At 35.8% G+C, this 72,089-nt stretch overlaps 4 protein-coding genes and 2 long non-coding RNA genes across 6 annotated transcripts; 2 read left to right on the plus strand and 4 right to left on the minus strand.

Annotated features, from left to right (window-relative positions):
* Positions 1–28,812: 28,812 nt before the first annotated feature.
* LOC109162570 lies at positions 28,813–29,532 on the plus strand. Its single transcript, XR_002051110.1, has 2 exons — positions 28,813–29,050; positions 29,385–29,532. It is a non-coding gene; the product is annotated as an uncharacterized LOC109162570 (long non-coding RNA).
* A 1,684-nt stretch (positions 29,533–31,216) lies between these two features.
* On the minus strand, positions 31,217–32,142 carry LOC109162571 (protein ABHD13-like). Its single transcript, XM_019311240.1, has 4 exons — positions 31,917–32,142; positions 31,741–31,819; positions 31,599–31,653; positions 31,217–31,509 (listed from the first exon to the last, which is right to left on the minus strand). The coding sequence occupies exons 2-4, from the start codon at positions 31,797–31,799 to the stop codon at positions 31,378–31,380; spliced, it is 246 nt and encodes an 81-aa protein (XP_019166785.1). The 5' UTR covers positions 31,800–31,819; positions 31,917–32,142; the 3' UTR covers positions 31,217–31,377.
* Positions 32,143–34,704: 2,562 nt separating this feature from the next.
* On the plus strand, positions 34,705–35,433 carry LOC109162573. Its single transcript, XR_002051112.1, has 4 exons — positions 34,705–34,777; positions 34,964–35,006; positions 35,109–35,168; positions 35,254–35,433. It is a non-coding gene; the product is annotated as an uncharacterized LOC109162573 (long non-coding RNA).
* Positions 35,434–53,448: 18,015 nt separating this feature from the next.
* On the minus strand, positions 53,449–55,059 carry LOC109162568 (defensin-like protein 1). The gene is made up of 2 exons (XM_019311237.1): positions 54,973–55,059; positions 53,449–53,709 (listed from the first exon to the last, which is right to left on the minus strand). The coding sequence occupies exons 1-2, from the start codon at positions 55,031–55,033 to the stop codon at positions 53,492–53,494; spliced, it is 279 nt and encodes a 92-aa protein (XP_019166782.1). The 5' UTR covers positions 55,034–55,059; the 3' UTR covers positions 53,449–53,491.
* A 2,188-nt stretch (positions 55,060–57,247) lies between these two features.
* LOC109162569 (defensin-like protein 1) lies at positions 57,248–58,765 on the minus strand. Its single transcript, XM_019311239.1, has 2 exons — positions 58,634–58,765; positions 57,248–57,721 (listed from the first exon to the last, which is right to left on the minus strand). The coding sequence occupies exons 1-2, from the start codon at positions 58,698–58,700 to the stop codon at positions 57,504–57,506; spliced, it is 285 nt and encodes a 94-aa protein (XP_019166784.1). The 5' UTR covers positions 58,701–58,765; the 3' UTR covers positions 57,248–57,503.
* Positions 58,766–61,442: 2,677 nt separating this feature from the next.
* Positions 61,443–62,637, minus strand: LOC109162567 (defensin-like protein 1). The gene is made up of 2 exons (XM_019311236.1): positions 62,511–62,637; positions 61,443–61,712 (listed from the first exon to the last, which is right to left on the minus strand). Exons 1-2 carry the CDS (start codon positions 62,572–62,574, stop codon positions 61,540–61,542), a joined length of 237 nt encoding a protein of 78 aa, XP_019166781.1. The 5' UTR covers positions 62,575–62,637; the 3' UTR covers positions 61,443–61,539.
* Between the last annotated feature and the right edge of the window lie 9,452 nt (positions 62,638–72,089).

Raw genomic sequence — 72,089 nt, forward strand, 5'->3', positions numbered from 1 at the left:
TTAAAAATAAATAAAAAAAGAAATTACAAAAGATACGACGTCGGGTAGACCTATATCCGACGTCATACCTCATTAATTTAAAAACAAAAATAAATAAATATACTATACGACGTCGGCTCGAAGGTAGCCGACGTCGTATAGTTTACGATTTTCTTTTTAATTTTTATTATTGAAGATAAAACGTCGGTTCTTGTAAATAACCGACGTTTTATCTTTATTTTTTTTAAAAAAAATAATTAATTAACTATACGACGTCGGTCAATATTTAACCGAGGTCGTATAGTTATTTCAGCCCTAATATTTCGTCCGCCGTCTGCTACTTCATTCAAACAACACACATGACACATCTTCTTCTTCCATCTGCTCACCACACCGCTGCCACACCTCCGCCACACCGCCGGCTCCACCGTTTCCATCTTCTCGTTGCCACCTCCCCTTCATCGTCGCAGCCGCCAGCCTTTGCCTCACCTCGCTGCAACGCCTAGCCGCAACAGCGTCGCCGGTCTTTCCTTGCCTCGCCGGACGTCGCCTTGCCGCGTCGGACGTCGCTTGCCTCGCCGGACGTCGCGTTGGAGGAGGTATGAATGAATATTGGCAGCCTTGAATGCTAGATCTCGTTGCCTGTTTACATTTATCTGTACTAAATAAATTAATCTGTTATATACTCCGTATTAATCTGTTATATACTCCATGAAAAGAATTCAGGCTACAAATTAAATCAATCTAACCAAGATTTTCTTCAACTATGCCTACATATCTATTTCTTGCTTGTTTCCTTTTGTTTGAAATAGTTATCATTCTTCAGTTAGCTCAAGGGAAAAGCAGTTCCCAGTCTAGCTGGCCCAAACAATTCACCTGCGGAAACATAACAAACGTGAGTTTTCCTTTCTCCAATGTGTCGAGACATGAATGTGGGTTGTACAGCTTAGATTGTAATGCTACTCCATATCCAACAATTACCTTGGGACAACACAAATATGGAGTTTAATTTATTGTGGGCGAACTTATGGTGCTCTTTGACCCACTTCGATTCTCATATAATGGAAGGTGTCTGAAATTTGTGCAAAGTGTCATTTTAATGAGGGGCAATGCTTAACTGACACGCATAACAATTTTCAATGTTTAGCAGGTACAGAAATTACACTAGCGTTTACATGAAATTCTTGTTGAGGTTGTGAAATTTATATATATCCAAGTACGGAACTTTAACTACTTTGTTAATGGTTATTAGTAATAACACATTCTCTATATTGGCTTATTTGGGGTTCTCTAGAATGGCTTGGTGATATTGTGATAATACCTTCTGAAATGTGTGGTGCTTCTTCAGGAGATATTTGTTTATAGCAGTTGGCAAAATAAGTATAGTTGTTATAAGCGGTGCTAAATGCTTCATTGTATATCTTTGCTCCTCTACTCTGTGGCATAGTGTCGTTAGTGATACACTGGATAGCAAGTAATGATGTCTGGTGTTGCATAGTAACACAATGAGTGAATGTAATGTGTGGATTACATATTAGCTATCAGATGAATAAGATTCTGCATATTAGTAACACAAGGAGTGAATGTAATCCTTTACTACTCAAATATCCTTTCTAATTTATTTGTCAAATTTTTTTTTTCTCAAAACTTAAGCCATGACAGATGTAACAGCTTGTATAGTAAAGGGACATTTAATGTTGTTGGGTATTTCTTGAATGCAGATCAGTAACTATGAGAAAGAAGTGGAGGAGATGAAACACATGACTAAACAAGAATTTGTAGCTGCAATCCAAAGGTAATTAAGTTGTTTTTATTATTAATTATGGATTAATTTAATTTAATTAATAAAAAATAATTACTAGAGAATGGATGGATATTACGAATTCTTTATATGTGAACACTTGGTATAAAACAAGAAATTGATTTTGTCTTTGAAACTCACCCTTTAATCTGGGGACTGACAATTTTTTTTTTAATAATAAATTATTTTCCTAGCTTCTTTCTTTTTTTCTGTAAAATAATTTTTTTATACCTCATTTTTAAATTCCAGGAAGAGTAGTGACATTAAAGAGATAATGGAAACGTATGCGAATTTATAAATAATTAATAGTTATTATTGATATAGTGATGTTAAGTACTTATACATATTTTATGTTTTATATTAATAGGTGTATCCATGCAGAAGCCTGTTGATTGGAAAGAAACCAAATCGTTCTCAAAAATGGAGTATATGTTCGGTAAATATTTCATATATTTTGTAAAATTATATTTCATAAAAAAATCTTTCATGTTCTTTATCTATTTCTCCTTTCAGTTTTGCTAGCTGATATGCCTGAATTGAAGTGTTTGCTAAATCTGAAATTGTTGCTTGGTACTTCAATTTTTTTTATCATCCTTAAATATACTCCATAATTATCATAAGTTTTCACAGATTTATCAAACCTGCATATTTTCTGTGGAAACCTCAGCATTTTCAACATCATCTGCAAGTTGTTCAGGCAAGAAGATGAAGTATGCTGCTTGCACTGGCCATGGTATGGGTGGTTCGTAGATTATTAAAGTACTTTGTATTAATTTTCTAGTGACTTATAGGTTTTGACCCAATGTTATGGTAGCTATATCCAGTGCTGTTGGGAGGAGTTCTTGTCTGGTACTCTCTTTCTCGTTTAAATTTTAATAAAGAAAAATAAACGACGTTCGTCGTTTATTTTTTTTTAATTTTTAAAGTGAACATAAGACGTCGGTTTTTACATAAAAACCGACGTCTTATGTGAATTTATTTTATTTTTTAATATACGACGTCAGTTTTATTAAACAACCGACGTCGTTTCTTAATTAAAAATATTATTAAAAATATACGACGTCGGTTATTACTTAATAACCGACGTCGTATGCTAATATTAAATATTTAAAAATTATACGACGTCGGTTTTTTTAACCGACGTCGTATCTCATATTTACGACGTCTTCTACCTAGACGTCGGTCGAAAACCGACGTTAAATGGGTAAAAATAACCGACGTTAAAGCCCATTTTTGTAGTAGTGATTCATGCATAAGATATTGTTTCAAACTAACTAACAAATCATCATCATCATCATCATCATCATAACAGCAGTTCAATAATTACACGTATATATAATATGAGAAAACATATGTGAAATAATTGAGCAATATCTATGGTATAAATCCTCAACATAGAAAAAAGATGATGCTGAAATTTGTGTTGAAAGCTACGCTCAGCTCCTTACTTTCCTTAGTTTTGCCCTTACCCTTCCTACGACCCGAAAGGGCGAGCTTATGGGAGGAGATGGTAGACCACCCGCCAAGTGTTGACCACTACAAGTCTTGATCGAGATAAAGTTCTATAGTCACGTACAATTCATGAATCGTGCCCTTAAAGCATGCCTGCCAGAATTAGGCTTCCATTGTGAAAGTAGCAAAGACGGACTACTTCACACTCTTTTATGAGATTGCTTCTCTAGCTAACTAGTTGGAATAGATAGATAAACATCAATTTTTTTCATATTCATGTATCAGATATAGTTTAAATCTAACTATGTGAAATAATTGAGCAATATATATGATATAAATCCGACCTCAACAAATTAAAAAGATGAATATGCTGAAATTTGTTCGGAAAGCTATGGTGACCGAAGTTGGCAATAAAAACAGAAACTAACTGCCAAAATTAGCTGACATTGCATGCATTATATTGTGCAGACGAATGAATCCGAATGCAGACAGGTAGAGACAAATGGTAGCAAAGTGATGGATATAAAGTACATTAAGATTATCACTATATGTTCATATTGTAAGTTCATAATGTCAGAGCTCTGTGTTCATAATTGCATAACTGTACATTCCTAATTGCATAACTGTACATTCATAATTCCGTAACTATACATTCATAATTCAATAACTGTAAAATCATAATTTTCGAAGCTCGATGTTCACAATTTTAAAGCTCTATGTTCATAATTTTATCACTATATGAGGATCGGAAAGCTATGGTGACCGAAGTTGGCAATAAAAACAGAAATTAAGTGCCAAAATTAGGTGACATGCATTGGGCAGACGAATGAATCCGAATGCAGACAGGTAGAGACAAATGGTAGCAAAGTGATGGATACAAAGTACATAGTGATTAACGCTGGCTAGCATTAGTACAGTGTCTTCATGGTTGCATACTATACGTACGTACTCACATTTATTCCCTGGCCTCAATATAAATACACACCACTCCTTCCACCCTTAATGTACAAATTACATAATAACATTATTGAGTGTAGCCTAGCTATTATATTATTGCAAATATATACCTACGTATATATAAAGAAATGGCAAAATCATACACAATATTTGTTGCCTTTCTTTTCTGCTTCCTCATTGCGACACATACCGGTGAGTAATCGTGGCATTATATATATATATATGGTTTGTCAATTTGATTTTGTACGTATTATATATGTATACGTCTGCTCTAACGAACTAACTTTGTAGTTAATATAATATAATGTTATGTTGATAGAGAGTAAAGTGGGTGAAGAGAATGTGTGCGGGAGGCTAAGCAAATCGTACTCCGGTTGGTGTGATGGTGGCGACTGTTCTCTCCATTGCCGGGATGTTGAAGGCGCGGTTGACGGCTCATGTCACTGGCACAACGTTGGAATGGCTTGCTTCTGCTATTTCAATTGCTGACGAGAGACTAATATCATATATATAATTCAACTTCTATGCCTGAATGTCATGTCATGATCATCTGATCTGCAATAATAACAATATAGTATAATAATCCCTCAAAGTATGAATTCAATAATACTGCATGCATGCTGCCAGCTTGCTAAGTGTATTACAATGAATTGTACTTGGCAGAAAATAAAATAATTAATAAGAATTGAAGTGTGTCCATTTTTTTGTTTTGTTTTCAATAGCCAAAGTTTTTGGCGATCCAGTTGGTTGTAAAATATGTATGTGTTATCTTTCAAGTATTAATCTTATTACTTATTTCTAAATTACAATAATGTTTATAATTAATTATTATCACCTCCCGCTCCCTAAAAAAGCGTGCACGTTGTCAAAATATAGCCAATTATATAACCGAGTTTTAGAATCATAAACACTAACAAACTCCACCTTTTACTATTATTTTGAAAAAAGATTAGGACAAGTGAAAACTAACCAGCTAACCACCAATAAAATACTCATAGTGAGCAGATGAGCATTAAAGTACTCAAGTCTACAAAGCGTATTCCTCACCAGAAGAAAATAGTCTAAGCCAGTACAGACCACGACAAAAATAAATAAAAAGTTAGAGTAATGAGAGGCATAAGAAGTAAGAACAACCAAAACCATTAAAAAAAAAACACAACAATCCATAAAAGATCCTCCCCTCAAACAATGCATTTCTCCCTTTTTGTCATAATAATAGACAAAGGAAACCAGTATTGCAAGAGTATGTTGGAAAAATAGCTTAAAATGGCATAAAATGGCATGTTAAGTGGCTATTCTGTGGTACAATTATCAGTGGGGTCCACTTCCGATTTGGGTCGGGTTAAAGTGGATTCGGATTCTTCGTAGTGAGACGAAGAGATCGATATATTGTACGCTCAAAACGGATAATGGGTGAATGAGATATTAATTCTCAAAGTAAACCCATTTGAGTTGGAAAATGAAGGGAAAAAGTGAGCTTTTGTCCCACATTGCTTTGGAATGAAGATTTTCCCCCCTTATATACAAGAGCTCTTTTGAAGCTTGTAGAATTGTATAGCATAGAGGCTCTCTCGCGCGGGGGGGTGCAAATCAAATTCCAATTAGCAGAGATTGAAAAAGGCTTGATACAAGCCCGACGCCGGCACCTGCAGGCACGAATGTCGTCCGGAAATTGGCTGGCCTTGCGGGCATAAGTTATGCCAAACTCCGGGGGCACCGGGCTAAGTTATGCCAAACTCCGGGGGCACCTGCAGGCACGAATGTCGTCCGGAAATTGGCTGGCCTTGCGGGCTAAGTTATGCCAAACTCCGGAACAATTTTCCTATGCCAAACTCCGGGGGCACCTGCAGGCACGAATGTCGTCCGGAAATTGGCTGGCCTTGCGGGCTAAGTTATGCCAAACTCCGGAACAATTTTCCAACACAATGCCATCCAGTTTCGGCCTGATGGTCGAAACTGGAAGTTTCGGCCTACACGAACCTGTACTGCTTTCTGTGACCGTTGGGTTCAATTCTTACTGTTACGGAATTAATTCCAATCTTTATTTTTGAATTGAAACCCATGGTAAATGTTGCTGTTACAAGGTGTAGTGGGGGTGCCTTAAAGTGCCTCATTAAAAGCTTTTGGCTCCTTCACCCCTATATAAGAGAGGTAGTGAGAAGCAGATTTTTACACACTACCACTGTACACGAAACATTGTTTTCCAGCCTCAAAATTCTGCTTCTACTCCCTTTCTTTGCCTACTGTGTTCATAGCCTGTCTTGCTCGCCGGATTCCTTGTTTGAGTGCTCAAACATTGAATCACTAGCAAGTTTTATCCTGGGAAGCCTAGGCCACAACGCTCCTAGCATCTACGGGAGGTGGCAAATAAGGTTTTAAGGAAAGAGTGCTCACTCGACTCTTGCAAAAACCCAACACCAAACACTAGCCACTTTTCTTCATCTTTTCTTCCCTTCTTTCTAGAAAATAATAGTCAATTTTTATTTGATTATTATTTGTTTTCTACCAACGGTTCCTACAATCTTAAAACCTTACTTCTTCGTTTTCCCGTTGGTTGTTTTCTCCGAATTTCCTTGAAGAAAATGGAGCATCTCGTACTGCCAATTGATGGGGAAGAAAATGTTGTTGAGAACAACAATGGAGGAAATGGCAACAATGTTGCTAATTCCCAAGCTACACCAGTGAACGTTGGTTCACAAGATGGTGGGAGCACTGAGGGATATATTCCCATGTCTCGGGTACCTTCGGTACCGAGTGGTTCGGCTGAAAAGCCGGAGAAGTTCACCGGTGTTGGTTCGAACTTCAAGAGGTGGCAACAGAAAATGTTGTTCTACCTAGCAACTCTCGGCTTGGCGAGGTTCTTATCCGAGAAGGTTCCCGAGTTGAAGGAACAAGATGCACAATCCGTGATGGCAGTTGGCTATTGGAAGGATTTGGACTTCCTTTGCCGAAACTACATCTTGAATGGATTGTGTGACACGCTATATGATGTATATCGAAAGATAAGCACATCAAAAGCGTTGTGGGAAGCTTTGGATCATAAATACCGAAGTGAGGATGCCGGCTCAAAGAAATTTGTAGTTGGCCGATTCCTCGACTTCAAAATGGTTGTTTCAAAGACCGTGTTAAGTCAGGTAGAAGATTTGCAATTAATCTTTGATGAGATCCGTGACGAGGGCATGGTGCTAAGTGAAGCCTTCCAAGTGGGATCTGTGATCCATTTGTTGCCTCCAGGGTGGAAGGACTTCAAGAACTACCTTAAGCATAAGCGAAAGGAGATGAATCTGGAGGACCTGATCCAGCGACTCAGGATTGAGGAAGGGAACATGACGAATGATAGGAAAGCTCCTATCGTTGTTGGCACTAAGGCCAACATTGTGGAGCACGATAAGAGCTCCAAGAGGAACAAGAAGGACAAGTGAAAGCTAGGTCCGAAAGGTGGCGTTACCAAGAACAAGTTTCCTGGTGAATGCTACAATTGTGGCAAGCATGGCCACAGAGCATCTGAATGCAAGGCTCCAAGGAAGAAGAACAAGAGTTCTGAAGCCAATGTTGTTGGAGATAGCAGTCAGAAAGAGGTCGAGATTAGCCTTTCAGCTATGGTGACCGAGGTGAACCTCGTGGGCTCAAACCCTCGTGAATGGTTCATTGATACCGGTGCAACCAGGCACTTGTGTTGCAACCGAGAGATGTTCAACACCTTTGAGACCGTTGAGGGTGAAAAGGTGTGGATGGGAAACTCTGCTCAGTCTGCTGTGGAAGGCATGGGCAAAGTGGTTCTGAAGATGACTTCCGGGAAGGAACTGACGTTGAACAACGTGCTGTATGTTCCTGAGCTAAGGAAGAATCTTGTGTCTGGCTCTCTGTTGAACAAGCATGGCTTTCGCATGGTGTTCGAGTCAGACAAAGTAGTTTTGTCCAAGTTAGGAATGTTTGTTGGTAAAGGATATGTAACTGATGGGCTCTTTAAGCTCAGTGTAATTCCTGTTATCAATAAAAGCAAAGTTAATTCTGTTTACTTGCTTGAGTCTTCCAATTTATGGCATGGTAGACTAGGTCATGTTAATTTTAATTCTATGCGTAGATTAATTAGCATGGACCATATTCCTAATTTTAATATTGACACAAATAACAAGTGTGAAATTTGTGTTGAGGCAAAACTAACGAAAGTACCTTTCAAATCGGTTGAAAGGGAAACTGAACCACTAGAATTAATCCATAGTGATTTGTGCGATTTTAGATCGATACAAACGAAAGGTGGTAATAAGTATTTTATCACATTTATCGACGATAGCACACGATACTGCTATGTGTATTTGCTTAAGAGCAAAGATGAAGCCGTTGATAAATTCATTCTTTATAAGAATGAAGTGGAAAACCAACTTAATCGGAGAATTAAGAAGGTTAGAAGCGATCGAGGTGGTGAGTACGAAGCACCTATTGGTGACTTCTGTGCGAGTGTAGGGATAATACACGAGCGTACTGCACCTTACTCACCTCAATCGAACGGTGTTGCCGAACGAAAGAATCGTACATTGAAAGATATGATGAATGCGATGCTTATAAGTTCGGGCCTACCTCAAGATGCGTGGGGTGAGGCGATTTTGACAAGTAACTACCTTTTGAATAAGGTACCCCGAAAGAAGCTCGATAAGACTCCTTATGAGCTGTGGAACGGTAGGAAACCTTCCTACCAGTACCTGAAAGTGTGGGGTGTCTTGCCAAAGTTTTGGTGCCAACACCTAAGAAAGTAAAGATAGGTCCTAAGACAGTGGACTGTATCTTTATTGGCTATGCACATAATAGTAGTGCTTATCGGTTCTTAGTACACGAGTCCCATAATCCGGACGTACACGAGAACACGATAATAGAATCAAGGAATGCATATTTTTTTGAAAATATATTTCCTTGTAGGTCCAACGAGGGACCAAGTACGTCAAAACGAACGTTTGACGAAACTATGGATAATGATAGTGGGGAATCCGAGAGAGAACCCGAGCTCGAGCCGAGACGCAGTAAGCGGGCGAGAGTTGGAAAATCATTCGGTCCTGATTTTCTAACTTACTTGTTAGAGTACGATTCGGGTACTCTAACTTGTTTATTAGAAAATGAACCCGATTTTCTATCTTGTTTGATAGAGAACGAGCCTCGAACGTATGTAGAAGCTATGACTTCTACGGAAGGACCAATGTGGAAAGAGGCTATAAAAAGTGAAGTGGATTCTATCCTACAGAATCACACTTAGGAACACGTTGATCTTCCTCCGGGTAGTAAACCCTTAGGATCCAAGTGGGTCTTTAAAAGGAAAATGAAACCGGACGGTTCCATCGAGAAGTATAAGGCTAGGCTTGTAATCAAGGGTTACAGGCAACGCGAGGGCCTCGATTACTTCGACACGTATTCTCCCGTGACGAGAATAAACTCCATTAGAATGATACTTGCCATAGCCGCGTTGCGGAACTTGGAAGTTCATCAAATGGATGTGAAAACCGCTTTCCTAAATGACGAATTAGATGAGGAGATCTATATGGAACAACCCGAAGGGTTCGTGGTTCCGGGCCAAGAAAGGAAAGTGTGTAAATTGGTTAAATCGCTCTATGGTTTAAAACAAGCGCCTAAGCAGTGGCACGAGAAGTTTGACCATGCGATGTTAACTAACGGGTTTAAAATAAACGAAAGTGACAAATGTGTCTACGTTAAGGAAACGATAGACGGCTACGTCATTCTTTGTTTATATGTCGATGATATTCTCATCGTTGGTAGTAATGATCGGATGATCAAGTCTACCAAAAAAATGTTAAATGCGAGATTTGACATGAAGGTTATGGGTTTGGCTGATTTAATCCTCGGGATTAGAATCATTAGAAGACCTGATGGTCTCGTGTTGAGCCAATCACACTATATTGACAAAATCCTTGAGAAATTTAACAAGGATGATAGTCAAGTGGCTAGGACACCATTTGATACAAATATTCATCTAACCAAGAACCACGGAGAAGGTATTTCACAAGTGGAATATGCTCGGGTTATTGGTAGTCTGATGTATCTTATGAGCTGTACTAGGCCGGATATTGCCTATGCGGTTAGTAAACTCAGTAGATATACGAGTAACCCCGGTGCTATGCACTAGAAGGCAATAGTAAAGGTAATGAGATACTTGAGGTATACTCGTGATCTTGGACTGCACTACGGGAGATATCCCGCTGTACTTGAAGGGTATAGCGACGCGAATTGGATATCTGATATTAAGGACTCTAAGTCCACGAGTGGCTATGTGTTTACACTAGCCGGTGCAACCGTTGCATGGAAATCCTCTAAGAAAACTGTGATAGCTAGATCCACGATGGAATCTGAGCTAATAGCCTTGGACAAAGGTTGTGAAGAGGCTGAATGGCTACGCCATTTTATAGAGGATATTCCTAATTGGGAAAGACCAGTACCTCCAATATGTGTGCATTGTGATAGTCAAGCCACAATTGGGAGAGTACAGAGTCATATGTATAATGGTAAGTCTAGACACGTGCGTCGTAGACATAATACCATTAGACAACTGCTCACAACTGGTGTTGTCTCAATTGACTACGTAAAGTCAAAAGACAATATAGCGGATCCGCTAACCAAAGGGTTAGGAAGAGAAGTTGTGGAGAAGTTGACACGAGGAATGGGTCTAATTCCCTTGGACTAAAAAGTTCTATAGTGGATACCCAACCTAGCTGGCACCTAGGTTCAATGGGACAACTAAATTATAGAACGGAGCGCGTCACTGTGGGGGTCTCGGACTCCCGACCACTCCTCGTTAAAACAGTGACTCCCGCAAGAGGCTAGCATATTAATGCTTTAATGATTCTTGAGTATGCGGGATACTCGAGAAAGAATCACCTATGTTAGAGAGAAGTGAGGGTCGCTTCAAAGGAGAATTGTTGGGCACAATTCTTTAGAAACTCTCACAGAACCAGGAACGGTGACCCACGACCAAAACGGGCACACTCATGAGAGCAAGAGCATGGTTGGGAGATTCCTGTGTGAGATATGTCATCGTCTACACAAACGGCAGTCGGTTCAAAGACATCGCGTTCTACCGTACAGCCAGTAGAGTAAACATGTCTTTACAAGGGAAGGTTCAAAGGGTATAGTGACCCCCTACCTATCCTATGCAGGGATCGACCGTTTGAACACAGTTGTTTCCGATTTCAAAATACCCTGAAAATCAATTTTTCATTCATGTGGGGGATTGTTGGAAAAATAGCTTAAAATGGCATAAAATGGCATGTTAAGTGGCTATTTTGTGGTACAATTATCAGTGGGGTCCACTTCCGATTTGGGTCGGGTTAAAGTGGATTCGGATTCTTCGTAGTGAGACGAAGAGATCGATATATTGTACGCTCAAAATGGATAATGGGTGAATGAGATATTGATTTTCAAAGTAAACCCATTTGAGTTGGAAAATGAAGGGAAAAAGTGAGCTTTTGTCCCACATTGCTTTGGAATGAAGATTTTCCCCCCTTATATACAAGAGCTCTTTTGAAGCTTGTAGAATTGTATAGCATAGAGGCTCTCTCGCGTGGGGGGTGGGGGGGATGCAAATCAAATTCCAACTAGCAGAGATTGAAAAAGGCTTGATACAAGCCCGAGCTCGTGTGCGCCGGCACCTGCGGGCACAAATGTCGTCCGGAAATTGGCTGGCCTTGCGGGCTAAGTTATGCCAAACTCCGGAACAATTTTCCGAAACTGGAGCAGTTTCGGCCAAACTGCCATCCAAGTTTCGGCCATGGGCCGAAACTGTGGTCTCGGCCAAAGGAGGCCGAGACGAGACAAGGCACCAAGGCCGAAACTTCCAGTTTCGGCCTGATGGTCGAAACTGGAAGTTTCGGCCTACACGAACCTGTACTGCTTTCTGTGACCGTTGGGTTCAATTCTTACTGTTACGGAATTAATTCTTTGAGTTAATTCCAATCTTTATTTTTGAATTGAAACCCATGGTAAATGTTGCTGTTACAAGGTGTAGTGGGGGGTGCCTTAAAGTGCCTCATTAAAAGCTTTTGGCTCCTTCACCCCTATATAAGAGAGGTAGTGAGAAGCAGATTTTTACACACTACCACTATACACGAAAAATTGTTTTCCAGCCTCAAAATTCTGCTTCTACTCCCTTTCTTTGCCTACTGTGTTCATAGCCTGCCTTGCTCGCCGGATTCCTTGTTTGAGTGCTCAAACATTGAATCACTAGCAAGTTTTATTCTGGGAAGCCTAGGCCACAACGCTCCTAGCATCTACGGGAGGTGGCAAATAAGGTTTTAAGGAAAGAGTGCTCACTCGACTCTTGCAAAAACCCAACACCAAACACTAGCCACTTTTCTTCATCTTTTCTTCCCTTCTTTCTAGAAAATAATAGTCAATTTTTATTTGATTATTATTTGTTTTCTACCAACGGTTCCTACAGAGTAAACCTCCATTCTCTATAAAGGGGTCGACACAAACTGCCATCAAACCGTAGGAGTGTGACCTCCCTCTTCAACATCCATGGCTGGCTCCGTGTGCACCATGAATGCACAACATAATTTGCCGTTTTGTTAAGGCCCATTTTGATGGTCTTGCCCATAGCCCAATGCGGGGTAGCGTAGTCCTAGTTCTAGCCAATGAGAGAATATAAGATGGGACAAAACTATTAGGTATGGGTCTATGCACCTACTCTTATCCCCCCTACCCCTCACGATCTCTGAACACCCTACAAGCTCTGTGCTGACACTCTTGTCCACCTATGTGACGTGTGTTCAAGCCGTAAATCTTGTTCACTTTGTGGGATGTCGACTTCCTCCCGTGATGGCCCTCTGGGCCTTTAATTTTCTCATTGTGGGTTGTCAGCTTCCCTATTCGGTAGCCATTTGAGCCTTGTCTCCTTGATGGTTGTTAACTTCAATTCCCTCCTTGCTCTTTGTGGGTTGTCAGCTTTCTTCCTCGGTGGCTCTCTAGGACTTCTTTCCTTGTGGGTTGTAAACTTCATTCTTTGGTGTCCCTCTAGACCTTGTATCCTTGTGGGTAGTCATCTTTATAGATATGTCTACCAAGCCATAATAGATTAACAATTAGATTAAATTAACCATAATAGATTAATTATAATTCAAATGAAAATTGATCTATTAGCAAATTAAACATTAGCCACTATTCAATTATACTAAAATAATCATAGAATAATTTAACACAGAAAATTAATAAACATATACAATCGTTGGAGAAATTAATAACAATAAGAACTCACTATTGCAGAAATGAACCGAGCTTCAATAATCTATAGCTAGAAACAATGGGATTAGAACCCAACCATTGAAGTCTTCCAAAGAAAAAGAAAAGGGAAAATACTATGTGTACTCTCATTTTCTACTCTCAATTTTTACTCCCACGGACAAAACTTTGATGTAGACATTTGTATTGAGACTCACATGAAAAAAGTAGCTTATCAGTGTCCGCCACATCAGGGAGTAAAATTTAGGGAGTACGATTTGGGAGTACATGTAGTACAACTCTTATTCCTAAAGCTAATAAAGTCAATAGTACTAAAAAAAACCTAAACTTCCTCAAAAGTGTGTTTCTCCCATATGCCCACACGGTACAAAAGTTCAATTCTGGTTCCATGTCTTTCATCTCTTCAAAGCCAACTTTAAATTCTTCATAAATCACCCAACCTCTCTCATTTTTTTATATTCTTGCCCCAACATTTCATTATCCAAAAATGCACTAATTACATATCTATCAATGGGCTAGCAATGTTGTTGACCACTATAAGTCTTGAGATAAAGATCTAAAGCCATGTACAATTCATGAATCGGGCCCTCAAAGCGTGCCATAAATTAGGCTTCCATTGTGAAAGTATCAATGACAGACTACTTCACACTCTTCTATGAGATTGCTTCTATAGCTAGGTTGAATAGATAGATTAACATCAATTTTCTCATATTCATGCATAAGATATAGTTTCAAACTAACTAACAAATCACTTTAAGTTGATTAGTCCTTTTATGGGTATGCATGTGACATTGTCTCTAGTCAATCATTACACGTGTTGGGCTATGATGTGATACTCAGAATAGTGGTGGCAAAGGTGACTTGCTTGTTGATTGTGCCCAATCTCCATGACCGGTTTCCCAACCCTGAAGGCCAAAACGTGCTCAAATAGTTGACCTACCTGTAAATTATAGTACAAGTAAACTCGATGTATACTCTTGATTATATTCCAACATATCTAACCCCTTCATTAAAATTAAAATTCCACTCTCTTTGACCCTCTTCAATGTTAGTGGGAAGGTCAACTAACTCAATGAATGTTTCTCCTATTATATATATATATATATATATATATATATATATATATATAGAGAGAGAGAGAGAGAGAGAGAGTGTGTGTGTGTGAGAGAGTACTATGATAGAGTACATGGTGCAATCCATTTTGCTCACTTAAACCCAAATTAAAGAGCTAATCTTTGTTTGAAATATTTTTTACTTAAGTCTAGCTTTACATACATCATCATCATCATCATCATCATCATCATCATCATCATCATCGTCATCGTCGTCGTCATCGTCATCGTCATCGTTATCGTCATCATCGTTATCGTTGTTATTATTATTATTATTATTATTATTATTATTATTATTATTATTATTATTATTATTATTAGCTCCGTAACAGCAGTTCAATAATTACACGTGTATATAATATGAGAAAACATATGTGAAATAATTGAGCAATATCTATGGTATAAATCCTCAACATAGAAAAAAGATGATGCTGAAATTTGTGTTGAAAGCTACGCTCAGCTCCTTACTTTCCACGTTGGGAAAAACATTATATAATTTGAATTTGCTAAAAAGATCAGAGGTGTTGAATAGTATATGAGGTGATCGAGGAAGCCTATGGTCACCGAATTTGGCAATAAAAACAGAAATTAACTGCCAAAATTACCTGACTTTAGAATGAATCCGAACGTAGACACGTAGAGACACAAGCTAAGTATGTGGAAAAATATATATATGCTGGCAAAGTGATGGATACAAAGTACATTAAGATTAACGCTCGCTAGCCTAGCATTAGTAGTGTCGTCATGTTTGCATACGTAACAACGTAAGTACTCACATATATTCACTCAATATAAATACACACCACTCCATCCACCCTTAATGTACAAATTACATAACAACATTCACTGTATAGTACCCTATTATTGCAAATACCTACGTATACACAAATGGCAAAATCCTACACAATATTTGTTGCTTTTCTTTTCTGCTTCCTCATAGCGACACCTACTGGTGAGTAATCGTGACATTATATTATATTATATTATATATATATAGAGGGTGATGTTCGAATGAGAACCCTTTCTCTTGTAAGAACCTTGCGAACTTGTACATAAATGTACATACCTGACTATATAAATGTATACAATCTACCTTAAAATAGTTTGTATGCATATATGTACACAATTGTGTACATTCAAGTTGGTTTGCAAATTTTCACGGGAGCAGGGAATTTCATTTCATCATTAATATATATATATATATAATATAATGCTTTGTGAATTTGATACGTCTGCTTTAACTTATAACTTTGTAGTTAATACATATATATAATATATATAATGTTATGTTGATAGAGAGTAAAGTGGGTGAAGAAAATGTGTGCGAAAAGCGAAGCAAAACGTACTCCGGTTGGTGTGATGGTGGCGACTGTGATCTCCATTGCCGGGATGTTGAAGCCGCGGTTGAGGGCTCATGTCACTGGACCTGGAACAAAGGATGGGCTTGCTTCTGCTATTTCAATTGCTAACGATCGATTAAATCTCATGATGATCTGCAATAATAACAATAATCCCTCAAACTATGAATAATAATACTGTAGGGTTGGAGTTCAACCTTTTGGAAGAATGAATAATAATACTGCATGCTGAAAATAAAATAATTAATAACAAGTGTGTCCATCTTTTTTTTAATAGCCAGAGTTTTTGGCGAGTTGGTTGTATAATATGTATGTGTTATCTTTCAAGTATTAATCTTATTACTTTTTTTTTGAATGCATTAATCTTATTACTTATTTCTAAAATACAATAATTTTTGTAATTATTTATTTATCACATCCCTTTCTTCAAAAAGCACCTTGTCAATAAAGCGTCGGTGCAAAAATGAGCATAGCCACATGTAAATATAATGATACTCCTTGGTTGAGCTACAAATGGAGACATGGACAGCTTGCACATTGACTTGCCTTTTAATATAAATTCTTGGACAACATGAAGCCTCATCTAATATTTTTTTGAAAATGGTTTCTATTGTGAGAGATACTTCTTTTTCCAAAACCCTAGTAATGTAAAATGTAATTCTTGAGACCACTCCAAAAGCTTGACATACATGCATATCCCTCGTTGTTATCGTCTCGAGAAGTCAATTAAGAAGGTATATATTGACGGTGGCGTTCATAGAGAAACTTTTTTGTTTTTTTAAAGCCAAAGAAGCAAATATATTAAATCATCAAATGGTTCAAAAACAACGGTGGAGCATCCTTCCAAACAGTGCGAGAGGCAGTAGCACCCGCGGCCTTAGCTAAAATATGGGAAACCCAATTGTCATCACTGCTAAACAAACTGACAAAACAACCAGGAATAGAACTAACTAACTGAAAACAAGACTTCGAATAATAAGACTAACATACGAACGAAATAATGCGCAGTGATGTAGATTCGAACAAAGAGTCTAAAGTTCTGTTTGATAAGCTTATTTAACCATTATTAATTGTTTGATTTAGTTAAAATATCAATATAAATGTTTGGTTAATTAGTTTTTTGCAACTCCAAAAGGCTAAAATTTAAAAAGTTACTCCAAGCAACTTTTTCAATTAACTTTTTGAAAAAAGAAATTATATTATACCAAACAGCTATCAGCTAACTGCTAATTTACCAAAACACTTTTCTACAATCAGCTAATGTTATCAACTATTTATACCGTCTAATTAACACAATCAGCAACAGCTAACAGCTATCAGCTATCAGCCATTTTACCAAACAGAGCCTATGTAGATAATGACATCTGTATATCCTTGTTCTTTCAACCAAGATATAACGCTTCCCGAGCCGCTATAGCTTCAACTAAAATAGGATCTTGCGGACAATTGATGAGGGGGCCGTCACCATTTTGTAGAAAGAAACCGAATGCTGCTGAGCTGTGGGGGCCTTGAAATCCCGTATCAACGTAACAAAACCTCCCGGTGAACGCAAGCTGCTCCGGTGGAGGAATAAGTTACGTTGAGTCTTCACTTGTGGAGAAGCAGCAGGCCGGACGTGGCCGGCTGAGAGAAGACCACGCATCCCACTGTGCATTATGGAGTTTCCGCCACAAAGCAACGGAGCTCGCAGACAACCCTCCCAAACCGCCTGATTCCTCGCCATCCAGATTTGCATACTAGGTTCATAGAGAAACCTAGTATGCAAAGATTTGTATTTTGCGGACTTGAATTTACTGTGTGACCGAAACAAGATGATAATCCAAAATAAAAAATGCACTAATTACATATCTATCAATGGGCTAGCAATGTTGTTGACCACTACAAGTCTTGATCGAGATAAAGTTCTATAGCCACCTACAATTCATGAATCGTGCCCTTAAAGCATGCCTGCCATAAATTAGGCTTCCATTGTTAAAGTAGCAAAGACTGACTACTTCACACTCTTCTATGAGATTGCTTCTCTAGCTAACTAGTTGGAATATATAAATAAACATCAATTTTTTTTTTCATATTCATATATCAGATATAGTTTAAAACTAACTAAAAACTCACTTTTAAGTTGATTAGTACGTCCTCCTATGGGTAAGCATGTGATATTGTCTCTAGTAAGTCAGTCATGACACGTGTTGGGCTACTATGATGTGATACTGAGAATAGTGGCCTGGTGGCAAAGGTGACTTACTTGTTTGATTGTGTCCAATCTCCTTACCGGTTTCCGAACCTTGGAGGCCAAAATGTGGTCAAATATGGTTGACCTGCACCCCAAGTTATAGTACAAGTAAACTAGAAGCATGTATACTCCTAATCGATTATATCCCTAACATATCTAACCCGCCCCTTCCATAAAATTAAAATTCCACTCCCTTTGACCCTCTTCAATGTCAGTGGGAAGGTCAACTAACTCGATCAATGAGTGTTTCTCCTATTATAGATATATAGGATACTATGATAGGCTAATTAACCATTGTTTGAAATATTGTTTAGGCTGGCTTACTTAAGTCTGGCTTTACATACATGAACATTATTATTATTATCTATTAACTCCATAACATACACCAATTCAATAATTACACATATAGTATATATAATATAAGAAAACATATGTGAAATAATTGAGCAATATATCTATGGTATAAATCCGGCCTCAACAAATTAAAAAGATAATGCTGAAATTTGTGCATGTTGACCTTAGTTTCCAGGTTGGGAATTGAAAAACAATAATTTGAATTTGGTAAAAGAGGTGTTAGTTGAATGTATGAGGTGAGGAAACCTATGGTGACCGAAGATGGGAATAAAAACTGGAACTAAGTGCCAAAATTAGGTGACATGCATTGGGCAGACGAATGAATCCGAATGCAGACAGGTAGAGACAAATGGTAGCAAAGTGATGGATACAAAGTACATAGTGATTAACGCTGGCTAGCATTAGTACAGTGTCTTCATGGTTGCATACTATACGTAAGCTCACATTTATTCCCTGGCCTCAATATAAATACACACCACTCCTTCCACCCTTAATGTACAAATTACATAACAACATTATTGAGTGTAGCCTAGCTATTATATTATTGCAAATATATACCTACGTATATATAAAGAAATGGCAAAATCATACACAATATTTGTTGCCTTTCTTTTCTGCTTCCTCATTGCGACACATACCGGTGAGTAATCGTGGCATTATATATATATGGTTTGTCAATTTGATTTTGTACGTATTATATATGTATACGTCTGCTCTAACGAACTAACTTTGTAGTTAATATAATATAATGTTATGTTGATAGAGAGTAAAGTGGGTGAAGAGAATGTGTGCGGGAGGCTAAGCAAATCGTACTCCGGTTGGTGTGATGGTGGCGACTGTTCTCTCCATTGCCGGGATGTTGAAGGCGCGGTTGACGGCTCATGTCACTGGCACAACGTTGGAATGGCTTGCTTCTGCTATTTCAATTGCTGACGAGAGACTAATATCATATATATAATTCAACTTCTATGCCTGAATGTCATGTCATGATCATCTGATCTGCAATAATAACAATATAGTATAATAATCCCTCAAAGTATGAATTCAATAATACTGCATGCATGCTGCCAGCTTGCTAATTGTATTACAATAAATTGTACTTTGGCAGAAAATAAAATAATTAATAAGAATTGAAGTGTGTCCATCTTTTTTTTTTTTTTTTTTCAATAGCCAAAGTTTTCTGCGATCGAGTTGGTTGTATAGTATGTATGTGTTATCTTTCAAGTATTAATCTTGTGTTATAAATCCTTATTTATGGACATTATTATGACATTGATTACTTGTTTTGTAACTGTTGTAACAGTCAATTTGTATAGAGTTATATATATGATGTATAAGGATATAATGAGATGAATACACCAGAAGATTCTCCCTTGTCTCTATATTTCTTTTAACACGTTATCAGCTACTTTGCTCTATTATCGCCCTGTGATCGCACAATCCCGACCAGCGTCTCCCATCGCCAGTGCGACGCTACCTCTAGCGCGATCGATGGCCGATATGGTGATACAGTGGCCGTCTACTTCCAGCACAGAGAAAAGAGATTATGGGCAATTATATGTTTTAAAGGAAAGGAAAATCAATATATTGGAAATCTGTCCTCTGTATACTGAATCTCCGGTTTCCTTCCCGCAACGGCTTCGGCGAAGCGGCAGACGGCGATCAGAGCGACGATTTCCGCAAATGACACCGGTTTCGTAAACGGTGATCGGATTACGAAGGCGCAGTCAGCTTCTTCCTCCCTGACGCCGAAAAATCGCTCGAAGAGGCGTCACGGCTTCTCCCCGTTCGCGAATCTCCCTTCGCGGCGATCTTGACCAGAACAGATCGTTGACCCCATCATATCGATCGGAGGGCACCGCGTGAGGCCGGTTTCCCCGCATGATCCTCGTTCTCTCCGCTCTAGAACCAGCCGGCGATCAAGACGAGGGCATATCGTGGATGATCATTCCCATAGCGCGCTTCAGCCCACCGGCGATCAGTCATTCTTCCTCTCTCCCTGCTTCCGATAGTTTGAAGACTGTCCGTCGAGTCTTGGTTTTCTTCAAAAATTATCTCTCCGGCGATAAGATCATTAAATACACGGTGAAAAGCTCTAGATCATCGGTGAACGGTACAGTTTCCTTGAACCCTAATTATTTGCTGGTGCAATGCTGTTCAGAGTGAATGTATAAATGTCAATTCTGGAAATCTGTGCGGCTCTTTTTTTCATTGCACTATAATTTATAAGGTTTTGATTAGGATTGCAATTACATAATCGCTCTGCATCCTAATATGAAATTTGCTATAAAGAAAAGGGGATAGAGTAATTATTTTGAATTGTTTTCTTGTCCCAATCTGAGGGGATACAGTTAAAAATGATGATCTTGTATTCTTGGGATACATGAGTATTAATAATCAATTGATCATATTGGTACATTTTCTGTGGACTTGGGAGATGATGAAACCAAATCTCAGATCTTGCTTTGTTGCGTTTCTACTTGCAAAGAAAATGTTTACCACAAGAAAGTAATATGACTGCCCTTTGTGCTCAAAATGATATTCCACATTATTTTGGTTCAAAGTTTTTTTTGCTTCTAAACATGGGCTGCATGAGGCATAGATTAAATGGTCTATTTCTTTTATTGTTTGTGTCAATAAAAGTTGCATCTTCAAGCTATAATGAGACTATTTTTTTGCTTCCCAAGATGATAACATTTGTATTGTACCTAATAAAACTGGAAGCAATTTCTCTCAGAAGCAAACTTGTCCCTATCCATCTTGCAGTACTTCGGGTAGAATAATGGACACATTGGAAATTATCCATTTATGAATATGTTATGCCTTTTTGAGAATTGCTTATGTTAAGTGATTGAGTCATTTTACTATACTGCAATCTCAATTCAAGATTTGAATGTTTTTTTGAAGTACAAAAAGGCACATCCCGTGGTGTGGGTGCATGCTATGCCAATGGTATTAAAATATATTCTGAAGTCCTCAATCACCAAATGGATGCCCAGAAGGCACAAGCACTCAGTTTGCCTGAAGCAAACTCGATATTGAATGATAATGAGATGGTGAGATAAGTCTTTTCTCCTAAAGAGCATATTCGTCAAGGTGGAGATTTGTTGAGTTATCTTTTCTCCTAAAGAACATATTCGCCAAGGTGGAGATGGTGAGATAAGTCTTTTCTCCTAAAGGGCATATATGTGAAGGTGGAGATGGTGAGAAAAGACTTATCTCACCATCTCCACCTTCACATATATGCCCTTTAGGAGAAAAGACTTCTCCACCTTCGCAAATATGTCCTTTAGGAGAAAAAGATAACTCAACAAATCTCCACCTTAGCAAATATGTCCCTTAGGAGAAAAGACTTATCTCACCATCTCCACCTTCACAATTACGCCCCTTAGGAGAAAAAAAAAAACTTATCTCACATATACACATGGGTAGGAACAACCATGTTTATCCCAACTAGCCGGCCATATGCACCACTCAGCATCAAACGTTTTCCAGCATGTACACGAACCGCTTTGTTCCAAGCCATTCGCCCCTCAGCCGTCGACCTGTTATACCGCCGCAACTCATGCTAACTGCCCCGTTCAGCTGACTTCCTGCATCCGGCCCATACCAGGTCCATATCCCCTCCTGGTATCCACGCTGCCCCAACACAACAGCGCCCCTGCAAAGTCACACTAAACCCGTGTGCCTTGCCCAATGCTCTACTAACCAGCAATTACCACTGGCCAGCAACACGCACAACGCAGCATCAAACGTTTCCCAGTGCATGTTCACGAACTTCTTCGTCGTCCCGAGAAGTCCTCCCATACCAGCCGTGACTCATGCCAAGCCCGGCCCATACCAGGTCCATGTCTCATGACAAACCCAACCCATACCAGCCATGACTCATGCCAAGCCCGACCTATACCAGTGCCATACTGGTCCATACCACTATACCAGTGCCATACTGGCCCATACCGATACCAGCCGTGACTCGTGACAAGCCCGACCCATACCAGGTCCGCGACCCCTCCTGGTATCTACACTGCCCAACACCACAGTGCCCCTCACCACATTCTCATCTAGCATCTAGAAACGCCCAACAAGTCCAAACAATGTTCGAACTTGTTACTAGTTACCGCTAGAACATCACCTTCACTATAATAAGATTCATCAGCATGTACCACGTCCGTAGCTTTCTGCTTCTTCAACTCCTTCCAATCAGCCTCTTCCAGATCAGATGGCTTTTCCGCCTTCAAGGTTTTTAGAAGGCCTTGTTGTGCCAACAAATCTTTTACCCTAGATTGCCATAACCCAAAATTCTCCACCTTCAAGGTTTTCAATCAAATTTTGATACCTCGAATTTTATACTTGAACGGACCATCTCAACAGTGCTCTGATACCAATTTGTTGAGATTAATAAGAACAAGAAAAATAATAATGGCAGTAAAGGATAAAGAAGACAAGATTTACGTGGTTCGGCAATGTGCCTACATCCACGGGAGTGAAACAATTCTTATATTCATAGTGATGGTGATAGTGGTGACACTACCTATAGGGATACAACCAATATATTTATAGGCATCTAATCCTTATACAATAGGTCTACTCGTTTCACTCCTACTCCTAGTATGAGACAAACACTTATTCCTAATCCATATATGAGACAAACTCAACAATAATGATGATTGCAGTACGAGCTTGAAGATTATGGTGATCATGATGGACATTTTATCTATTTTATCTTTATATGACATGTGTATCACGAATATTTAATCATATTCTCAAGTCATTTTATATTCATTTAAATGCTATGATGATATCTATTATTGGCTCTTGGTATGTTGTTATACCATGTCAACCTATCAACTGGAATGTGGTAAATGATATTTTTGAACTTAGAAGAGTGAATATCTTTGTAGATAATGCTGACTGTGCATGTATTATTTAAGATAAAAATATGTCATATGCATTAGCATCTAGTTGATGCCTAGCATTTGAGAGCTTAATTGAAATATATAATGTTGCGGCACACTTGCATACATTGTTCAGTGTTGGTTAACACATGACAATCACTTTTGTCACAATTTGCTCTCTTTTGCAATGTGGTTATGCGTATATCATAAAAGAAAATGTGGCATAACAATTATTTGCTATAGGCCATAAATGTTAAGATTTATTATAAATCTTACTAGAAGCTTTGCCCGGATGGCAAATCAAAGCTACGGTTTATTATGGGACAATCCCTGAAGGATCGTTTTAATCAACAAGTGGTCATAGTCTGAATTCTAAATATAGTTTTGCCTAGAAGGTAAATCAAGAGCACTATTTTTATCTGTCACCCGTTATCTTGCCCCAACCCTCGATTATAGATATTTGATCTAAAAGGATTTATAGACCCTAAGTCAATCCCTGAAGGATATTTGGTTATGCGGGTCTCATTGTCAATGGTCGTATTGTACTCCAGTAGTAGTACATGACAAAATTATGCTAAGTGTTTGGTCATTGGGCTATCTTTTAATAAGGTCTGGAAGACCCTGAATGTGGATTGATCTTTAAGGTGACTAATGACTCATGAATGAAGTTTGCAACTTCTATTTCTAATGCTATGCTACTCTCCAAAAGTCAATATTGACTCACATCATGTTTTTTTTTTAAGGGGACTCACATCATGTTGGTTTGCCTAAAGCAAACAAGTTGTGATTTTTTTTTACACATAGTAATCACTGCCTGAAAATTCTGACCGGCGCAGTTTGAAAATTAAATTCGTGAAAATGACTTCTTGAACTCCTTTTGGCATGAAAGTTTTTCTGGAGAATCTAGACTCGTGGTATTTGATGTCTGCAAAAATATTTTGTTAAAAATATGCTTTGGTGATTCCAGAAAAATTAACGTTTTGGCAGTGTGCTGTCAATTATTTTTTTGCCTGGAGCAATGTTGGGAAAAATTTCAGGAAAAATACTTTTAGACCTTGGATTGCCATGAAAATTTTCGTGTACATTCTAGACTTAATGAACTACATATCTGCAAAATTTTGTGCCAAAATGTGTTACCGTTTTTTCCTATAAAATTCTGCAATCCAGGTCAAAATTCTGGAAATTTTCTGCCATTTTTCAGTTTTTATATCTTGCTATTTTGTGATGTTTTCATGCTGATATGAAACTATGAAATAAAATGAGAGCTTGCTTGGAAAAGTGCTGTTTTTGACTCCCCGAAATAGGAATGAATGGGCCCGGCAGCGAACATGTGCTCATTATTCTTCGGCGAACGGTACTTCTCTCATTTTTCTAATTTATGAATTAATAAACAATAACTCTTGTCATGTCATGTCTTGTGTGTACCAAACGTGATACTCTTTATTTTATGGATGTGCATGACTCAATTGAGAGTTTGGTGTCCAAGACATAAGGGACAATTATATCACATGCTATTGCATGCTTCTCTTTAATTCTATGAGTCATTCATTAGGATGAACCTTGACGATAAATTCTTGACCAAAAATGGTCCACCTATCCCATCAATCCCGGAAGGATTGCTATGACGTTACTATGAGTCAAATTCTTTTTATCCAAGTCTAACTCAATGCATATCACAAATCAATCCCTATAGGATTGCTATACCCCCTTTTTCACCTAGTACGTGGTTTCAGAAGTAACATTTCCCTATCTGCGTTATTTTATTTGCGCAGTCTATTTGATATCACCACCACAACGTACCTCTAAAAGGGCTATCAAAGAAACCTCTGTCTATTGATTAAATACCGAAAGCCCATGATAGGGGATCAATACATATAATTGGGTACGTTGACTGCATTCCTAATGAAGATTGTTTCTCGGCATTAGGGGGAGATAATATACTACTCCGTAGCTTTTTGTAATGCCAAGAAATTTCATAAGAATAAAAACATCTTCATTATTTAAATCCATGTACTAGTTAGATTGAACTGGAAGTTCAAAAGATAATCTATTTGCGATTTTAGCAAATAATCTGCCAAATACATCTATTGATCATAATGATCATAAAAGAAGTGGCTAGGTCATATATCCTTGGACCAAACATATCTATCGATACTCCTTGACACTAGAAGTGTAGGAGATCTATCGGTGAAAGAGATATGGATCATAATACTAGATCTAGTAAAGAAATATCATCACTCTTGAAATAGCTTGAACAATTATGTCTTGCAGACGTTCGTCCAGATGACGAAAAACCCTAGTAAAATTTATAGGTGCACCAAACAAACATAATACTAGGGATGCGGAACGACCAGATCAAAATATCTTTGGGAAATGTTTAATTAGAATCTGGTTGTTTTAGAAATTGCCATTACTTTTACAAATATGGGAGTTTTTACAAAAAGGTTATAGTTGTCGACAACACAATTGCCATTACAAATTGCTTGTTATATAATCTGGATCCAGAGTTAGGCACCAGAAGTGCCATGACTATTTAATATATAAAGGAGCAATTAAGGCATAGCTCGACTCGCTAAAATGAATAAATTCTCTTTATAACAATACAACATTTGAGCGTTAACCCTGAAGGTTACAAATGGGTGTGTGCATGAAAGAGAAATAAGAATAATGAGGTGATAAAGCGAGTTTGTAGCCTATGGGTTCACGCAGAGACCCTTAATTGATTTTAATCAAATATACTCTCCCACGGTAAATGACATTAAGTTCCGCTACATAATACAATTGGCAGAATAATAAATTTAGATATGCAGTTAAATTTATCTTGAGAAATCCCTGATGGATTCATAATTCTCGAAATGAGGATTTTAAGTATTATTATGTGTCATTATTTACTCTTTAATGGGTTGCGAATGGAGTTAATATCCTCATTGAAGGAATAATATGTACCATTGTGTGCTCGATAAAGGGTTGATAATGAACTTATTTATTATTTATTATCTCAGTCAAGATTGATGGTGTAAACATCAATGAAATATATAAAGAGCTTGATAATGTCAGTTCATGCTTAAAGGCTGAGACTTTTGAAATAAAAAGCTTGTGAAAGCTATAAGTATTATCTCGACTTGAAGATCGAGCTTTTCTTTGAAGTTTTCTTTTATATACACCAGTCAGCCTACATCTAAAAATGTTTTTTTTTCACATGTCTATATGCATATAAGTGTCATGTTTTTATCAAACTAAAGGTTGCCTAATAATCTCTTGAAGCAGATAAGGAACCTTTTTGGACTCGAAGTCCCTTACTTCATTATCGTTGTAAGCACCATTATAGAACCAGAAGTTCCATAACCGCAACATATTTGCGATAAAATTGCTAGCAAAATCTAGTGCTCCTCCTACAAATGAAGTACTTGAATAATGATTGACATATCCTCCAGTATCTTCGAGATACAAAAACATGACATTTATGTAAGAAACCATGATACGGTTTTAATAGGCTACTTGGGTACTGGCTGTTTTTGTTTGATCCATGCAATGCCAAGTTCAAACTGGTTATACAATACCTTTCCCTAAATGTTCAAAATGAGGACAATAATACTTGTGTTGCACAAATGTTATATGAGCTCTAGAAGAGCCATAAGATTATTAGACATTTACTCTAGTGACAATCCAGAAGATTTGTCCAATCCATTTCTTCAAATTTTTGAAATATATGTAGAACTTGAAGATTGTTATCTTCGGGGGGAGACGTGAAGTACATTTACTCGAATCAATCCGGAAGATTGAATGTGAAATCCTGAAGATTAAGTCATAAAAGACTAACAGTTGCGCACTATTTGCAACACATAAATTCATAAATATCATGTACTCTTTTCCTCACTAGTTTTCTCCCATTGGGTTTTTCTAGTGTGGTTTTTAACGAGGCATGAGTATGATATAATAATGTAAATGAGAAAATGTTACAAAATAATTGCTTCAGTCGACAAACCCCAAAATCCTGAAGATTATGCCGATTATGCCTTGAAGGCGGTTGTACTCTTTTTCCCTTAACTAAGTTTTTCCCACAGGGTTTTCTTAAGTTAAGGTTTTTAATGAGGCGACCAATACAATATATGTTTTTACATATATCATGTACTCTTTTCTTCAACTAGGTTTTTTTTTTCCCACGTGGTTTTCCTAGTGAAGTTTTTTTTTTTTAATGAGGCATAAATGTATGCTATCCATATACCTTGTACTCTTTTCTTGTTTAGGTTTTTCCCACAGGGTTTTCCTAACAAGTTTTTAATGAGGCAAGATCGTGGTGTTATAATGTCCAAGGGGGAGTGTTATAAATCCTTATTTATGGACATTATTATGACATTGATTACTTGTTTTGTAACTGTTGTAACAGTCAATTTGTATAGAGTTATATATATGATGTATAAGGATATAATGAGATGAATACACCAGAATATTCTCCCTTGTCTCTATATTTCTTTTAACACTTATTACTTATTTCTAAATTACAATAATGTTTATAATTAATTATTATCACCTCTCCCTCCCTAAAAAAAGCGTGCACCTTGTCAAAATATAGCCAATTATATAACTGAGTTTTACAACCATAAACATTAACAAACTCCACCTTTTAGTATTATTTTAAAAAAAAAAGACTAGGACAAGTGAAAACTAACCCGCCAACTAACCACCAATAAAATACTCATAGTGAGCAGATGAGCATTAAAGTACTCAACTCTACAAAGCGTATTCCTCACCAGGGGAAAATAGTCTAAGCCAGTACAGACCACGAAAAAAATAAATAAGAAGTTAGAGTAATGAGCAGCATAAGAAGTAAGAACAACCAAAACCATAAAAAATAATAATAATAAAATTAAAAAAAAAAAAACACAACAATCCATAAAAGATCCTCCCCTCAAACAATGCATCTCCCCCTTTTTGTCATAAGAATTGACAAAGGAAACCAGTATTGCAAGACTAAACCTCCACTCTCTATAAAGGGGGTCGACACAAACTGCCATCAAATAGTAGGAGTGTCACCTCCCTCTTCACCATCCATGGCGAAGGTGTCACTGCTGGAAATCTTGCTGTTTCCGTCCAACATTTCCGTCCAACCGTAAATGGGTCGGCATTTTAATAAAAATTTTAACTTTCTGTCACTAATGAAGGGTGGACGGAAAGTTGGTCAGAATTTCCGTCCAACGCAAGAGTGTTGGGCGGAATTTCCGTCCAACACTCACGCGTTGGACGAAAATAATTACGATCAATCTGTAGTGTTGGTTGGTAAATTCGAATTGATTGATAGGTAGAAATTAAAAATGTAGGCATTTTAATTTCCGTCCAACAACAATGTTGGACGGAAATTAAAATATTTTAGCTAAAATATAAAGGAATACTGGAATAGTGGACACTAAATAGAAAAGCGGGAAATATAGAACTTTGGGTGGGAAAAGGGAAGTTTGGCAATCAGCCTCTCTCTTTCTCTTGTAGACGAAGTTTTGCTATAGACCGTCTCTTTTTCAGACTTCCCGCTCCAGCTTCTCACTCTTCTCACTACTCTGCGAATCACTCTGCTCCACTCCGGTCAAATATTCTTGGCGCCATCGCGACAACCGTTCTTGCTGCAAATCTCCTTCCCGTCAAAGTCGCTCACCGGCGTCTCCGTCTCTATTGAACTACAAGTTAGTTCATTACTCAAATCTTAAACCCTAATCCCTAAATTCCTAATTTTATTTATCCCTAAATCATATTTTGATTAAGCCCTAAATCTGTATGTTTCCTTTTAATGTAATTTTATTGTTGAATTTTCCTTATTTTATTATAATAAATTTCTGATTTTATTGTTGAATTTGATTAAGCCCTAATTAAATCCGTATGGTTGCATCCCAAATTATATTGTTTTGAATGTTGTTTTAGACATATATAGTAGATTTCTATAGATTTTGAAGTTGTTAGTTCAAGTTCTTATAATGGGTCATTCTTGGATTTTGAGTATTGGGTTGTTTGTTTTGACAGTGAAGGGAAAAAGAGAAGGAAGTGTGGAGTCAGGATTCAGGAGAAGAATTCATCGGAGAAAAATGAGGGAAAGACAACATTTACATTGGTTGCTTTAGATTTTCATTGAAAGCTTTGAATTTTGAACAATATATTCTTTTAAACATTCTCCTTTTGTGTAGCTTTCTTACTTTCAATATTGGGTGTTTTTTGACATGACAGTATAAGGGTGATGTAGTGGATGGATTTTGTGCCTACATGTAGTCACCATTTTGGTTTGGAGGTATTTATATAAAACTTAGTTCTATCTCGGATGAAGGAAAAACCTCTGTTCAGGTATGTATCCAATGACTTCTTCTTCATCTTTTCTTTAGGAAATGGTTTCTTTTGGGAATGGAGTAATAAAAAGGGACTTTTGTATAATAAGCACACACTTCATGTCCCCATATAGGTGATATCAAACATAATAACACCAGATAACAAGAAACTTCTAAGTATGGCATAATTAAAATGCATGAAGAATTAACAACACAATTGCATGTCTAAGATGAACTCACCGACACGCATAAGAGATGCTCTATTATGCATAATAGAGACATTTTGAATTAAATTATACTATTTTTTAAAAGTTGCATTTCCTCTCCCTAATGGTTAGATTTGGTACCATTAAAAGACCCTCTTACTGCTTGTTAGGGTAGTAGATGCTTTTGAAGGTAAATACTTAGTGTCCTTAACATATTTTGAAAGGGATGCTGTGAACCATCTTTGTTTACTTACAATGAAGCCAGTCATATATGTGGCTAATGTTGCAGAGTCAGGTGTAGCTTAGCCTGAAAGCAACACTCATGTTAAAGAATTGATGAATACTGCTTACCTTATGAATATGGTATTGGCACCATGGTGTTGCAACTGAACCTGGGAGCTTCTTGATGCAGGTTGAATCAGAGCTAGCTGAACTGGCTCTATATGAAAGGATGGAATATTTAAAATCACTTGGTGTTAATGAACACTGCTGGAAATCAGCGTTTTTCCGACCACCAAAAAGTGGTCGGAAAATGTCAAAATTCTGTCGGAAACCCTTGTTCCGACCAATTTTCCGATCACTTTGGGGATTCGGAAAAATCCCCCTCGGTATTTTCGACCACCACATCAAGTTATCGGAAATACCATCCACTCTACTAACGTCGTCGGAAAAATTGGTCGTAGGCGGGAAAGTAATGTCGTGTAGTTTCCGACTACCAGGTGGCCGGAATGTCCGACCACTTGGTGGTCGGAAAGTTATTTTGTTAGTTAAAAAAATAAATTCCGACCATTTGGTGGTCGGAAAGTAATTTAATAAATAAAAAAAAATGTGGCCTGCTACCAGCTTCATCAGCCAATCCAGCAGCAGCTGCCAAATTAGAAAAACATATAAAACAAAAATAATGTCTAATAGACATTCATGCTTATAGCATACTGAACCTCACATTTTACGCCAATACAAATATTGCACCAAAAACTTATAATACAAAATATTTAGTGAAGTTTATCTGGCCACCAAGCTCATTGTTTCACATTAGTATAAAATCCATAAAGTTTGCCTATAGCTCGTCGTGTTGGTTTTATCAAATAAAAAATCATAAATACATTTAAGAGAAAGACTTGCAATGAAACAACTACCTCCTGAAACAAATAAGCTATCACAAAGTAGAGATCCTTACCCAAGTTCAGAGATCTTCAAATGAGCGTCTGCATGATCTGAAGTAGGGGAGAAACCATGGAACACGTGTTATTAAAGGTGGATTTGCATCAGTATATTGTAAAACAAAGAAACAGAATATCATTTAAACCACTACAACAAGAAGAAGGTGAAAGCAGATTCAATAATGATCTTAGATCTCCAAGGTTACAGGTGCTTAGCCAATTACCAGAAGACACAGATTCATAGTAAAGGAATAAGCAATATACAAGACTTAGAAATAAATAACTACAATCAGGTAGCATGCATATTTTTATATAAATAAAGTCAACAAATTCATTGGACTGATACCTTATCAGGATTATTTTTAGTAAGCACGGCTCCAACTGCTCCACCTAGTGACCTTCCAAACAAAACTATTCTTGATGTATCAATATCTGTCCTCTGAACCAGATGATCTAATGCTGCCTATATGGAAGACAACAGCATATATTATAACTCAAACTGAATGATATGCATGAAAAACGGTGAGACGAAGTTCTGGGGGCATACAAAACCTGAGTGTCCTTTGTTATTCCATGTTGAGAAGGGTATCCATCACTGGCACCATATCTATTTACAAGAAAAAACAAGCTTAGTATGCATCAAAAAGTTATTGCTAAGGCAAACTACAGGGGGTAAATTCAATAATTTGCATACCCTTGGTATGAAAGCATAAAAACATTGCAGTTCAATCGTTGTAACAATATGCGGACCATTTCAAGACGATGGGCAATATCTAAAGTTGACTAGTTAAGGCTAAACCAAGTGTAACTAAGTAATGATAAGAAATTTGAAAAGAACAAACATCACCCAAAATAACAAGAAAAGGATACTTCCAGCATTTTCCTGAAAAAAGAGGATAGTTGGGCCTGCAATACAAAATTAAACCACCAGCAACCATCATTAGCAAACTCACACAATAAACTGGCAACAAATCATTTATTATCACAATCTGCAACATTCTTAAAGTTGTCTGAAAGATTCATTATATTTTATATGTAACAGCTAAGCAACCTAGAGACATTACTACTCAATAACATAGCTATTTACATTTTGCAAAAAAAAAAAAAAAAAAAAAAAAAAAAAAAAAAAAAAAAAATCACTTCCCAGCATCTTATAAGTAGATATCATAAATAGAAGTAACAAAATCATTATTGCCACTTCAGATGGACTAATTTCAATTATTAGAATAATTTCCCAAACTCTGCAATCCAACAGCCTATACCTCAGAAATTGAAGCTCATCTAAAAGTATAAACAAATACACCAATACTCCTGTCTATCACCAAGTTACAAGACTGGCATTTGATAGAAAATTAGAAATTAATCTCCTGTTCTGAATTTACCAACAAGTTATTAACACAGACCTTTAGTTCATAATCTTAAATGACCTAGTAAGTTCCAGCTCACGAACTCTTCAGCAAGATCCAAGAGAAAGTGAAAATCAATGGATTCTTAGCAGTAAAGCTACATTTAAAGGGTCTTAGAAATCCCAAAGCATATGTAATTAGATACTCAATATTTCTCTAAGCAAGCCATGAAGAATAAAACAGGCATCTATGGGAGAAAAAAACAGTTTATTACAATAGTTTTGATCTATACTATCAACATTTCAATGAATTAATCATGTAATTAATTAAAGTCTACTGGAACTATATTTTGAATGATGCTTTTGATCTATACTATCAACATTTCAATTCTTGGTTGTAATTGAAACAATATGCCGGCTTGTGGTTGTGCCCTAAGTGGCTACTGAAACTATATTGGAGTTGGTACCATACTGACAATTTGTAATACATTATATTCCAGTGAGATTAGTTGACTGCAATGCCATATTGGAGCTTATACTTTTTCATTAGCCTTCAAATTTTGGGAGACCTGCAAATGTTTAATTGCTATTTTCATTAAGTCCAACCCATGTTCAAATAATACAACATATTTTTAAAATTATGAACTTAATTTTTTTGAAACTAAATATACCCTTGTTGTAGATGGAAGGGCATCCCCATGGGCCTTCAAATAATGTTGGTGCCTGCAAATTTATATCCAAAGTCCTTTCAGTCAGACAAATTATAAAGCAAAAATGATGCTAATACTCATGTATTTTTTTTTTTTTAAATAGAAGCTTTGAAATCACAAACTGTACCAAGACTTTGGATTTGAGAATCTAAACTTGCTGTAAATTATGAGATTCAATTAACCTGTTCCTTGACAAGGAAAATCTATCAGTATTGGAAAAACTTTTAAAATAAATAAGTTACATCAGGCATTCAACTAAAGCATATGTCAATAATTAATAAGTAATGGATTGGATCAAGTTATGTACTAACGCATTCAACTCTAACATATGATAAGAAATAATTACAAAACTTGGTAGGCTGTTAAATAGCAAACTGTTATCAACATAAACTTGAACAATTTTAATGAAAAGGAGTATGTTAGCAGATATAACTCAATAATGTCTGTAATATAATGTCTGTAAAACTTAAAACTAATAGAACATACATTTGCAGCAGACTCTGATGCAATGTTTAATGACACAAGCTATCATTACTTAGGAAAGAACTCTTCAGTTCCACTGACACACTCATAAAGCACACACATATTGTGCCATTAAAATTCAAATGCCAACTACAACCCTATTTAAATACATTCTATTATGCTCAAACAAATATAAACACACTATAAAACAGCTATAGTAGGAATTGTAGCGATAATAGAGGAATAGGAGAATAAAGCTCAAAAAAACTTATCTATTTAGGCTATTTTGTTTACCAGAACACAGAAATTCAATCAACAGGTTAATATATCATGCTAGATATAAGAATGAAAACACTCTCAAAAAACGATTTAGGGATTAGGTCTGATCTACGAGAAGAAAAGCGCCAGACAAAGAATTAATTGCATGCACTATTAATCAAACTTAAAATACTAAAAAAAAAAAAAAGTAATTGAACTTCAATTAAAACGATCTAAAATTTCTATTAGGTTTTCAGAAACAAGAACACTGGGATTACACATAAATATGATGAAAAATACTGAAATTCAAGATATAAAATACATACCTTCCTTCCTATGAACTTAAAAATCAGCTTCTGTTGAGGGATCTTCCAGATGATTGAGGTTTTGACAGTTGTAAGTAAGATTCGAACAGACTGTAATAGAGAGAGATATCTAGAGACGGTAATGTCGATTTCTGCTAGAGGATGAGGGTAACTAAAGTCTGTAAAAGAGGGGATTAAAAGCGAGAGATAGAGAGAGTGTGTCGAGATGATTGCAGAGAGAGAGGACGTCGTGAGAACCTTAGGGCAAATGAATCGGGCGACTGTGCGAGAGAAGTGAGTGTTAAGTCTCGAACTCTAATTTTTGTAATATGTACAATAAATAATTTCTTAAAAGACAAAAAAAAGCATTGAATAACTGAAAAAAAAAAAAAAAAATTCGACATCTTCTTTGTTATCATAAATTCCGACCACCAAGTAGAAGATGGTCGGAAAATCCGACCTTTTTCTGTCCAGTCCAATACTTTGACGGAAAATTGAAAAAAATTCACTTTTTTCAACCCTTTTTATGAGTGGTCGGAAAAGTGGTCAGAAAAATGATAATTTCCAGCAGTGGAAAGTGGCCTTGGAAATCTTATTAGGACAACATATGCCCTACTGGGTTTGAGAACATACTTCACTCCTGGCGAGAAGGTGATGTGAATAACTATGCATTACTATAAATTTTGTAAGTTCATCATATTAACATAATTGTCCTTGTATCTTACAAGAAACAATTTTGTTAGGGGGAGACAGTTTTGGTAAACTTGCATTTATCTTGCAGTGCAGATGGTTTACAATTTTGTTAAACATAAGTGTCTAATCATAATGTTTATGTAGGCATGACTGCACCTCAAGCTGCTGGAGTTATACAGTCTGAAAGGTGATTGGTTTTGGTCAGAACATGAATATCCCTAACATGTATGGGTGCTTTTGATGGATGGTGGTGCATTTCAAGTATAATTGATGAAATGCTTTATCTCAGGTTGCTTATGATGATTTTGTTGCTGCTGGATCATTTGCAGCTGCAAGAGAGAAAGGACTTGTAAGTTTGTTTTTCCAAGTGCTGCGTATGTTTTTTGTATGATTTTTTGCTTTTTGAAATCTATCACGGTCCATTTTTGGTGAAGGTCTACACTTGATCAAAGTCATTGAAGAAGAAGGCTATGGATGGTGCATTGATCAAAGCTATTGAAGTAGTGTCGCATTTGAAGGCTTATTAATTTGGGTGCAGCGAGCACACTTAAGTAGTATCAATTAAGTAGTATATATTTTCATACTTAAGTAGTATATATTTTTATGACTTTTTTTTTTTTATGAACATGATCATAATTTTTATTGAAAATAATTTTGATGTTTAAATATATTTTCAATTTTCAATTTAGTATCCATTAATTTGTTGATGACATATAATTTATTTACAACACGTATAAATAAAATTATGGTAATATAAAAATAATAAAACATTCCATATGATTTAAGATTTTCCTACCAACAGTTAAAAGGAAAATAACAAAAGATAATATGTGAGTTTTCCGTCCAACATTGATTGGAATTTCCGACCAACACATGTATTTGGATGGAATTTCTGACCAACGCACGTAGTTGGACAGAAGTTCCCACGTTTTAAAAATTGTGGGTTACTTGCCGGAATTGGCACTAAAAACAGAAACTAACTGCCAAAATTAGCTGACATGGATTGGGCAGTCGAATGAATCCGAATGTAGACACGTAAAGACACAAGCTAAGTATGTGGAGAAATATAATGGTAGCAAAGTGATGGATACAAAGTACATTAAGATTAACGCTCGCTAGCATTAGTACAGTGTCGTCATGGTTGCATACTATACGTACGTACTCACATTTATTCCCTGGCCTCAATATAAATACACACCACTCCTTCCACCCTTAATGTACAAATTACATAACAACATTATTGAGTGTAGCCTAGCTATTATATTATTGCAAATATATACCTACGTATATATAAAGAAATCCTACACAATATTTGTTGCCTTTCTTTTCTGCTTCCTCATTGCGACACATACCGGTAAGTAATCGTGGCATTATATATATATGCATGGTTTGTCAATTTGATTTTGTACGTATTATATATGTATACGTCTGCTCTAACGAACTAACTTTGTAGTTAATATAATATAATGTTATGTTGATAGAGAGTAAAGTGGTTGAAGAAAATGTGTGCGGGAGGCTAAGCAAATCGTACTCCGGTTGGTGTGATGGTGGCGACTGTTCTCTCCATTGCCGGGATGTTGAAGGCGCCGTTGACGGCTCATGTCACTGGCACAACGTTGGAATGGCTTGCTTCTGCTATTTCAATTGCTGACGAGAGACTAATATCATATATATAATTCAACTTCTATGCCTGAATGTCATGTCATGATGATCTGATCTGCAATAATAACAATATAGCATAATAATCCCTCAAAGTATGAATTCAATAATACTGCATGCATGCTGCCAGCTTGCTAATTGTATTACAATGAATTGTACTTGGCAGAAAATAATAAAATAATTAATAAGAAGTGTGTCTATCTCTTTTTCAATAGCCAAAGTTTTTGGCGAGTTGGTTGTATAATATGTATGTGTTATTTTTCAAGTATTAATTTTATTGGTGTAGGGACTAGTTCGTCAGTGACTCTATCAATAGTATTGACCTACACCTATCTAATTTGTCATAATATAGCCAATTATATAACTGAGTTTTACAACCATAAACACTAACAAACTCCACATTTAGCTATTGTTTTGGCAAAAAGATCCGACTAGGACAAGTGAAAACTAACCGGCTAACCACCAATAAAATACTCATAGTGAGCAGATGAGCATTAAAGTACTCAACTCTACAAATCGTATTCCTCACCAGAGAAAAATAGTCTAAGCCAGTACAAACCACGACAAAAATAAATAAGAAGTTAGAGTAATGAGCAGCATAAGAAGTAAGAACAACCAAAACCATTAAAAAAAAAAAAAATCAATCCATAAAAGATCCTCCCCTCAAACAATGCATCTCCCCCTTTTTGTCATAAGAATAGACAAAGGAAACCAGTATTGCAAGAGTAAACCTCCACTCTCTATAAAGGGGGTCGACACAAACTGCCATCAAACAGTAGGAGTGTCACCTCCCTCTTCACCATCCATGGCTTGAAGGTGTTGAGCCCGTTGTTGAATAAGTTCTCTGGCTTGCTCATGAGCTAGTTCCCTCGCTATTCCCCTGTTTCCAAAATACAGGAGAATAGTTCCAACTATGTTGTCATCAGCAGGAACAAAAATCTGGGCAGGAAACATCACTCACAACCCCCCCCCCCCCCCCCTATATAGAGTACGATTAGAGTCACCATCCATCTTTGAAAGCATCTTAAATGCAAGACGATACAAATGTTCTACTTGATTTTATATTGAGTTATAATCATGTCCATTAATTAAGTCATTTATCAATAATAAATAACAAAAATTAAGTGCAGAAAATAAATCAAGTAAACAATAAATTGTTACGCAGTTCAGAGCGCTTCTCCTATGTCTGCGGGGCAACCCACGTCTGCCCAATCCACTATAGATGTTCACCAAGGAGTTTTACAAAAGTAAGTACATAAGGCTACCAGCCACTACTACCACAACACCTTCCTAACACTTACTCAGGACTAGTACGTGCATGCCATGACGATCTTCAAGAGATGCTTCAGCTAACCCAGGTACAGACAGTATAGCTCAAAATAAAAACTACATAAAACAAGGTAATAAAATAGATTAATAAGATGACACTGTATAGAATTTCCCTTCTCTCAATTTGGCAGTTCTCAATTTTTCAATATAATTTCCATAATGGAATGCTTTCCTTTTATAGTAATAAAATACGCCACCAGCTTGATCCATATAAATATCATACCATTTGCTTCGAAGAACCACAACCACTCTTTTAAATTTGAATTCCTCATAATAAGCATCCACCAATTACAAGATCTGCTGATTTCCCTTTATCATGTAACCAATAATTGATAGTCATTCAAATAGATATCTTATGATAGAAAATGGTCCAAAGAGCTTAGTCAAACACATGAGCAGACTTAGATGATTGTCCTATTTCAAAACCAAGACCTGTTCTACAGTTAGATTTCCTGTCGGAGTCTAGAATTTTGTCCAAAGTAGAAGTAGTATCCATCATCTTAATGTTTTGAGTATTAAGATCATCTTTTGTAATCAGATCGACATTCAATTTCTTCAACTGTTCCTCACGCTATCTGAGATCTTCGTTCATATTTTTGTTGACTTTCACCAGTTGCTCCAAGCAAGCCACAAGTTTAGCAAACTCTTGTTCTAACTGAGTATGTTTCACTTCAAAGTCATCTGAAGACATGTAGCTTCATCGTCCTCATCACACTTTAAGTGAACTTCTGTTGTAGTGAAAAATGCAACAATGTTTCCAGTATTCTCATCAGACACCTGGTTTGCACTATCCTCTTTGTCATCACTTAGGGTTGAAGAAGCAGGCATGTATTTCTTTCTTTTAAGATACGGTGCACATTCAGACTGAATATGACCAAATCCCTCACATTAACGACATTGAACTGATCAATTTTGAGATTTACCTGTAATGTTTTTACTGTTCTTAGATGGTCCTGATCGAGAAGATTGACCAGTCTTAGTGTTTGAAAATGTCGAACCGGACTTTTGATTAGAGGACTTACCACCCCTTGATTGATTCTTATTGAATTGTCCTTGACCTCTTCGAATGAATTCCTTCAAGATCTTCTTGAAACTCTTTGTGAGTAACACCAGAGATTCATCATCTAGTTTCTCAGTGTCAGAATCTTGATCAGCATCAACAACAAATGCCACTGACTTTCCTTTTCAAACAGAACTAGGGTTATCATATGCTAAGACTTGTAATTCATACGTGTGTAAGCTACCCATTAATTCATCAACACTCTTCTTTTCCCATCCTGAATTCTCTTGAATAGCAGTTACTTTCATGCGGAATCGTTTGGGCAAAGATCGAAGAACCTTCTTAACGACTTTTTCCTTTGTAAATGGTTTACCAAGAACAGATGCCATATTCATCAATTCCTGAACACGACTATGAAAGTTTGATATATTCTCATCTTCTTTCATTCTTAGGGCTTCAAATTCAGAAAGAATCATCTAAAGCTTTGACTGCTTGACATCATCAGTGTGTTCGTATCTTGTTTGCAAGATCTCCCATGCCCGTCTTGCTTCTTTCACCCCTGTAACAAGAGTAAATACTTATTCATGCAGAGATCCTACAATGGAATTTCGTGCTTTATTATTGAGATCAGATTTGTTCATCTCATCCTCAATCCAATCTGCCATCGGTTTCATTGCTGTAGATCCATCCGCATTCAGTATAGTTGGAGGAGTCCAACCAGTGATCAATGTATGCCAGACCATTGTTCCTTGCGCTTGGAGATAGATTTCCATTTGTGTTTTCCAAAAAGAATAGTTTGAACCATCCAACTCCGGGGGTTTCATGTTTGCATCCATCGTGTCAAACACAGAAAACCAACCAGTATACGCATACAAAGAGACAGAGACTCAAGAAAATAAAAAAAGTATGAGATATTCTATCAAGAAGATTATCAAAACACTGCAAAAGGTTTTTCCCTTACGGATCAAGTCACTATGTAGACTTAAAAGCTCTAATATCACATGTAATTTTGCATGTTCTGATAATCGATAACTAGTGATCTAATATCTAGCCTAAAACAGTGTTCAGTTGAAGTTGAAGATATCTTAACAGATGACTCTACAAGAGACATCAACAGATATGAACACAGTGCGGAAATGTAAAGGCAGAAAGTAAATGACGCCAGTTATTTCGTTACACGATTCGATACAGTGTGTATCTACGTCTGGGGGGACGATCAACGATGCGTCCAATTCATTATCTCCAACTCCAATGTACAAAGGTAAAGATGTAAAGATCTCACCCAAAGTGTCCACACTTGGTCAGTACCCAATCTACAATGGAATAGTGAATTGTTGAAGCCGAAGGTTTACTGTGCAATTAGAAATCCAAGAATCCCTTCTTTGGAGAGCTATTCTGTTGTAGTCCGCTTCACTGAATCATCCTTCAATGTACCCACAGTTGCATGATCATAGCGTCCACTCATTTAAGCATCAAGATTTCTTCTCAAGTTCATCTTCATAAGCTCCAAAACTTTTGTCTTGAGAAGAGAGAAAAATCAGAGTTCTTTTTAGAGATTGGGAGAGATTGTTTGTGATTCGAGTTTTTGTAATTTTCTCGTCTGTCTTCTTGAATCATCTCTTTTGGAATATATACTCTGATTGATAGATGGTAGATACGTAATCCTTAATTTGAATCAGCATGTAAACCAGATTACGGTCTTACCCCTTGAGGTGAAAGAACTGATGAAGGTCTTTCTTGTAAACACACCTCTTGACGTAACTGCTTATCCCAGCACATCAGAGCCTTCAATAAATGATCTCCAACGAATAAATTTTGTGACGCTCTGCCGCAATACCTTATTAATTGGGTCTTCAGTCTTCAAACTCTAATAGAGTCTAAAACACAAAACCTATCTAATTTGCCATAATAATATTGTCAATTACAAGTTGAGGTTTTAGACTCAAAACACTAACATAATTGAATTATTTGTGAATAAAGTTAATATATTTATTTATTTTTAAGTGTAGACATCATTAGTTGATTCTAGTCATTTGCGTTAGTTCGGAACAGTTTATGTATTAAGACCCATGGCATGTGACCGCGACATAGAGATTAAACCCACATTGAATACGTAAGTACACACACACACATATATATTTATATATAGAGAATTCTTAACCATTATTGTTTATAAATTATTTATGAGTGTATATTATATGGCATTTCAATCATCTACAAATTTAAGAGGGCAAAGAGCTAGAAACACGATTGATTGCATGGAAGAAAATTGAGGTATATGCCGAAATTAGAGTATTAATATTTTCTTTTAATTTACAATTTTATTAGTAGTGTTTCTATATATTCTTTAACTTACTATATATATATATATATATATATATATATATATATATATATATATATATACATAAAAACTCATATTTTGTAGTGTCCTCAACAACCGGGTGGTGTAGAGTGCGGGTATTATGTGTTGAGATTGCACTTTATATTATGAATTTGGTTCTTTAGAAAAGATATGTAAAGTTTAATAAAACTAAATACTTTTAAATTATACTTAATTAATGTTAAAACTAATTATTTGATTATTTTAAATTTTTTGTAGGCATTTGAGGCAAAGTCCTACTCAACGAATGAAGTAGATGAGATTCGTGAGATTTGGGAAAAATATTTTTGTGAAGAATGCTTATAATATTTATATAGGTAAACATATTGATTTAGATAGTGTTGTACGGTGCCATATTATTGATATGTTGTTGATGGCTAATATAATTATGATGGAGTAGTGTTAACTATAATGTTTGAACTCTTATTTAGTTAATTTTAATAATGTGTTGGTACTTATATGTGTTTATTCATTAATTTAGTAGTGTTACGTTGATTAATTATATTGTTAATTATGTGTATTGATAGAGTTTGGTGTAGTGTGCACGCTTGTAGTAAAGTGTTGGTGTGGTGTAGTTAATAGAATTGGTGTGGTGTATTTGATATAATTGGTGTGGTATGGTGTATGTAGTTGAATTGATTAAAATATGTGTTGAAGTATTATTAGTTGATATACTTATGTGTTGAGAACGTTCATAGTAAAGTGTGATAGATATTGATGTGTTGAATATTGATTATAATGTTGGAATGTACAGAAAAAAATTGATAATTTTATCAACTAAACAAAATTCAAAAAAAATAAAAATCTGTGTCTCATCGACTCATCCTATACAGGAACATAGGCAGATTGTTTTTTTTTTTTTTTTTTTTTTTTTAAGGACAATCTACTAGGAACGGACGCAAATTGTCTAGACAGATTTTTTTTTTCTAATGACAACATTTCATTATCCAAAAATGCACTAATTACAGATCTATAAATGGGCAAGCAATGGTCTTGAGATAAAGTTCTAAAGCCATTGCACGTACAATTCATGAATCGTTCCCTCAAAGAGTGCCATAAATTAGGCTTCCATTGTGAAAGTAGCAATGACAGGCTACTTCATACTCTTCTATGCGATTGCTTCTCTAGCTAGTTGGAATAGTTTAATTTAAAACTAACTAGCAAATCACTTTAAGTTCGATCATTAGCCCACATATGGGTAAGCATGCATGTGACATTCTCTCGGGTCAATCATGACACTGTTAGGTTATGATTGTGATACTCAGAATAGCGGCGGCAAAGGTGGCCTGCTTATTGAGTGTGCCCAATCTCCTTGACCGGTTTCTGAACCTTAGCTTGGAGGTCAAAATGTGTTCAAATATGATTGACCTGTCCCCAAGTTATAATACAAGCTAAGTAAACTCGATGTATACTCCTAATTACATTTCTAACATACCTAAACCCTTCCTTAAAATTAAAATTCCACTCTCTTTGACCCTCTTCAATGTAAGGAAACCTATGGTGATGGAAGTTGGCACTAAAAACAGAAACTAACTGCCAAAATTAGCTGACATGCATTGGGCAGTCGAATGAATCCGAATGTAGACACGTAGAGACACAAGCTAAGTATGTGGAGAAATATAATGGTAGCAAAGTGATGGATACAAAGTACATTAAGATTAACGCTCGCTAGCATTAGTACAGTGTCTTCATGGTTGCATACTATACGTACGTACTCACATTTATTCCCTGGCCTCAATATAAATGCACACCACTCCTTCCACCCTTAATGTACAAATTACATAACAACATTATTGAGTGTAGCCTAGCTATTATATTATTGCAAATATATACCTACGTATATATAAAGAAATGGCAAAATCCTACACAATATTTGTTGCCTTTCTTTTCTGCTTCCTCATTGCGACACATACCGGTGAGTAATCGTGGCATTATATATATATATATATATGGTTTGTCAATTTGATTTTGTACGTATTATATATGTATACGTCTGCTCTAACGAACTAACTTTGTAGTTAATATAATATAATGTTATGTTGATAGAGAGTAAAGTGGGTGAAGAGAATGTGTGCGGGAGGCTAAGCAAATCGTACTCCGGTTGGTGTGATGGTGGCGACTGTTCTCTCCATTGCCGGGATGTTGAAGGCGCGGTTGACGGCTCATGTCACTGGCACAACGTTGGAATGGCTTGCTTCTGCTATTTCAATTGCTGACGAGAGACTAATATCATATATATAATTCAACTTCTATGCCTGAATGTCATGTCATGATCATCTGATCTGCAATAATAACAATATAGTATAATAATCCCTCAAAGTATGAATTCAATAATACTGCATGCATGCTTCATGCTGCCAGCTTGCTAATTGTATTACAATGAATTGTACTTGGCAGAAAATAATAAAATAATTAATAAGAAGTGTGTCTATCTCTTTTTCAATAGCCAAAGTTTTTGGCGAGTTGGTTGTACAATATGTATGTGTTATCTTTCAAGTATTAATCTTATTGGTGTAGGGACTGGTTCGCCAATGACTCTATCAGTAGTATTGACCTACACCTATCTAATTTGTGATAATATAACCAATTATATAACTGAGTTTTACACCCATAAACACTAACAAATTCCACCTTTAACTATTATTTTGACAAAAGACTAGGACGAGTGGAAACTAACCTGCTAAGCACCAATAAAATAGTCATAGTGAGCAGATGAGCATTAAAGTACTCAAGTCTACAAAGTGTATTCCTCACAAGATGAAAATAGTCTAAGCCAGTACAGACCACGACAAAAATAAATAAGTTAGAGTAATGAGCAGCTTAAGAATTAAGAACAACCAGAACCAAAAAAAAAAAAAAAAAAAATCCATAAAAGATCCTCCCCTCAAACAATGCATCTCCCCTTTTTGTCATAATAATAGACAGAGGAAACCAGTATTGCAAGAGTAAACCTCCACTCTTTATAAAGGGGGTCGACACAAACTGCCATCAAACAATAGGAGTGTCACCTCCCTCTTCACCATCCATGGCTTGAAGGTGTTGAGCCCGTTGTTGAATAAGTTCTCTGGCTTGCTCATGAGCTAGTTCCCTCGCTATTCCCCTATTTCCAAAATACAAGAGAATAGCTCCAACTATGTGGCCGTCAGCAGGAACATCAATCTGGGCAGGAGACATCTTTGCATCGGTGCAGGAAACATCACTCACAACCCCCCAGATAGAGTTCGATTAGAGTCACCATAGCCTCATCGATCAACTCAGGATCCATCTTCAATTTCTTCTTTGTGATTAGATTAACGAAGAACTTCATCAATTTGATGGCTTCCTCTGGGGGTGAGTTCCGATCCTTAGCCAACAACCTTAGAACAGCAAGACGATTCGATTCAGCCATTGATAGAGCTTGAAGTGATTCACTAATTACATATCTATCAATGGACTAGCAATGTTACGTTGTTGACCACTATAAGTCTTGAGATAAAGTTTTAAAGCCATGTAAAGTTCACGAATCGTGCCCTCAAAGCGTGCCATAAATTAGGCTTCCATTGTGAAAGTAGCAATGATAGACTACTTCACATTCTTCTATGAGATTGCTTCTCTAGCTAGCTGGAATAGATAGATAAACATCATATCAATTTTCTCATATTCATGCATCAGATATAGTTTAATTTAAAACTAACTAAAAATCACTTTAAGTTAATTAGTCCTCCAATGGGTAAGCATGTGACATTGTCGTCTCTAGTCAATCATGACACGTGTAAACTCATAATAGTGGTGGCAAAGGTCACTTAATTGCTTGTTGATTGTGTCTAATCTCCTTGACCTGTTTCTGAACCTTGGAGGCCAAAATGTGCTCAAATATGGTTGACCTTCTCTCAAGTTATAATACAAGTAAACTCGATGTATACTCCTGGTTATATTCTTCACATATCTAACCCCTTCCTTAAATTTAAAATTCCACTCTCTTTGACCCTTATCAATGTCACTGGGAAGGTCAACTAACTCAATGAGTGTTAGATATATAGGATAGTATGATAGGGTACATGGTGCAATCCATTTGTGCACTTACACCCACAAATTAAAGAGCTAATCATTGTTTGAAATATTCTTTAGGCAACGCTCGCTTACTTAAGTTTGACTTTACATATATGCGTGAACATTATTATTATTATTATTATTATTATTAGCTCCATAACACCAGCCAGTTCCATAATTACACTACGTATATATAATATAAGAAAACATACATATGTGAAGTAATTGAGCAATATCTATGCACGGTATAAATCCTCAACATAGAAAAAGATGATGCTGAAATATGTGTTGACCTTAACCTTACTTTCCAGGTTGGGAAAAACAATAAATTGAATTTGATAAAAAGACGTGTTGATCGAATATATGAGGTGAGGAAACCTATGGTCACCGAAGTTGGCTATAAAAACAGAAATTCAGTGCCAAAATTAGCTGACATGCATTGGGCAGACGAATGAATCCGAATGTAGACACGTAGAGACACAAGCTAAGTATATGGTAGCAAAGTGATGGATACAAAGTACATTAAGATTAACGCTCGCTACCATTAGTATAGTGTCGTCATGTTTGCAAACTATACGTACGTACTCACATTCCCTGGCCTCATATAAATACACACTTCTCCTTCCAGGCTTAATGTACAAATTACATAACAACATTATTGAGTGTAGCCTACCTATTATATTATTGCAAATATATACCTACGTATATATACAGAAATGGCAAAATCCTACACAATATGTGTTGCCTTTCTTTTCTGCTTCCTCATTGCGACACCTACCGGTGAGTAAACCTAGCAATATATATATATAGAGGGTTATGTTCGAATGAGAATCCCTTTTTCTGTGAGAACCTTACGAACTTGTACATAAATAATGCTTATAAGTGTCTACATAAATGTACACAATCTCATATTCCATTGCATAATGCAGCACATAATCTACCTTGGAATAGTTTGTGTATATTTATGTAGACGACTGCGTACATTCATGTTGGTTCGCATGTTTTCACGAGGGAAAGGATTCTTATTTGATCATATATATATATATATATATATATATATATATATATATATATATATAGTTTGTCAATTTGATTTGTACGTACTATGTATGTATATGTCTGCTCTAATAACTAAGTTTGTAGTTAATATAATATAATGTTATGTTGATAGAGAGTAAAGTGGGTGAAGAAAATTTGTGCGGGAAGCTAAGCAAATTGTACACCGGTTGGTGTGAAGATGACAACTGTGATCACAATTGCCGGGATATTGAAAGCGCGGTTTACGGCTCATGTCATCACTGGCAAAACTACATGGGATCTCTTTGCTTCTGCTATTACAATTGCTGACTAATATATATACAATTATTCAACTTCTATGCGTGAATGTCATCTGATCTCATAATATGATCTGCAATAATAATAGTAATCCCTCAAAAGTATGAATAAATTAAATGAATAATACTGCTGCCTAATTGTATTACAATGAATTGTACTTGGCAGAAAATAAATTAATTAATAAGAATATAATGTCCATCTTTTTTTCAATAGCTAATTTAAGCTTTTGGCAAGTTCGTTGTGTAATAATATATATGTATGTGTTATTTTTCAAGTATTAATCTTATTACATATTTTTAATTTATCTCTTAGCTTGTACATTAATGATATATCAACAAGTGCTGTACGGCTACACTTGTATCTTTATTTCTTTTTTCTCCAGTTTTTAGAAACCTTAGCTTGTTTATTTATAGTCCCACTATATAATAGGAAACCTTTACATACAATAAATAAGGTGAAAAGCCACGGTTCCTACTTCTATAAATAAGGTGGAGATATTTTTTCAAAAAAAAAAAAAAAAAAAAAAAAACTATTTATCAAATCACAATGCATATATCCTTTTTTATTTATAGCAAGCACCGCCCATTTTTTGCATTATATATAGAATTTTCTTATTTATTTTATAATAATGTTATGAAAAATTAGTCATTTATTTTAAAATTATACAATTGCAATTTTACAACTAACTTCTATGATAATTTAAATTTGACCATACTATTCGCTTATTATAATATAATGGAGGAGTAGGAATATCATATCCGTTCGTATTGCCTCCAGGACTCTGGGATCTGGTTCAATAACTCATCGATGTCATCCTTTACATCCTACTTAATTGGTACTGTCTATTCGTCCTGCTAGCGATCCAAAAATCTATCTTGAAGCCATCTAACTTGATATTTTAGGGACCAAGACTATGTGGTCTAATGGTACCCGGGTTGGATTTTCATTTGGAAGGTTACGAGTTCGAGCCGAAAGTATATGAACAGATATTACAATGTAATAGGACCAGTAACATTCAAAAAAAAAAAAAAACTTGATATTTTAGGGTCATTGGGCTGACCATTGAAAGAAACAAAAACTTGATATTTTAGGGTCATTGGGCTGACCATTGAAAGAAACAAACCTTAGAGCTCTGATGCCAAATGTAACATATTTTAATTTGCTTGGGATGTCATGCCATTATGAATTGATCATTTTTGTGACCTTCCTGATTAAGATCTACAAGTGTAAATCCTAACTCATCGACTTTTACACTATGTTTGCTATCTAGTCATCTACATCCGAACACTAGCACCCTAAAATTAACATAATCAACCTTCCATATTTCTTTAATCACATCATAATATGACAACTTTGCAATAACAGTATTTTTATCTTTCGAACTACACTGAAATGCATTGCATTTGCGAACAAAGAAACTCCACTGTTTTGCATAGTGCTCATTTCATCTTACAATAAACACAAGATGCAAGTGATAAAACTTCAATATATAAATAGAAGCTTCTAGCTACAGATTTATTTTCACAACGATTCAAACGATAGATCACAATTGCAAAGATAGCCCTAATGATTGCAAAATAGACATGGTTATAGTGACCCGAACAACCACTCAACTACTAATTAATCCTTCCTAAATTTGTTGATAACTACGAGACCTCTATAGTTATTTCTCTTTTTAACTGATTGATTATCAAAGAAACCTCATAAGATAATTCAATTGATAGTAATAGAAACAAGAAAGATCCAAGTCTTCATGAACAAACACACACTAGGTTCATTACAATCAGATTATCAAATCTTCCTTAACAACACACGGCCACGACCATGTACAATTCACGTATCGAGCCACGTACAAATTCACAAATCGTGCCCTCAAAGCGTATCATTGTGAAAGTAGCAATGACATACTACTTCAGACTCTTCTATGATATTGCTTCTCCAGCTAGTTGGAATAGATAGCTAAACATTATCAATTATAAATTCTCATATCCATGCATTTAATATAGTTTAAAACTAACTAGCAAATCACTTTAAGTTGATCGATTAGCCCACCTATATATAGGTAGGCATGTGACATTCTCTCTGATTAGTCATGACACGCGTTGGGCTATGAATTATGATTGTGATACTCAGAATAGTGGTGACAAAGGTGACAAGGTTGTTGATTGTGTCCAATCTCCTTGATCGGTTTCATGACCTCGGAGACCAAAATATGCGTAGATATGGTTGACCTGGCCCCCAAGTTATAGTACAAGTAGACTTGATGTATAATCCTCATTATATTCCTAACATATCTAACCCCTTCCTTAAAATTAAAATTTCACTCTCTTTGATTTTTTGCAATGTCTGTGAGAAGGTCAACTAACTCAATAAGTTTCTCCTATTATAGATATATTATAGATATATAGGATACTAGGATAGGGTACATGGTGCAATCCATTTGTGCACTTACACCTACAAATTAAAGAGCTAACCACCATTTGTTGCTTACTTAAGTCTAACTTTACAAACATGAATATTATTATCTATTAGCTCGATCCGTAACACCGGTTCTATAATTACACATATAATATAAGAAAACATATGTGAAATACTTGGGCAATATCTATGGTATAAATCCTCAACAAAAAGATGATGCTGAAATTTGCATTGTGTTGAAAGGTCAGCTCCTTACTTTCCAGCTAGGTTGGGAAAAACAATAATTTGAATTTGCTAAAAAGAGGTGTTAATATATGAGGTGAGGAAACCTATATATGCTCACCAAAGTTGGCAATAAAAACAGAAATTAACTGCCAAAATTACCTGACATTGGGGCATGCGCAGACGAATATATGAATCCGAATGTAGACTCGTAGAGACACGTACAAGTATGTATGTGGACAAATGGTAGCAAAGTGATGGATATAAAGTACATTAAGATTTACGCTCGCTAGCATTAGTGTCGTCATGTACTCACATTTATTCCCTGGCCTCAATATAAATACACACCACTCCTTCCAGCCTTAATGTCACTAATTACATAAAAACATTGAGTGTAGGCTATTATAGCAAATACGTATACAGAAATAATGGCAAAATCCTACACAATATATTTGTTGCCTTTGTTTTCTGCTTCCTCATTGCGACACTTACTGGTGAGTAATCATGGCATTATATACATTACTGGAAATTATAGAATTTCTGACCACCTGAAAAGTGATTTTAAATTAGTTGATACCAAAAAGTGGTCGGAAATAACAACAAAGGCTTTTCCGGATACCAAAAGTGATCGGAACAAGGCTTTCGACTTGATTTAAGATCACTTCCAGATGATCAAAAATTTCATAATTTCCAGTAATGATATATATATAGTGATGTTCGAATGAGAATCTCTCATCCAGTGAGAATCTTGCGAATCTGTACATAGATGCACAAAAGTGTCTACATAGATGCACAAAATCTCAAAGTTCAGTGCACAATGCACACAATCTATCTTGGAATAGTTTGTGTGCAATTATGTAAACGATCGTGTACATTCATGTTGGTTTGCATATTGGAGGAGAGATTCTCATTTGATCATATATATATATATATATATATATATATATATATATATATATATATATATATATATATAAAATCAAGTGAGAACCAACCTTAACCTATGAAACTGCGAACTCCTGAAGGATTGCGCCATAACTCCTGCACGATTGAACAGCTACGATTCCCATACACGCTGGAGGACCTTGAGGTGCAATCATATAGTAAGTACGGTGCAATCATTCAGAGGACCTTGAGATGCAATCATATAGTAAGTGCGGTGCAATCCTTCAGAAGTTTGCAAGTTCGCACGTTAAGGTCAGTTCGCACCTGATTATATGGACCTATATAGAATCATAATCAGGTGACATATATATATATATATATATATATATATATCATAATCAGGTGACATATATATATATATATATATATATATATATATATATATTGTACGTACTATGTATACGTCTGGTCTAAGTAATTTTGTAGTTAATACATAGAATATAATGTTATGTTATGTTGATAGAGAGAGAAGTGGGCGAAGAAAATGTGTGCCAGAAGCCAAGCAAAACGTACTCCGGTTAGTGTGATGGTGGCGACTGTGATCTCCATTGCCGGGATGTTGAAGGCGCGGTGGAGGGCTCATGTCACTGGACCTGGCGCCATGGATGGGCTTGCTTCTGCTATTTCAATTGCTGACTAATATAATATATATAATTATTCAACTTCTATGCGTCAATATATATAATATTGTCATGATGATCTGCAATAAAAACAATAATCCCTCAAACTCTCAAAGTATGAATAATACTTTGTCCGCATGGATAGCTCAGTTGGTCATAGTAATAAAGTTTAATACTTTGTCCGCATGGATAGCTCAGTTGGTCATAGTAATAAAGTTTGGGAAGAGTGTATGAATAATACCGTTGCCTTTTTTTTTTGAAAGTTACTGGCTCTATTACATTGTAGTATCTGTTCATATACTTTCTCAACCTACTGAAACACAAAGAACCAATAATGCCTCCACTGAGGCTCGGACTCATAATCTTCCAAATGGAAGTCTAACCCGGGTACCATTAGACCACATAGTCCTGGTGAATAATACCGTTGCCTAATTGTATTAGTATTACAATGAATTGTATTTGTACTCGCATAGACAGTTCACTTAGTCACAATGGTAAAGTTTAATAATAATAAATAGTACTTGGCATTTTCAAAAAAAAAAAATAGTACTTGGCAGTAATAAATAAAATAATTAATAAAGAAGTGTGTCCATCTTTATTTATATATTTTTTTTTCAATAGCTAAAGCTTTAAGTGATCGAGTTCGTTGTATAATAATATATTTTCAAGTATTAATCTTATTACTTATTTTTAATTTATCTCTTAGCTGGTACGTAAATGATATATCATATATCTACAAATTAAAGCACGTCTACGCTTGTATCTTTATTTTTTTTTCTTCAGTTTTTACAAACGTTGCCAATAACTTTGTGGTCTAATAACATGAAGAGCAATCATTATTGCATGGACTAAATAAAAAGTACATTTTTAATATACTAAGGGTACATTATTTATGCACGTAAAGTACATTTTTAATATACTGAGGATATATTATTTTATATAATGTACCTTCAGTACAAAAATAATGTACCTTCAATACAAAAATAATATACTTTTAATATATTAAAAATGTATCTTATATTCATGGTCCACACAATAATTTGTCCATGAAGAAACTCTTTCAAATGGGAGGTCATGTGGTGAATCTCTAGCAAGGATGATATTTTTTTTGAAACCAAACAACTGAACTTCATTAACAACTTAATAAACCCGAAATACAAGCAGGTGGGATGACGCAAGGATGATAATGAGTCAATAGTACTCAAAAAAAAAAAAAATTATTTATTTATAGTCCTACTTTTATAAATAAGGTGGTGATATTTTTTCAAATATAAAATAATAGCTATTTATCAAATCACATTGCATCCTTTATATTTATAGCAAGCACCGCCCAGTTTTCATTATATATAGAATTTTCTTATTTATTTTATATTAATGTTATGAAAAATTAGTCATTTATTTTAAAATTATACAATTGCAATATTACAACTTTATGATAATTTAAATTTGATCATACTATTCGCTTTTAATATAACTAGTAATTCAGCCGCGCGATGCACGGAAAAAAATTATGTTATTATAAATATAAATAAAAAATAGAAAAACTAAAATATTTTAAATTGTTTAATATAATAATATTTTTGAGCTTCCATTGATCAAGTATTTATTATTTTTACAGAATACAAAATTACAATTAAAATTTTGTATGATTAATATAATCTCTAATTATGTGCATATTCAAATAAACTTATAGAGAGAATTTACATAATTACATTGATTTATGCTTAATTGTATTTCATTTATATTATAATTTTCACAATACGAATAATAACTAAGATAATTACATTTGGAAAGCAAATTTCAAATTTTGTATGAGTAAATTTAAACTCTAATTGAACACATTTTTTATATGATTATATAATATATAGCTATTTTATTTTTCAAGAGTACATTTTTATATGATTATATAATATATAGCTATTTTATTTTTCAAATGTTATGTTTTTTTTTTTAATAGTAAAGAATGTTGTGGCATTAATTGTAACATTAATTACTTCTCAAACCATATAGTTTTATTATTCTTCCAAGGCTGAACCCCAACCTTAAGGGTCCCCACACCCCGGCCTGACAGAGCATTTGGGAGGAATATAGTTTTATTATTGTTAAGATAAGATGGAGGAGTAGGAATATCATATCATATTCGTTCGTATTGCCTCAATTAAGCAACTCTGACATCTGGTTCAACAACCCATCGATGTCATCATTTACCTCCTAAGCTAGCTACTTGGTACTGTCTATTCGTCCTTCTAGCTCCATAAATCTATCTTGAAGCCATCTAACTTGATATTATAGGGCCATTGGGTTGACCATAGAAAGAAACAACCCTTAAAGCTCTGATACCAAATGTAACATATGAGAAACTTGATGAGAAGAAAATCATGTGAAGTTTGAAGAAAAGGCACAGAAACTAGCTAAAAGGTGTGAACAGGAAAATTTCTTGAAAGTCGCATAAAACTGAATTTTATGGACGAGTTGCAAGCAGCTATGGATGCACGCTATCCATCATTGTCAAATTCAGACATGGTATTTTAATGGCAAGTGATAGCAAGATTCTAATTTGCTTCCCTCTAATGGGCAGAAAGAATGCCAAGATCGAGAAGAGACACAAAAGATATATTATTTGATATCATATCATATGATTACTACAGACATACATGAAGAAGTGGAAGTGGAATTATATAGACAACGTAACGGAGTATTATATTATTTCATTTCATTTCATTCTCTGGCTACTAACAGTTGAAATAGCAGAAGCAAGAAAATGCTGAAAAGCCATTCCAGTGACAAGCCCCGAATACCGCACCCTCATAATTTCTACAGTGGTCGTCACAGTTGCCGGTAACGAAGCACTGACCAGACCACGATCCACTCAGCCTTTCGCATAGACTTTCTTCGCCCCCTTCACTCTCTATTGGTGCTGGGGATGGGGCTGAAACTCTTGCTGCAATACCTGTTGCACCACCCCATTCACTTTGTTTAATACTCCATAGTAAATAAAAATTTGAATCACTTACTACATGATTGCACAACACGAATTTGATTGCAATGTAAATGTCCTCCAGCATGTTTGGGAATCGTTGCGGTGCAATCACGTAATAATTTGCGGTGCAATCTTTTAGTAGTTCACAGATTCGCAGATTAAGGCTAGGTTGCACCTGGTTACGATTATATATATATATATATATATATATATATATATATATATATATATATAGGGACAGAGCCAGAAATTCGACTGAGGGGGAGGCGAAGAAGTAGGACAGATTTAGAAATTTTTCCAGTAAAAGCGAAACATTAAATACAAAAGAGGTGATTTAAAAAAAAATTAATAAATTACCTAAGATTTTTTTTTTATAACCATTACCTAAGAAATATAGTTGTAAATATTATTGGATATGTGCGAAAAATAAAACACATCGAAACTTTATAAAAATGTTCATAACAAAATATAAAACATAATTAATTTGATAAAATAATTTGAAATAGAAAACACATTATAAATTACACATATTAAAAAAGTGACTGTGTTGAAGCCACAGGGGAAGAACTCAAAAATATGTAAAACAATTTTAATGGAAGGATTTGAACCCAAGACCTTTCCCATAACCAAACACATGCCCTACCAACTAATCTAGCTCCTCACTTGTTAATATTTACTAGTTTTTTATACTAATACTAAAACCTATACTATATATACATATATACATAGAAAAATTATATGGGGTGGGGTGGGGGTGGGGGTGGGGGTGGGGTGAGGGGGGGCAGGTGCCCCCCTGCCCCCCTTTGGCTCCGTCCCTCTATATATATATATATATATATATATATATATATATATATATATATATATATATATATATATATATATATATATATATATACTCATGATCAAATGAGTCTATCTCTTTCTATGATATAGTCCATTAAAAGCTAGAGATCAATGATTAGATTCATTATTGATGCATTTCTTCAATTTTGGCCAGAACACGATGTGTATGTCCAATTTAAAATTGATGCATCTAGTTTCTCCAATGTCACTTACTTTCAAACGCAAGTGTAAATTCAACCTAATATACAACAAATAACAAATAGATGATATTTTAAAGGCAAAACTAGTCAATAATTTTTCACCAATTCAAATTATATTTCTTATTGCTGGATTGCTTAGTTACATATTATATTGAGTATTAGAAATTGCAAATTGTGGGAAACTCACCTGTATAGGTAATGAGGAAGCAGAAAAGAAGAGTAACAAATGTTGTGTAAGATTTTGCCATTTTTTGTATATGTATATTTTGCTGCAGCTTATGTTATCTACGGTACGGTGACATCAAGTGAGGAAATGTTGGGTATTTATATTGAAGGCCGGAATGCTACCAATCAAACATTATACGAATATGCTATATCGAGTTAATTTTATATTCATCCGATCCATGCATCACTTTGCTACCATTTGTGCGCATATTGTCTCTATTTGTCTCTATTTGTGTGTATTTGTACGTAAAAACCAAATGACAGGCTCTAGTAATAAGTGATGATCTATTTAATATAATTTGAGTGCCGAAGTGGACCTTGATAACGAGGATGACGATATGAATTATGATTAAACGAGGATTCTTTGTCAACGTACTTGTGTTTTTATTGCCACGTATGATGAAGTGGACACCCTGAGAATATATAGTTTTGCATACGTATATATGGTTTTCGGCAGATGTGTCTTGCGAACGAGGTTGCTTCTCGATCAAATTTTAATAAATCTCACATAACGTGAATCAATTAAGTATATATAGCTGTTGGTGTCATGCATTTGTTACGAGTCAATGGGATATTCTTGCACAAAGAGTCAAGAACACCTCCAGTGAGGCTCGATCTCATGACCTCCCATATGAGAGAGGTCACTACATGTCATATGAGCACAAGGTGCTTGGCGTCAATGGGGTATTCAATTTGACCCTAAAATATTTATTTTGAAATAATTTGGCTCAAGCTAGCTCAAGGAATGTTTCACATCAATTCAAGTTGAAATTTGATTATTGAGATTTGAAATTAAAATTATTTCAAATGCGAAAAGCAATCAATGAAAGCACCAATAATGAAATTAATTGATTCTATTTTTGCGTGGATCAATAAATTTGCATAAGATATATTCTGTCACATTTTATCTGTCCTACTTACTATTCATTGGTCAAACCAACTATTTATTCTTTGTTTATTTTCTTTAGTATTTTTTACTTATTTTTAAATTTGATTTTTTGTGTTTAATAGTATTTTTAATGTAGTTTCTAAATATATAAATATTGTATACTAATAATAAACTTAATATTATGAAAAATTGAATTAAAAATAAGTCTAGTTAAGCCCCGTTAACCGAACCCGACACATAAAATGTGACAGATGGAATAGTAATTAAGTTATTTTGGCAATTTTTCCATATGAGATCGATCCTAATTCTCTCTCTCTCTCTCTCATCTTCTAAGCAATTATCCTAGATTAGACATAGATTTGACATCTAGATTGTATCTAAACATTTGTAAGCAAGGAATTCATTGTTAGATTGAAAATCTACATTCTACTTTAATTTCATCTAAAAATATAATCGAAATTTCTTCGCTTCATTCTCAAGTTCTTAGCCATGTATGCATTGTATTTGCTGATTTCTCCTGATCAATGTTTAGATATGTATGTGTGAGTAGTTGTTCTAGGGACATGAGCTAGAGGAATTTGATCTTTCTAGATGCTAATTCATTGACAAATTGCATAAGAGGGTGGAATTGCATAATTAGGACTATTTGATGTTTGGGTATTGTTGATTGATTTTCATTATATTGTTAGTGTTTGCTAGCCACATACATTCATTAGCATGCTTAGGAGGAGATTCAATTCAATGAGAGTTGGATTGGAGCTCCATGCCACACTTGCACAAACTCTATGTTCGCCATGAAAGTGAAGGACTTGGGGACTTCATGTTTAGTGTACTTATTGGTTTAGGAGCGATCCATCTTGGAAATGAGGTAACTCGAGTACTAAATCACAGGGTAAACACCCCATAAAAAAGGCGTTTATATTGTGGTTCTTATGTGCATTTTCATCTTTAGCGCGCCTAGGTTAGACTTGTATAACCCTAATCCTTATTCCAGGGCATCTAGGAATCCAATTTCGAAATCGAGTTAGACTTTTGTATATCACTAAGGATTTCCTAGCTCGAGCTCCTCCATTTTTCTCATTGAGTTAATTAGACTTTTGTAGTCAATTCTTTTGTAAATATCCAAAGCATTGATTGTGTGATCAAACGCTTCATATCGTCATGCTTAATTAGCTTCTTGTTGATATATATTCGACCTTGGTATGGTATCTAGAGTTCTTATAATTGCATGAATAATTGGGACATAACTCCTAATCGGAGCGAAAATATTTCACCCACTCACCTTATACTTGCATCATCCACCAACTTTGCGTAGAAATACTGCATAGATCATACACTTAGAAAGATAAAATAGAGAACACAGTACACACATTATATTATATTATACTATACGTACCACCAACCCACCAAAGACTTAGGCTATACATAAAATAAGAAAAAATAAAAATAAAAATCAGACACACATACAATATAATACATATTATTACTTTGTGCCAATCAAGTAGAATTGATTGTGATGATAGAAATATTGCACAGTTTTATTGGAAGAAATGGATGGGGTGGGAATTATGTATAATATATATTTGAATTTGAATTGGATGGAATCAGCAGTTGAAATAGCAGTAGCAAGAAAATCCAGCCAAGCCATTCCAGTGACAAGCCCCGTATACCGCACCTTCTAAATTCTTACATTGGTCGTTACAGTTGCCGCTAATGAAGCACTGCCCAGACCACGTTATACTCATCTTTTCGCACAAATTTTCTTCACCCCCTTCACTCCCACTCTCTATTGGACTTGGAGCAGCTGCTGGAGCACATGCATCTGTAACACCACCTCTACGTTAGTACAAACCATGGTTGCAGTAAGCGCTAGGCGCTAGTCCGGCGCCCGGACAGCGCCTAGCGCCTAGGCGGGCGCCAAAAAAACAGTGGTAGACTTACAGTTTGACAATTTTAATGGGGTTGTTTTCAACATTTAATCAAATAACACATCCAAATGAATGAATTAATGATAATTCATAAGTCATAACATCAAAACAATTGTTTTAAAAAACATTAAAACAATATTAAAATTTAAAAATACTCAAATACTTCAATCATCCAAAGATTCTAAATATCAAATTAGTCTACGAATGTATATATGTCATATTATATATATGTATGCGCGCGCGCACACACACATAATAAAAAAATAGGCCGAGCCGATCGGGTTAACTCAACCGAAATGGACGAGTTAACTCGACTAACTTAGACGCTAGGCAGCTAAATGGGCCGAGTTAAGCGCTAGGCGGGCGCCTAGAGGGGAAATCGCCACAGTCTAGAGGCGCCTAGCGCCTAAACCGATTTTTACAACCCTGGTTCAAACACGTACTATATATATATATATATATATATATATATATATATATATATATATATATATATATATATATATATATATATATATATATATGTGTGTGTGTGTGTGTGTGTTTGTGTTCAGGATTACGTACGGACAATGTTTCCTATGCGGTCAGGCACCATTAGGTACGCATAAATGCACCACAAAGTGTTCAAAAATGCACCATTAGGTGCGGTGGTTTTTTTGGTGCGTGGTGCATTTTTGGGTACACTTGTGCATTTTCAAACACTGTATAGTGTATTTATGCATACCTAATGGTGCAATCCACACGGACCACGAGAAGCCCTGTCCTCATTTGAATCATTATATATATAAATTGTAGGGATTACTCACCTGTGGATGAAATGAGGAAGCAGAAAAGGAGAGCAACAAATATTGTGTAAGATTTTGATTTTGCCATTTCTATCAATAATGTATGTATTTGCTGGAGCTTAATTACGACGCTCAATGGACTAGTAACGCTTGTTATTTGTGGTGACACTAAGTGAGGAAATGTTATGTATTTATATTGAAGGAATGCCATGCACCATTCTAAAATGACAGTAATACTATCGTTAATTTTAATGTACATATGTTTGTATCCATGCATCATATCGTTTTGCTGCATTTAATGAATATACCTCTGATCTGTGCATCTATTTGTTTGTATCTGTATTCTGTAATAACCAAATGATGACAGATTCGATGGGTACTAGTAACAAGTGTACGTTGATCTGTTTAATTTGTGTATTGTTGGTGAAGTGGACCTTGATAACCACGAGGACGGTAGGAATTATGGTTGACTAACGAGGATTCTTTCCCAACATACGATTACTTGTCTTTTTATTGCCAGATTTGAGCATAGCAAATTCAAGTTCTTGTTGTTTTTTCTCAACCCAAAAACAAGATAACATATTTTTTTTTACTACAAATAAGAAGCTTTGTGCGCGAAGAAAATCCAGCAGATAGCTAGCTAGTACCAATTATATATGCAAAAACTTGTATGGGACTATATCATTAATCTTTAATGAGTTATTATGCCATGGATAAGGTGAACCCGGGTCCTAAACGACGTATAAATTGTGTATTTTTAGTATTAGAATTATGAGCATCTAAAATATAAATTGTGTTTCTAAGTCAAAACACATCACATCTGTCAGGGTCATCAAATCCTAATCTGTTAATATTATGTGACTGCAAAACAAGGTAATCAATTATATATATGTTAGCATTGTGTGCTCGTAGTATACAAATTGTGAACTTTTAAAAGGTAAATTGTGAACATTTAGTATATAAATGGTGAACATTTAGACCCGCGTCCACCTTGCAAGGTGGATCCAAGTCCATAGAATAATTTGGGATCTTTAATTTGTCCCTGAAATGGGTCATGTCAATCCCTGAGGCTAGAGAGATTGGCGGGGTTTTCACTTTTCCCTTTTCATTTTAACATGGAATGATAGTATTGCCCCGTCATTAAAAAAAAATTAAGCTGTATTAAGAGATTCCAGTGACAATTTGCCAACTAAAATTGATAAAAATTAAATAATTAGAGTATTAAATCATATACTAGGACCATGTGGTCTAATGGTACCCGGGTTGGACTTCTATTTAGAAGATTATGAGTTCGAGCCTCAGTGAAGGCGTTATTGGTTCTTTGTGTTTCAGTAGGTCGAGAAAGTGTAAGTATATGAACAGATACTACAATGTAATAGAGCCAGTAGCTTTAAAAAAAAAAAAAAGAGTATTAAATCATATTGTTAGTTTTGAAAGTTGTGAACTCAAATTAATAACACTCAATAGTCATAAAACTAAAAATATAATTAACTCTATTTTAAAATTATACTTTGTTTACGGAATTAACTCTATTTTAAAATTATACTTTGTTTACGGGTGCACAATTTTAGAATTGTTCATTCGTTTTTTTTTTTTTTCAATTTAAAGACCTAATTGTATTTTTAGGTCACACTTGTGTGAGTACGTCTAACGGATCCTAGTAAATGTAATATTAATTAGAAATAAAGTTTTTGTTACTTATAAGGAAAAATGTAATGCTTTTGAAGACAGATATAATACTCTTATATTTTGATGTAAAAGTATTGTACTTTTTTTTTTTAAATCAAAAGTATTATATTTTTACTTATAAGTAATTCATTTTATATTTTCCATCAAAATATAAAAGTATTACATTTTCTTTCAAAAATATTGTATTTTTCATATAAGTAATAAACAGCAAATTATGCCATGGAAATGTGTCCACCTTGCAAGGTGGGCACGGTTCCATATCCATAATTTCTATACTGTAGATTCATAATTATAGAGCTATATGTTCATAATTTTCGATGTTCATATTCTTGAACTCTGTTTTTACAACTCACAGAACTACATGTTCATAATTTGATAACTATACAGTTTAGAAATTATGAATCTACAGTACAAAATTTATAAATCTACAGTACATAAATTATGAATCTGCAGTATAGAAATTATGAATCTACTGTATAGAAATTATGAATCTGAAGTATAGATTTTATGAATCTACAGTATAAAAATTATGAATCTACAGTAAAGAAATTATGTATATGGAACCTTGCTCACCTAGCATGCAAGGTGGGCATGACTCCGCAGCATAACGTTTCGTAATAAACATTTTATTCATGATTTAGTATTACAACATTTAATATTGACCCGACCGTCTCACTAACAAGGACCCGGTCTCATACAAATTTTATGTCTTGCTTAGTTGCTTGTTTGACCATTTTTATTTTAATAGTACTTTAATTATTATTATTATTATTATTGAATAGTACTTTAATTCTTGAAACTCATTGCCTACATTTTTATCTGCATATATATACTGGTAAAATTACAAACGTCTTATAATTTAAGGTTGAAATACTTGTAAATTATTAACGTAGTAATACATGAGAATTGAGATGATAATAATATGATTAAGACTAAAACGAGAGCTCAAGTCAACCAGTAAACCGTCACACCAGCAAAGAGTACGTGACTATAGAAAAACCAAATTAAACAGTGAAACTAAATATTACATTCGATCTGCTACTTATAATTCCTTGTATCGTAGTGATAGAGATAACCAATTAAGCTAAGTAGCAGTCTTATTCCCACACCGGCCTGGCGGCCTGACACAACTAACAAAAGGCTCACAATAACTCTTAGCAGGATATATTATTGGAAATTAAAAGAACATTGATTAAGAAGCATGCATGCATGCATATTGGATGAATTGATGAGCTAGATTAGCACTTGAAATAGCAGAAGCAAGCAAATCCAAAACCGCTCCTGTGACACGCCCCGAATGTGGCGCCTTCGATCTTCTTGCACTGCCGGCTACAGTTGCCGGTAACGATGCACGGACCCGTCCATGTCTTGCTGCGCTTCTGGCACACCTTAGCTTCACCCACTTCTACCTCTGCATCTCCAAATCTCTAACAACTATTACTACCAACATAGTTAATTAATTCCATCTCTAAATATCTAATTAAATAATAATAAGTTGGGTGGAGGCCACCGATAAAGGGTCAAGTCCAGCCGTTGGTGATTATGTGGATTGTTAGGCTGATCGGAGGACGGAGAAGGGTTAAGTCTAGCATCTTGCCTATAGTATTAAGAAGCTATAGCTATAGGGATCTTAATAAGAGCTAGGGAGCTATAGCTATAGGTATTTAAGTCTAGCAAATGGTGGCTAGAGGGATTATATTGTTGAGTTTAGGTCGGTGAAGGTCAAGTCTGGTGTCCTGTCACTCAAAAATGTGGTAACGGTATTTAAGGAGCTATAGCTATAGGAATCTTAACAAGAGGGAGCTATAGCTATAGGTATTTAAGTTCAGCAGTTGGTGGCTAGGGGGTTTATATTGTTTGGTGGAGGCCAGTAAATGGTCAAGTCTAGCATCCTACCTCTCAAAAAAATGTGGTGACGGTATTTAAGGAGCTATAGCTATAGGGATGTTAATAAGAGGGAGTTATACCTATAGGTATTTAAATCTAGCAGTTGGTGTCTAGAGGGATTGTTGAGCTATAACTTTTGACGTACTAGTAAACGTTTGATCTTAACAAATGGTATATAATAGCCAATTATATTTAATGGTGACTCTCTCGAAAATGTGGTTGCAGTATATAAAGAAATAAAGAGGTAATAAATGAAAAGAATATAAAAAAGAAATGATTTCTTCCAAATTGAGTACATTATATTATTGTAGTGGTTACGTACCAGTTGATGCAATGAGGAGGAAGCAGAAAAGAAGGGCAACAAATGTTGTGTAAGACTTTGGCATGCCTATATGTATATATTTGCTTCTGTCTACAATTAATGGATTAATGATTGTGAGTTGTGGTGAGATTAAGTGAAGAAACGGTACCTATTTATAGTGGGGGAAATACCACTATGCATACTTGACTTGTTCATACATCAAAAGGGCTGTGTAGAAATTTTGACTAAGGGGAGTTGAGAAGAACAAATTTAGTCAATCAACACTATATTATAAAAACATATAACTTAAAATTAACGAATATAAAGAAGACTTCGTGGACAAGATAATGTTAAAATATGGCAGAAGATAACCCCAAATCTGGGGTTTGAATAGATTATATTATGCATGGATCATGTTCCCAGCAAACAAAGGTGTATATATTTATTTATCTTTTCATGTTTGAAAATTGGCTTAGAGCAAGCTTGACCTTAGGGATTTACCAGTACTGTAATCAGGCCGAGTATTCAGCACTATTTGGGTTTTTTTTTAGTAATTTGGTTTATATGTACTAGTCTCCCGACGTCAAAATGATGTGGTAAATACACTGGGATGTGTATATACGGTGTATGTATACAAGCTTGGGTAATTTAGACAGTGGGTCAGACGTTCCCGAGCTAAAATGTATTACTAATTAATGAGAAAGTCCAAAAGTCCCTCCACTAGAGTATCAAATGTGCTATATATAGAAATATATATGAAGGAGACACATGACGGGTGTTCGCCATGCCCACCACTGCACGTGTCTCACATGCACGGGGTATGGCCGGTGGTGCTTCTAATAGGTCCACGTGTGGGGTAATTCTTGACATTTGCATTGAAACAGGATGATGGGGGAACGGTGCAATGACGTTTATCTTCTAATGTACGGAGTGTCATATTTGGGGTGGCCGGTCCGAGCACTAAGCTTGGGAATTTAATCTCGAGCGCAAGGCATGAGACCTGTAACGAGCAATATCAGAGCGGGGGCGAATTTATACCTGAACTCGGGTCGGATTTGCTCGAGACGTGGCCTACATGGTCTACCTCAAATGTTCCGAACTAGTCTAGGGCCGCACGAGCAGGGGATATTTACCATCAACCTCTATTATAAACTTCTCTATAATATCGTATGATTGCTCTTGCGTGACACAATTTTATACTCGACCTTAAATATGTAATATTTTTGTTTAAATATATAATATTACATTTGAGATTGGAAAAATGTAATTAAAAAAATATATTAAAAAATTATTACATTTTAGATTTGGAAAAAGGATATAAAATATTCCGTAAGACATTGAATATCTGGACAGTTCTACGTATTGCCTATTGGAACGCCGTTGATTAACATTTTCGAGATGCGATTCACAAATTTAAAGTCAGCAGTCATCAAATTAATTAATTGATTAAATTTTTTCTTTTGTTTGCTCTATTTTTTGTTTTTGTGTTTTGTTTTGTTTTGTTTTTTTTTTTCATTTTATATTTGTTAAAGGGAGAGTAGGTGTAGGGATGAAAATAAGTTAAGTCTCGCGAACTTTGAAAAATTAGGCATGAATCTGCTATGAGAACTTGAGACTTGAGCTTGGTCGTAAGCAATTTTTTAGCCTCAAGTCTGAGCCTATAATAGGCAATCATTATTCTGTGTGGACCATATATAAATAAAAAGTACATTTGCTTACATACCGACAACAACTCATGTTCATCCCAACTGGCTAGCCACTTGCATCACGCACCATCTAGCGTTTCCCACAGCATGTTCACAACCCACTAGCTACTTCATTCTGAGCCATTCGCCCTCAGCCGTTGACCTATCATACCGGCCACAAACTCATGCTCATCCCAACTGGCCAGCTACACATGCACCATGCACCATCTAGCGTTTTTCAGTGCATGTTCACGGACCGCTTCTTCCTGAGTCCTTCGCTCTCAACCGTTGACCTGTCATATTAGTCGTGACCCATGCTAATCCCAACTAGCCAGCCACATGCACCACACACCATCTAGCGTTCCCCTGGTGCGTGCATGCTCACGAACTGCTTCATCTAGTGTTCATTGTTTATGAATTTTGTAAATTTACACGATTGGAGTCTCGAACTTCAACCAACACTTAATTGGTTCAAATAGTGACTTATACACCAAGTTTAGCATGTATGAATGCTTTAATGAATCTAAATGTCGAATGACATGAGTGGAGCATGATGGATACTCATGGGAAAAAAAATCACTATGTAAGAGATCAGAAGTGAGCTCTTTTAAAGGAAAATTGTATGGGCTCAACTCTTTAGAAACTCTCGCAAAATTAGGTGAGGTGTTCCATAGTCAAAACGGACACACTGCACCCATGGACGGAGCTAGCCTGGGGGCAGTGGGGACAGCTGCCCCCACTCCCCCCTCACCCCACCCCTTTATATGTATGTATGTATGTATGTATGTATGTATGTATGTATATATATATATATACATATATATATATATATATATATATATATATATATATATATATATATATATATATATATATAGCATTAAATGTTATATAAAATTTATATTTATGTTTAATATATTAATTGTTTGAGTAGTTTAGTTGGTTGAACTCCAAATTTGATTTTAATAAAAAGTATATAATCATGGGTTCAAAACTCATTAACAACACTTGTTTATTTTATCTCTTTCATTCCTTTTCAAGATAAATTAAATATTTTTTTAGTCTACTTTTATGAATCATTTAATTAATGTAATGCACAAGTTTATATTATACTTCATATAAATTTATTCGAATTAATTTACTAGTTGATCTACTTCATTGTATTCAAATTAATTTAGAAAAAACTTAAAGTTGATCTAACTAAAAAATTTAAAATTTAAAAGTATTTATGAATATAGTGTTATTCAAAATTTTTTATCTAATGAATTATGTTTCATATATTTTATCATAAATATTTTCACATTTTTACCGCACACAAGTATATTTTTTGCTCCGACTCTAACTATCGTGTAATCTATAAAACATTATATTGTAATTTATAAAGTATTTTGCATTTTAACCTTATTATGAAGGTTTGATATTTTGTAATTGACATTTCTATCGCCATTTTTTCGGCCCCGCTCAATTAATTTTCTAGCTCCGTCCCTGACTGCACCAATGAGAACTGAACACTATTGTGTCATTTTTCCAGTCTCGAAAAATTGACATTATAAGTGGTCATTTTGAGGTATAATTTTGAGTGGGGTCTACTTCTAATATGGTTATGATCAAATTGGATTTGGATTCTCCTAATTGAGAGGGTGAATTTGATAGATTATATGCTCAAAATGGATAATTGATGAATTAAAAATTAATTTTTAAAATGTACCAATTGAGTTGAGAAAAATGAAGTTTGGAGAAAGATTTTAAGTAGCTTTTGTCTCAAATTGAACAAGGATATGAGTTTTTACTAGTTACTAGTATAAATACAATTCAACTTTTTAAGGAGTTTGAATTGTGTAGCATATAGACTCTCTCTCCCGCGTGTTGGGACGGGGGTTTAAATCAAATCCCAAAATAAACTTGAAAAACTTGAACTTAATTGTGTGCTCCCGCTACCTGGGCAAGCTAAGATTTTGACAAATTTTTAATTTTTTCCCAAGTAAAAGGTTGAGAGACAATAAACATTGAAGCTTTACTGGTAAGTAGTAAAGGAGGCTTCGTGAAGCCTTGTTGCTGAGCAATAAGGGAGGGTTTGTGAAGCCTTACTGCTTAGGAGGAGCAGCTAAGCTACTTTGTTATTGTGGTACGTAGTAAAGGTAACTCTTATAGCGCGTTGTATTGCTTGCTGTTCTTATCTTTCACTACTATATATTCTTTGTTGCTACAACGAATTGGAAATGTTGAGTTAATTCTGATTACTTTAGCAATTAATCATGAATTCATGATTAATTTCAATTTATCCAATAATTAACATTGTAATATCGAATCATACTTATTCTTGTTAGTTTGAGAGTTTTGAAAGTTACAATTTGGATTTTAATAATTATATGATCATTTAACTCCAAACATAATAAGTGTAAATACAAGTTATGTCCTTGATTTTTGTCCCTTTTTTATATGCTAATAAGTATATACATTTTGCTTTAATTGTTGTACATTCATTTGCATTGGACAAAATCACCCTTACACCGTTATAACACCGTTAGTTAATATATCTACCAATCTTACCATACACCTACATCTATCATATCTTTTTCCTATTTTTAATTATCATTTTATTAAAATAATCATATAACAATTAATTTAATTATAAATTATATTTTAATTAAATATTTATATGAATGTTAAATTATATATGTGTATCATATATATATATATATATATATATATATATAATATGTATGTATATTATTTGTGTATCCATATCAATATATTATATATGTGGGTGTTAGCTTAGTATTATTTGTAAATTATTATTATATAAAAATATATATTTTTTGTTTGGATCACTATATTATTCAAATATATGATAATTCGAAAGTATCATCACTTTAAGAAATTGCGAAACATAATTTTAACTAATTTTTTAAATTTTGTTACTTACAAATATTTTAATATTGGGCATAAATTTTTTGCGCGTACAAAATGCTAGTTAAATTATATAAATGCTAATGAATTTCATTCTCTTATAAATAACTTGTGTTGGGTAGAATTCCTAATGAATTGAATTCCATTCTTTTAGAAGTATTGACACTTCGAAAAATTCTAATTTTCTCTCATATGAACTCTCTCTCTCTCTCTCTCTCTCTCTCTCTCTCTCTCAAACTTTTGCCAAACACTTTGATGGATTTAATTCTCCGGGGTCGACCCGAATCACTAAACCCGATAAATAATAAATAGGAAAAAGCAATGAATGTATATGTCGCGGGGACAATTGTTGTATTAATAATCTTTTGTAGGGGAATTACAAGGAGTGTAACAGTGAGATAAAGTGTAGATGTCCTAACAAGACAAGGAGATGTCTTTTTATACTAAATAATCCTCCCAACCGACCCCAAGAGAATAGAGAGGGCGGTTGGATCTTAGTTGACCGAGTCACGCAGGGACGCCTCGCGTGACCGCCTAACCTCAGCTAGCCGAGGGCGACGCCGAGGTTGACTCCGACCTTGGCCGGCGTTGAGGTCGTCCCCAATTGGGGTCCACGTAGTAGACCCCAGCCGAGGTCTACGTCGGGGACCCAGTTGGGGTCTCCCAGGCCCTTCGCATCATACCGCGACCCCTGGTCGGTTTGCCCCGAGTCCCTTCTCCTAATATATCCATCATGAGTCCCCCACTCTCTGAGTTGCGAGTCTTTGTCAACGAAAGAGAGTAGCTCGAGTCGAAGGTCGGCCCCAACCGAGGCCGATGTCGAGGTCTACCCCAACCGAGGTCGCCGAAGTCCCCTCGTATTGCACCGCGACCACCTCGGGGCCCTTGGCCCCTTGCACCATGCCTTCCAGGGTCGGTTTACCCCAAGCCCGTTTCTAATATATCCATCATCAGTCTCCCACTCTCCGAGTTGCGAGTCGTCGTCAACGAAGGAGAGTAACCCGAGTCGAAGGTCGACCCCAAGCCCACGGGAAGAAGTCTGCCCCGCCTCCTTCCTCTTTGGCCGACTTTGGTGTGATTCCATCGCGATCGGAACTTCTTCCCTACAAGAACACTCCTGAGTCTTGGACTCCTTGGCATTGTGTATGGGACTTTGATTTCTGAGTCCACTTTACTTCTTTCGTGCACTTTCCTTGATGTGTCCTCCTCTTGGGCGAGCCCATGAGATGGCCTCCTTGATGCGTCCTCCTCTTGGGCGAGCTCATGAGGTGGCCTCCTTGACGCGTCCTCCTCTTGGGCAAGCTCATGAGGTGGTCGTCCTCCTCTTGGGCGAGCTCATGAGGTAGCACCCTTGATGTATCCTCCTCCTGGGGAAGCTCATGAGGTAGCCCCCTTGATGCATCCTCCTCTTAGGCGAGCTCATGAGGTAGCCGTCCTCCTCTTGGGCGAGCTCATGAGGAAGTCGTCATCTTCTTGGGCGAGCTCATGAGGTAGCCCCCTTGATGCGTCCTCCTCTTGGGCGAGTTCATGAGGTAGACGTCCTCCTCTTGGGTGAGCTCATGAGGTAGCCTCCTTGATGCGTCCTCCTTTTGGACGAGCTCATGAGGTAGCCGTCCTCCTCTTGGGCGAGTTCATGAGGTAGGTGTATTTGTTTGGTTAAGGGCACCCCCTTGGTCCAAGAACTCTTTCGTCGGGTGGCGAACGAGGTCGGGCCTCGTGCCCACTTAGGGTAGCCCATCGGTCCCAAGTCACTGGACTTGGGCCGTTAAGCTCTTCCGTCGGGGTTGGTACACGAGGTCGGGCCTCATGCCCCCTTAGGATAAGCCCGTCGGTCCCAAGTCACCGGACTTGGACCGTTAAGCTCTTTTGTCAGGGTTGGTACACGAGGTCGGGCCTCGTGCCCCCTTAGGGCAAGCCCGTCGGCCCCAAGTCACCGGACTTGGGCCGTTAAGCTCTTTCGTCGGGGTTGGTACCCGAGGTCGGGCCTCGTGCCCCCTTAGGATAAGCCCGTCGGCCTCAAGTCACCGGACTTGGGCCGTTAAGCTCTTCCGTCGGGGTTGGTACGCGAGGTCAGGCCTCGTGCCCCTTTGAAGCTGATCAGATGGCTTTGTCCTGAGTTTTCCAACTGTGTTCCAAAATGATTCCTTGCACCCGGAGGTCCTCGCATACTCAGTATCGCAATTGACGAAGGACGATTTGGGGTCGGGTTGAAGGAGTTGAAGACAAGAGCCAAGTGAATGAGATGATGCAATCCAACGATGATATCAACTATGGTGAGAGATATACTAATCGTTCTAAATCTTTCGCTACAATGAGGTTAGACTCCCCGAGTCCTCGTAATTTATGTTTCATAAGGTTTATGTTAATATATTTATGAGAAAATTGCAATTTTCGACACTAAATTATAGGGATAATTGTAAAATTCGTCCATGACGGTTGGTCATGCTCACTTTTCGTCCCTAAGTTATCATTGACGTTGCACTTTTCGTCCCTAGGTTATACTAAAATTGCAAATTTCGTCTCTAATGTTTTATTAGTAAAGGGACGAAAAGTGCAACATCAATGATAACTTAGGGACAAAAAGTGAGTATGACCAACACTTAGAAAGAATTCTACAATTATAGGGATGAAAAGTGCAATTTTTCCTATATTTATATTTATATATCTAATAACATATATAGCAATTAGCATACCTTATTCAATGATGAGTGATGTAGAGATTGATAAAGCACATGCATTACATGAAACGAAAAGAGCCCAACATAGCCAAATGACAAATTGCCGACGACCAAAATGAATCTATAAATTAAACATATATAAAAATAACTATATATACGCCGGCAATTCATCCTTGGCTGAGATGCACTCTCTTCCGTTTTCATGCAATATATGCTTCTAATAAACGTACCATGTATACTATTACAGCCATTGGACCGCTCTCATTCAAAAGCAATTTTGAATAACTTATTGTACCAATTAAATTATTTTAACCGCTCTCGATTTTTATGACATTACATGAAAAGAAAAGAGCCCAACATAGCCAAATGACAAATTGCCGACAAATTAAAAATATAATCATACGCCGGCAATTCATCCTTGGCTGAGCTGCACTCTCTTCCATTTTCATGCAATGCTTCTAATAAACGATTGTGTATATCACTGAATTGCAACCTGGCTAGCTAGAGATGTTTATATAGAGGGCAATGGACCAGCAATGTAATATGATCTCAACTTATAGGCAATAGCAGATAATATTATACCAAGTTCTTCAATTCTCCCTTAGCTCTTTTTTTGTTATTCTCTTTTTCTGAACGTGGTCAGACTTTACTTTTTCTTTATGATAATTTGGTGTCCAAAGGTAATCTAGAATGGTTGACATTTTGTGTGATAGAATAGATTCTTGGAATGGGCTTAGGATAGTAACCTTTCGGAGTGAGAAAGAATTTCCTTGATGAGGAATGGGCAATATCTTATTCCATTTCTAATCACCGCAGCCTTATGATTGTGGAGACTAATTAAGAAATTAAAGATATTGGGAGGGTTTGGGTTTTTAATGCTCTTGGTCTCTTGGGTTTCTATATTTGGAGTGAATGATGGCGGGCAAATTATGATGTGCACCGCATGGTGTACACGGAAGTAAAAACGACGTTATTTTGATTAAAAATGCGCGTTCCATTGAAAAAAAAATCAGTTTCGATTCTCAGTAACAGCATTATGTTGTTCATTGATTCTAGATTTTTAGTTCATTCATTCTGGATTTTTAGTTATGAAATTATATATGGATGTGTAGTTATGCAATTCTGGATTTATAGTTATGAAGTTATGGATGTGTAATTATGCATGGTGTAGTTATGCAATTCTGTATTTATAGTTATGAAGTTATGGATGTATAGTTATGCAATTCTGGATGTATAGTTATGAAGTTATGAATGTGTAGTTATGAAGTTATGGATGTGTAGTTATACAATTCTGGATTTATAGTTATGAAGTTATGGATGTGTAGTTATGCAATTCTGGATGTATAGTTATGAAGTTTTAGATGTGTAGTTATTAGAGCCGTCAAAATGGGCTTAGCCCGCCGGGCTCGTGTTTTAAAAGCCCGTTTTAAAAAACGGGCTTTTTGCCTGCCCCTACCTAGCCCGCGGGCTGGCGGGCCCGTCTTTTTTTTTTTTTTAAGTCTAAATCCTAAATTCCTAATCCTAAAATAAAACAAAACTGAAATTAAATAATGCTATTCGTAAGTTATTATGTTTGTTTACAAAATAATGAAATATTTAATTATATTTTAGTTACTTGATATTTTGGTGTATTGTAATTATTTGACTAAATTTTAGTTATGTTTACAAAATATGAATTTATGTACTTAATTAGTTATGTTTTTTACTTTTGTGGAGTTTGAACTTTGAATGTTTGGTTTATGAACTTGATGGGGAATATATCCCGAATTCAGGCTCCACGTACGCTCCGTGCTCCTGTTTGGGTCGGGTCAAACGGTTCAGGTCGTGGTCGTAGTCAGCAGGTCAAGGTCAAAAGTAGCGGGTAAACCCGCCCAAACCTTTGACCTATAAAAGGGCCTATGGCCTTTCAAGTTAAGGGGTTCCCTTCACTTCCACTAGGCATTCTCTCTCTCTCTACATTGAATGTTCTCCCTTCTCTCTATAGAGACATACAAGAACACATATGAATAAAAGAGATTGCTTTGTTCTATATCTCCTTGTCCATTATATTGTTCATACACATACATATATAGCCCGGAATTACTACTATCAGAACTTATGCAGTATGGTGTATTTGACTATTTAGATTGAATGGACTCTATGGTATCATTGTTGTGATGAAGTGATGAACTAATTTGTGTTATTTACTTATTTTTAATGGTTTGTGAACTTTTTACAAGTATATATAATGTATATTATAAACTTATAATATATTTCAATATTTGAGTAGTTGATTTTAGATTTATTACATAAGTGATGGATAAGTGTTTTAAGTAGATAACAATTAA

The sequence above is a fragment of the Ipomoea nil genome, unplaced genomic scaffold, assembly GCF_001879475.1.
Source record: "Ipomoea nil cultivar Tokyo-kokei standard unplaced genomic scaffold, Asagao_1.1 scaffold2950, whole genome shotgun sequence".
Taxonomy (NCBI): domain Eukaryota; kingdom Viridiplantae; phylum Streptophyta; class Magnoliopsida; order Solanales; family Convolvulaceae; genus Ipomoea; species Ipomoea nil.

What these genes read in the sequence shown, in the direction of transcription:
- LOC109162571 (XM_019311240.1), bottom strand. Translation starts at nt 31,799, where the DNA reads ATGGTCCGCATATTGTTACAACGATTGAACTGCAATGTTTTTATGCTT. An exon ending in TTTATGCTTTCATACCAAGG is followed by an intron (nt 31,654 to 31,740) that starts GTATGCAAATTA and finishes TCTTGTAAATAG; the next exon opens with ATATGGTGCCAGTGATGGAT. An exon ending in GAATAACAAAGGACACTCAG is followed by an intron (nt 31,510 to 31,598) that starts GTTTTGTATGCC and finishes TCTTCCATATAG; the next exon opens with GCAGCATTAGATCATCTGGT.
- LOC109162568 (XM_019311237.1), bottom strand. Translation starts at nt 55,033, where the DNA reads ATGGCAAAATCTTACACAACATTTGTTACTCTTCTTTTCTGCTTCCTC. An exon ending in CTTCCTCATTACCTATACAG is followed by an intron (nt 53,710 to 54,972) that starts GTGAGTTTCCCA and finishes GTGGTGCAACAG; the next exon opens with GTATTGCAGCAAGAGTTTCA.
- LOC109162569 (XM_019311239.1), bottom strand. Translation starts at nt 58,700, where the DNA reads ATGGCAAAATCAAAATCTTACACAATATTTGTTGCTCTCCTTTTCTGC. An exon ending in CTTCCTCATTTCATCCACAG is followed by an intron (nt 57,722 to 58,633) that starts GTGAGTAATCCC and finishes GTGGTGTTACAG; the next exon opens with ATGCATGTGCTCCAGCAGCT.
- LOC109162567 (XM_019311236.1), bottom strand. Translation starts at nt 62,574, where the DNA reads ATGCCAAAGTCTTACACAACATTTGTTGCCCTTCTTTTCTGCTTCCTC. An exon ending in CCTCCTCATTGCATCAACTG is followed by an intron (nt 61,713 to 62,510) that starts GTACGTAACCAC and finishes TTGGAGATGCAG; the next exon opens with AGGTAGAAGTGGGTGAAGCT.